Raw genomic sequence first — 72,089 nt, forward strand, 5'->3', positions numbered from 1 at the left:
TGCAAATGAAGATATTTCTGATAATCAAAGAGGTATCTGAATTACACACAAACTCAAATAGTTAAATCTCAGCATCCACAGGTAGCACCTTCTGCAGCAGCAGCTACAGCTTTGTCGATTTCAATGACATTACCTTTCTGCATTTTCACTTTGAACAATTCATTCTCAGTAAAGTGCTCCTCCTAATCTTGGTGATCCATGAGCAGATGAAGTGCACTCACTTTTGTGAGATACTTCTTAATGACAGTATTGGAGAGGGCACATCTTCAGTATGCCCCACGAGATAGATGGACATTGTTACGGTTGGTTGAAAGTTACCTACACTCTGTAATTTATTACATCTGCCACACCGATGAAATTTTTTTTTTGCAATCAAACTGAAGCTGCCAAGCCTGGCCTATTGGACCGCGCTGGGAAATGGTTGCTTCAACAGCAGAGATCTTGGCCACAACCGTGGTCACCTCTCCTTCATCCACAAAGAAGTTTGCACTCCACGGATCAATCTCTTGAATCTCCCTGTACCGAGTGGTGGTTAGATAGGGTTTACTCTGCAAAGATCTTGTGCTCAAGATAGAGATTCTGTAACAATGTCCTTGAATAAGCCTTCCAATCAAGTTCTCCCACAGCTGTAGATTCATTTGACCAGTTACGTCTTCTACGTAGCATGTCTGTGTCTCCACAAGCACTCCATTGTAGTCAACACTTTCAGTTCCACTGCTTGCATGGATCCCTCTAGCTTCAATAGCACTCACCTACAATTAAAAGACAGAATCCATTAGTCACTAACCCAACCAAAACAAACACCAAACCATTAAGAGGTAGCAAATAAGTGAACCACAAATGTTTCATATAAGGAAACAAATATTTATGTTGTCATTTCCATAATAGTTACAAATTATGTTCAATGGACAAATATTTCTCGCATTAAACTTTCATGATTTTAAACAAATGTAGTAATTTTCACATTAAATATACCTTTCCTAGTAAACGGTTCATTCAAAATTTGTTGCAAACATCAATTTTAAGATCTGTATACATGTGACTGTATACATTTAAAAATGATGACAATACCCCCAATTAAATCAGAAAACTTAAATTATTATGTTAATGACAGTACCAAAAGTGACAGATTTCACAAAGAAACCATGAGCCACATTATCATTTTCAAAGGCTTAAATATTTAAACTAAATATTAAAGTATAGTAAAGCCCACTATTGAATATATAATAGTTTAACCACATTGTTCAATTCGATTCTGATGACTTGGCACAGAGGTTTTGTTTTGTTCTATGCTTAAGCAACAGTAACAACAAGATTACATCTCATTACTAAGGATGGATATCGATAACCAGTACCAAATGTACTAATTGCAATGACTTTATAAAAAGCGTACATTTCTAATCTGCTTATCAGTTCCTGTGCATATTTTGTGATTTTAACAGTTCAAGATAAAAAGAGTCACAAGCTGTTTTCTGTACTGCAGACATGCACATAAAACAGCTTCTCATAGTGAATAGTCAGCAATAGTGAACTGTTAGTAAAAGTCAAGTGAAAAAGTGACAAGTTTAAAGCAATAAGGAAAGACACTGATGCGTAGTATATTAAAAGAGTATCTATGCAATAGTTTATTCAGCCTTCTCTTTTAACAGTATTTAATTACTGCAGACATGATCAGTTACTGCTCGCTACTATATTGTTGTGATTAACAGACACACGGTCGAAAGTAACATGAATAAGGTACTGCAAGACAGTTTTTTTTATGCAAAACCATAGACCTTTAGCTACAGAGCAACTATAACAGTTACCTTTATATTGTATAATAGTAACATTGAACAATCATGGACTTTCATCAGAAAAAATCTTTCCTGTTTAACTCCTGGAGGTTGAGCTCCTAACATGCTCTGGTCTTTAATGGGGTGTGTTGCTCAGTCTGACAAGGTTTCACAAGCTTCACAATAAATTAATGTCCAGACAGTTCTCTCTTAAGTAGTTTTATTGTGGTGAGCATTAAGTCTGAGTATGACTTTTCTTTAACAGTTTTGTTTCAGCATACCTGTTGATCAAAACATAATTTAACATTACAACTGATTTTATTTAGTTTTATTCATTAACTTTCAGTAGTTTTTTTTTTTTTTTTTTGCAACACAAAATTTACAATTTATATTTATTTATTATCTGGAAAATTGAATTTGTGTGTGTGCGCGTGTGTATGTATTTGTGTGTGTGTATATATATATATATATATATATATATATATATAATATATATATTTATTTATCTTTCAAAATGTTAACAATATTTAACCCGTTACCAGTCACCCCCCATTTTTTGGCATGGAGACAGAAATGACATACCCAAAATAAAAAGGTTTCTGCTCATGAGTCTTTCTGACTAGATACATAATCAACATATGTTTACAAAGCTGACACTTCAAAGTTTACTGTTCAAGAATCAGAATTACTCAGACTGTTATGATAGTAAAGATATATAAGCTCAAACATGAAAATAAAAATATTAAAAACATTTTTTAAATGTATAAAAAAATATGTTGCTGTAGGATATGATTTTAGAAACACAATGAAGCTAAACCCAAAAGTCTACTAATGCTTCATTTGAAATTTCATAATCTAATCTGTAAAACTGTGAATTTTATGAAATATTTTCTAAGGCCATGTCATGTGTGATTTTAGAGAAGTCTAATCAGATTGATTTATGGCCCCTGTCATCTTCTGTAAACTCACATGTAAAGCCCAAACAAGTCCTCCACAACTACACCAGGCTCTAAACAATACCCCATTCATGATTCTATTGTTCTCACCAAACGAGTCTTTCACACATCCGCCAGGTATGAGACATTATCCGCATTATTCTTTTATCATTATTCTTTTGTTTTTATTCCACATTTATTAGACTTTGTTGTGGTATTTCAAGCTTTACAAAGCCACCAAGCTGCAATCTCACTTCAGTCTCAGTATGCATTTAGCCCTTATTTATTAAAAGCCTTACTATAAAAATACAACAAAACATTTTCTTACGACCTTGCGTGAATTATTATGAAAAAATGCATTATGAAGAAGAGCTGCACCTGCTATTAGTAGCATCAGAGCTATCGTTAGCATCAAGCTACATCAGACAATTTATGAAATTATTAGTACACTTTTACTCAAAACTCACTTTAAATCCCGATCAAGTGTTTGTACTAACTTCCTTTTGCAATCACGGGTGGAATTTGGTCGTTTACTGTTGTAAAAATATGTTATTTATAGTCTTTTACATCGCTGCACAAGTTAGCATTTCAGATGTACATTTTTAATATTTTCTATAAAAATGCCCCAGATCTCAAGAAAATCTCATTTCTATATAGTAGTTATAAATAGTCATTTCTATCGTAATCGCGGGTTTATTATTATTATTATTATTATTATAATTATTTTATTATTACAGTTATGATGGACAAGACACGGACGAATCAGGTCTCTGTCAGCGGCAGCGTGCACATGGCTCACTAAACACACAGAGACAGTGCTGGGAGCGGATCATTATCATCACATTGTGTAAATCAGTGTAAAATGAACAGAAATTATGATTCTGTCTGAAGAAATATGAAGTAAACATCAGTAAATATATCCATATATCTCCATGTGCATGCATCTTTGGTCTATAAACCCTTATTGACGTTGTTCAGTGAGTCTATGTGACACACAATAAAACCGCTGCAGACGTGACTGAATATGAATGAGTGGTGAATTTCTATTCTAAAGATGACTCATACATATTTATTATTTTGCACTCCTGACATAAATTACTAAATAACTGTCTATTTTTTCTATAGACTGTCTATTTATCGTTTAACTTAAGAACTAATTATATTCCTTCTTAGAGAAAAATGGTATCTGTGAGGATTTCCAGTCAGGATTTAGACCGTATCATAGTACTGAGACTGCTCTCCTTAGAGTTACAAATGACCTGCTCTTCTCATCTGATCGTGGTTGTATCTCTCTATTAGTGCTATTGGATCTTAGTGCTGCGTTCGACACTATTGACCACACCATTCTTTTGCATAGACTACAACACTTTCTTGCCATTAATGGAAGTGCATTAGCATGGTTTAAATCATACTTATATGACTGCCATCAATTCGTAGCAGTGAATGAAGAGGTATCATATCGATCACAAGTGCAGTATGGAGTACCGCAAGGCTCAGTACTAGGGCCGTTACTCTTCACGCTTTACATGTTACCCTTGGGAGATATCATCAGGAAACACAGTGTTAGCTTTCACTGTTTTGCTGATGATACTCAGCTCTATATTTCTTCATGGCCCGGAGAAACATACCAATTTGAAAAACTAACGGAATGCATAGTCGATATAAAAAACTGGATGACGAGTAACTTCTTACTGCTAAATTTTGAAAAAACAGAGGTGTTAATTATAGGACCTAAAAATTCTGCATGTAATAACCTAGAACGCTGTCTAAGACCTGATGGCTGCTCTGTCAATTCTTCGTCATCAGTTAGGAACCTAGGTGTGCTATTTGATAGCAACCTTTCCTTAGAAAGCCACGTTTCTAGCATTTGTAAAACTGCATTTGTCCATCTCAAAAATATATCTAAATTACGACCTATGCTCTCAATGTCAAATGCAGAAATGTTAATCCAGAAATGTTAATCCATATTGTAATGCTTTATTGGGTGGTTGTTCTGCTTAGTAAACGAACTCCAGTTAGTCCAAAATGCAGCAGCTAGAGTTCTTACTAGAACCAGGAAGTATGATCATATTAGCCCGGTTCTGTCAACACTGCACTGGCTCCCTATCAAACAAGATTATAGTCCTAAAAATCTTGCTTATTACTTATAAAGCCCTGAATGGTTTAGCACCTCAGTATTTGAACAAGCTCTTGTTACATTATAGTCCTCCACGTCCGCTGCGTTCTCAAAACTCTGGCAATTTGATAATACCTAGAATGTCAAAGTCAACTGCAGGCGGCAGATCCTTCTCCTATTTTGCGCCCAAACTCTGGAATAACCTACCTAACATTGTTCGGGAGGCAGACACACTCTTCCAGTTTAAATCTAGATTAAAGACCCATCTCTTTAACCTAGCTTACACATAACACACTAATATGCTTCTAATATCCAAATCCATTAAATTATTTTTAGGCTGCATTAATTAGGTAAACCGGAACCGGGAACACTTCCCATAACACCCGATGTACTTGCTACATCATTAGAAGAATGGCATCTACACTAATATTAGTCTGTTTCTCTCTTATTCCGAGGTCACCGTAGCCACCAGATCCAGGGTCACTGCAGTCACCCGGATCCAGTATGTATCCAGCCCAGATGGTTGATCAGCACCTAGAAAGGACCTCTACAGCCCTGAAAGACAGCGGAGACCAGGACTAGAGCCCCAGATACAGATCCCCTGTAAAGACCTTGTCTCAGACGACCACCGGGACAAGACCACAGGAAACAGATGATTCTTCTGCACAATCTGACTTTGCTGCAGCCTAGAATTGAACTGCTGTTTTCGTCTGGTCAGAGTAGAACTGGCCCCCCGACTGAGCCTGGTTTCTCCCAAGGTTTTTTCTCCATTCTCTCACTGATGGAGTTTTGGTTCCTTGCCGCTGTCGCCTCTGGCTTGCTTAGTAGGGACACTTCATTTACAGCGATATCGTTGACTTGATTGCAAATTATTGCACAGATACTATTTAAACTGAACTGAGCTGCCTGATGACATCACTGAATTCAATGATGAACTGCCTTTAACTGTCATTTTGCATTATTGACACACTGTTTTCCTAATTTATGTTGTTCAGTTGCTTTGACGCAATCTTTTTTGTTTAAAGCGCTATATAAATAAAGGTGACTTGACTTGACTTGACTTCAGCAATATCGAGCATGGATAAATGTGCTGAATGTGTGGGACCTGTAGCAGCACTGTGGAAGTGGATTGGCCTGAGATGTAAATGTTAGTATGATGACTTGTACTATATACAGCATGAAATTCCTATTTATATAATTTTAGTATCACTAATTTACGTTATGAAGTCAGCTCAAAATTGTATAACTGTTGAGTTTGGTGATCAGTAGGAGATATCAGACCATTGCTTATGCACAGATATGTAATACAATTAATATTAATAGGGGTGTAATATTGTTTTCACCTTATTCTACGTTTAGGCATAGAATCTCGTGTTAGCGGTTGAACATGTCCTGACATATGACATTTCTCTCATAGTGTGCTCCAGTTTTTGGCACAAGTCCTACTATTTGAAGCTTCATGAATGGAATGGAAAACGGTCATCGTGTGTAAGAAAATATTTGATGCTAGAGGTCAATACCTTTGTTCCATATTTTTATGAGTTATTGGTGCTGTAAATTAATCATAAATATTTTGACAATAGGAAGTAAGTTCAGAGGAAGATGAGCTGTCAGATGAGGAGTACATACCTCAGTCAGAGTCAGACAATCAGTCAGACAGTTCAGATGAGTTGACAACAAGACCGGCACGTTACGATCAAGCTAAACTCCTCTTAGATATACAGGAAGCTGCATCCTCTAAGTTTAGTGAACCTCTGAGATCAGATGTAACTGCCCTGAATGTGTCTAAGGAAAAGGAGTCCTAAAGGCCATGGAAGCAGCAAGTGTGTATGATGAGTCTGATTTACTGTGTCATGAGGAGCAGTTGACTGATGTTGAGACAGACAGTGAATCAGACAGTTTTGGTGAATGTCACCTTCCCAGAAAGCAAGGTTCAGTGGTACACAGGTCAACAGATGTGCTTATGTCATCACCTCAATTACACAATACTGAGAAGCTTTTGAATGCAAAAAGCACAGTAACATTGAGAGAGGAAGCGAGGGAACGCAGTGTGGCTGAAGGTGATCATTGTGTGCAGTCACCAAAAATCTCCTGTTCAGCAAACAGTAAGAATTATTGTTACATCTGTGGGAAAGCTCAGTTCAAGTTAGCGCGCCATTTGAAAACTCATATGGGTGAAGTTGAAGTTGTGCAGGCTTTGTCACTCCCAGTTCACTCAAAAGAACGTAAAGCAATGCTGCAAAAGCTCAGGAACAACGGCAACTTTCAGCATAACACTGACGTTTTACGGTGTGTAGAGGGGGCTCTTAAAATAAAACGAGCACCAAAAAGTAAGTGTGATTTAAAGCAGTTTGTGCATTGCATGTACTGCAAAGGGTTGTTTGTACGGAGAGATCTGTGGTGTCATTTAAAAAGATGTCCATCAAAACCAGCATCTGACAGTGAAAAGCAAGGGAGGAGGAGAGTTTTGGGCCTGGCGTCTATGGCAGAGTCTTCATTCAGTCAGCACATATCACAAGGAGTTTGGAAACTCTTAGGTGTGATGAAGCAGGATGACATTTCCGCTGTGGTCAAAAATGACCTTAGTATTCTTCAGCTTGCACAGTCGTTCTTTAACAAACATGGACATGACCCTACCAAATTTGAGTATGTTCGCCAAAAACTCTGTGAAGTTGGAAGATTTTTGCTGACTTTGCGTAGAGAGTTTTCTGTGTACAGTCTTGAAGAAGCTCTGAAACCTGCCAATTTTCATAAACTCATTCGAGCGGTTCAGATGGTGTCTGGCTATGATGATGAGAGCCACTGCTACCAAAGCATAAGCCTTGACCTGAAACTGGGGCATTCGTTGAATAAGATTTGCGAAATCATTCACTGCTGAGCAATGATGACTGAAGACAAGGAATTGATCTCATCAACAGAGACCTTCAAAAAGCTCTACTCCTCAAAGTGGTCTGAGATGATCTCACACACTTCTTTGGTGACACTGAATGAGGCCAAATTTAACAAGCCATCAACACTTCCCTTCACTCAGGATGTCCAGTCTCTTCATCGGCTCCTTGAGAAGACTGCACATACAGCTTTTCAGAAACTACAAGAGACGTCATCTCCTCAAAGCTATGCAGAACTGGGCAAAGCAACACTCGCCAGAATCATTGTTTTCAACCGCAGACGTGCAGGAGAGGTCTCTAAAATGCTGCTGAAGGGCTTCAATGAAAGGGACGGCACTTCTCTCCATGAAGATGTAGCGATGGGCCTGAGCAAGTTTGAGCAGAAGCTCTGCAGCCATTTCAGTCGAGTTGAGATCAGGGGGAAGAGGGGAAGAAAAGTTGCGGTTCTTCTATCTCCTGATATGGTCGATGCCCTGACGCTGCTGGTCAGCAGTAGAAGTATGTGTGGAGTGCTAGACACTAATCCTTTCTTGTTTGCTCGGCCAAACTGCCAGAGTCACTACAGAGGCCAGGACTCTCTGAGGGTATATGCAAGGGAATGTGGAGCAAAATCCAGAATTTCTCAGATCCACTCATCTGCGCAAGCACGTGGCTACGCTCTCACAAATCCTAAACCTGAAAAACAACGAGTTAAATCAGGTTGCTGATTTCTTAGGGCATGACATCCATGTCCACTGCGACTATTACAGGCTGCCAGAAGCCACTACTCAGCTTGCTAAAATATCAAAGCTACTGTTAGCCATGGAAAAGGGCTGCCTTCCTAATCTTCAAGGCAAATCAATTGATGACATTGAGATTGAAGGTACGTCCATCCTAGCATGTGTAGCACAGCGGGTCTTTTAAACTCACAGGGAGGTTTAAGCAAACTCATCTCTGAAATATGTCTTGTGTTCACTGTAGGATGTGGTGTCATTAGGAATGGTTCATAAATGGTGTGTGATTGTGTTATTTGACTTCTGAATGCAGATGTTTTTCATGTTCTGAGTTTTATTTTTCATTGAAGATGAGATCAACATGACGGATTCTGATGACAGTGATCCTGAAGAAAGTGATTCTGATGATGATGCTCTTGCTGGAGCTGCGGGAGACTCCAGTAATGCTGGTATGTGTCAGCAAAGTGCTTTTTCAAAATAATCAAAATCAAAAATTATATTGGGTAACACTTTATTTTAGGGTCTCTAAACTACAGTGGTGTGAAAAAGTGTTGGCCCCCTTCCTGATTTCTTATTTTTTTGCATGATTGTCACACTTTAATGTTTCAGATTATCAAACAAATTTAAAAATTAGTCAAAGGTAACATATGTAAAAGTAAACACAACATGCAGTTTTCATATGAAGGTTTTTATTATTAAGGGAAAACAAAATCCAAAACTACATGGCCCTTCTTCTTCACCCTTTGTGAAGAAGTGCCCCCCCCCTCCCATTTCTAAAGTTTTGGGGCTCCAACGAACCACAGTGAGAACCATTATTCACAAATGGCAAAAACATGAAACAATTCAATTCAAGTTTATTTGATTAGTGCTTTTTACGATACAAATCATTGCAAAGCAACTTTACAGAAAATTAAGTTTCTACAATATTTTATAAAAACCAATAATAATTTAATTTCATTTTATGTGCATATGACAGGAATTTTCAGAAAAATTAATACAAGAAATAGTCAACCAGACGAACACTATTAACAGCAATTATAATGTGACTGCATAGTAAGTAGCAATATTTGTTAGTTCTGTATGTTGTTTCAGTGTTAGCATCATCTGAGGTCCTCTGAGGGGTTGGCATCATCTCTTCTCAGGTGTTCTGGATCCAGACTGGAGACTGTGTAAATCCTAGTTACCACGGGATGCAGTGTTGGCAACTTAGCAATTTTGTTGCTAGATTTAGCAACTTTTCAGATTGCCCTGGCAACTTTTTTCTTCCAAAAGCACCTAGCAACAAATTTAGCTATTTTTTTTAAATTTATTTGGCAACTTTTAGCAACTTTTGATAATTGATTCAAACGATAAAAAGACACATATTTTCCATCTAAATTAGACAAAAAGAGGAAACCAAAGATGCCTAGCAGTACACACCATCATGTGAATTAAGGTAACTGCTATATGCAATTGTTCAATAATAATTAGTTGTGTTCTTCTTGAAGCAGCGCTGCGCAGACCAATCGGTGTATGACATCAAAGTAGCGTGAGAGCTAATAGATTGCAGACGGATCAGCATGACTTCAAATCACTTTCACAGTGCTTTGATGTCAAACATCGATCGGTCTGCACAGCGCTGCTTCAAGTTAAACACTTATTATGATACACCTTGTTAGTTAGTAGCTTGTACCTGCGATCGTTGATCTTTAGTTGATCTAGTAAAATGGAAAAGATAGTACATTTCCAGGACTTTATCTGTTAGCCATTTTCCGTTGTAACCCACGTAAACCAAAAACATAAAATACAATCCGTAATTTAAAATGCAGGTAAAAAACCTGTGAAAAATATGGAAAATACCTTCATATAGTATACTACATTTTTTTACAGATATTTCTTAGAGTGTAGCATACTAACAAACTACTAATACACTGCTTTTAACTATAATTTTTCAGAATGTGTAGTTTTACTAGTTTACTAGCTAATAAAAAAAACTTAAATTGTAATTGTTAAAAAATGTGTAAGTGTTCAATAGGTCTAATTCAATATTGTATTTAAAAATAGTTATTTATATTTTTATATTACATTTACATTTAGTCATTTAGCAGACACTTTTATACAAAGCGACTTACAAATGAGGACAATGGAAGCAATCAAAAACAACAAAAGAGCAATGATATATAAGTGCTATAACAAGTCTCAGTTAGCTTAAACGCAGTGCACGTAGCAAGGGCTTTTAAATAATATAATAAATAAAAGAAAACTTTTTATACACAAAATTTAAAAGAGCAAGCTAGTGTTAGAGGTATTTTTTTATAATTGTATAATAAATTAAAAGAAAATAGATAGAATACAAAAAGATTAGAAAGGTTTTTAATATATATATATATTTTAAATAGAATTAGAATAGTGAGTGCAAAAGTTAGAGGGTCAAATAAAGATGGAAGAGATGTGTTTTAAGCCGATTCTTGAAGATGGCTAAACGCACATCTGCACATAAAAACACACATTTGCACATCACACTACAACAAGAGAAAACATAAAATAAAAAACCCCAAAAAAGACTACTTTCTTCTTAAACAAGAAATCAAAAATCAATCCACTCTCACTTTCACAACCCAATCATCCAAATGCAAAAAAATAATGAAGTAATGAATTTAGGTAAAGGGGTGCAGAGCCAGAGGTGGTTTTGTATGCAAACATCAATGCCTTGAATTTTATGCGAGCAGCTATTGATAGCCAGTGCAAATTGATAAACAGAGGTGTGACGTGTATTCTTTTAGGCTCATTAAAATATTATTATATTATGCTTTTATATCATTTTATGGACAAATAGAAATTAACATTTATAAAATATATTTTTTTGCTGAGATTTGATGAAGTGACAATTTTGCATCGATTATGGGATGATGTCATCGCGCAATGACATCACAATGTCATTTGGCAACTTTTAGCAACAAATCGACTTTCCTTTAGCAACTTCCCATGAAAATTATTTGGCAAGACTGATGGGATGTAAATCCCAGCAGAAACAGGGAAAAAATAGAGGCATCATTAGCGTAGCTGCTGTTCCAGCCAAATAAAATTAATTAGTTTAACCCAAGCTACACTCACCTAAAGGATTATTAGGAACACCATACTAATACTGTGTTTGACCCATTTCGCCTTCAGAACTGCCTTAATTCAACAAGGTGCTGAAAGCATTCTTTAGAAATGTTGGCCCATATTGGTAGGATAGCCTCTTGCAGTTGATGGAGATTTGTGGGATGCACATCCAGGGCACGAAGCTCCCATTCCACCACATCCCAAAGATGCTCTATTGGGTTGAGATCTGGTGACTGTGGGGGCCATTTTTAGTACAGTGAACTCATTGTAATCTTCAAGAAACCAATAATAAACCATTCGAGCTTTGTGACATGCTGCATTATCCTGCTGGAAGTAGCCATCAGAGGATGGGTACATGGTGGTCATAAAGGGATGGACATGGTCAGAAACAATGCTCAGGTAGGCCCTTGCATTTAAACGATGCCCAATTGGCACTAAGGGGCCTAAAGTGTGCCAAGAAAACATCCCCCACACCATTACACCACCACCACCAGCCTGCACAGTGGTAACAAGGCATGATGGATCCATGTTCTCATTCTGTTGACGGCAAATTCTGACTCTACCATCTGAATGTCTCAACAGAAATCGAGACTCATCAGACCAGGCAACATTTTTCCAGTCTTCAACTGTCCAATTTTGGAGAGCTTGTGCAAATTGTAGCCTCTTTTTCCTATTTGTAGTGGAGATGAGTGGTACCTGGTGGGGTCTTCTGCTGTTGTAGCCCATCCGCCTCAAGGTTGTGCATGTTGTGGCTTCACAAATGCTTTGCTGCATACCTCGGTTGTAACAAGTGGTTATTTCAGTCAAAGTTGCTCTTCTATCAGCTTGACCCATTCAGTTGGCCCATTCTCTTCTGACCTCTAGCATCAACAAGGCATTTTTGCCCACAGGACTGCCGCATATGTGGTGGTCACAAAATATAAAATATATTAGTAAATAATAGTTGAAATGTTATGTGTGTCAAGATGAGAGAATGTCTTTCTAAAATGTATTTTACACTGTTTATTACATTGACGATTGATGTTCCCTGCTCAATCGATCGGTGTTTGATTGTTTTCCCTTTTGGAGTGTTGCCTGTTTGGGGAGGGGGGCGCGCGCGCTGCTCAAACAATACACAGACTCTGATGATTGAAGCAGCAGCGGCTCCATGTCCTGTGTATTATTTATACTTTTATCTCCCCTCATCAGGTATTGTACACACTAATGTTATAAGAATATGTTCTTGATATGTCAGAGAGTTATGACGAATGTAAATGAGAGTTTAAAGTGTTTAATGAGTTGTGTAAAAGTTCGCTTCAAGTTACGTCTGTGTGTTGCGTGTGCTAGTTATGCATATCATGCTAATGATGGAGACCATGCGGTCTCAGGAAAGACGCGATATTTAGAGTGAATCCACCAGTATGATTTGTTTCAGTTAAATAATGTGATTATTACAATTGTAAGTCTGCATATGAGCAAGAAGATAAGTGTGTTTGCACTCAAAATGTGTTCAAGAGAATAATTTTTGCTGACATATGAACACGTTGCATTGTCAGGGTTTATTTAAGTGTAAAACACAGGAAGAGTGGAAAATGTCACGTGTATATTATATGTTAGAGATTAGTATTTTATAGTGTTTAATTTGTGACACAGTAGTCAGTGAAAGACTGTATATATGTACTTTTTTTTCTATATTGTGACTTCTCTTGAAGTGATGCTCTGTCATTTATTGACATATAAATGTATTTGAACTGTTTTAAATGGTTAAAGAAAACAATACACAGACTCTGATGATTGAAGCAGCAGCGGCTCCGTGTCCTGTGTATTATTTATACTTTTATCTCCCCTCATCAGGCGGTGAGGGTACTACACATACTGGATGTTTTTCCCTTTTCACACCATTCTTTGTAAACCCTAGAAATGGTTGTGTGTGAAAATCCCAGTAACTGAGCAGATTGTGAAATACTCAGACCGGCCCGTCTGGCTCAAAATTGCTTAAATCACCTTTCTTTCCCATTCTGACATTCAGTTTGGAGTTCAGGAGATTGTCTTGACCAGGACCACACCCCTAAATGCATTGAAGCAACTGCCATGTGATTGGTTGATTAGATAATTGCATTAATAAGAAATTGAACAGGTGCTCCTAATAATCATTTAGGTGAGTGTAAATGTGCATTTGATCAGATACAGCTGCAGTCACAAATTATGAGATGCATTATTGCTTGTCAAAAGATGTTTTTAATCTAGATTTAAAAAGAGAGAGTGTGTCTGAACCCCGAACATTATCAGGAAGGCTATTCCAGAGTTTGGGAGCCAAATGCGAAAAAGCTCTACCTCCTTTAGTGGACTTTGCTATCCTAGGAACTACCAAAAGTCCAGTGTTTTGTGACTTTAGGGAGCGTGATGGATTGTAGCGTGGTGGAAGACTAGTTAGGTATGCAGGAGCTAAACCATTAAGGGCCTTATAAGTAAGTAATAATATTTTGTAACTTATACGGAACTTAATAGGTAGCCAGTGCAGAGACTGTAAAATTGGGTTAATATGATTATATTTTCTTGACCTGGTAAGGATTCTAGCCGCTGCATTTTGGACTACCTGTAGCTTGTTTATTGAGGATGCAGGACAAGCACCTAGCAGTGCATTACAATAGTCCAGTCTAGAGGTCATGAACGCATGAACTAGCTTTTCTGCATCAGAAACAGGTAACCTGTTTTGTAGCTTGGCAATGTTTCTAAGATGGAAGAATGCTGTTTTTGTAACATGGGAAATATGGTTTTCCAAAGACAAGTTACTGTCTCCAAAAACACCCAGATTTTTGACTGTATCCTCTACAGTACATCTGTCTAGTTGCAAACTGTAGTCTACTAGATTCTGTGTACTGTTTTTTTTTTTTTGGTCCAATAAGTAATGTATCTCTGTCTTATTCGAATTTAATAGGAGAAAATTATTGGTCATCCAATCTTTTACATTTTTAACACACTCTGTTAGTTTAGATAATTTAGAAGTTCCATCTGGTCTCGTTGAGATATATAGTTGAGCATCATCAGCATAACAGTGGAAACTAATCCCGTATTTTCTAATAATATTACCAAGGGGCAACATAGCAGAGGACCTAGGACAGAGCCTTGTGGCACTCCATATTTTACTGGTGATAAATGAGATGACTCCCCATTTAAATAAACAAAGTGGTAGCGATCGGACAGGTAGGATCTAAACCATCTTAAAGCCTGCCCTTGAATACATGTATAGTTCTTGTAATCTATCTATGAGTATGTCTTGATCTATGGTGTTGAACGCAGCACTAAGATCAAGTAAAACTAGCAATGAGATGCAGCCTTGGTCTGACGCAAGAAGCAGGTCATTTGTAATTTTAACAAGTACAGTTTCTGTGCTATGGTGGGGCCTGAGGCCTGACTGAAATTCTTTATACAGATCATTTTTTTGCAGGAAGAACTGAGCAGACACAACATTTTCTAAAATTTTAGACACAAATGGAAGATTTGAAATGGGCCTATAATATTTGCCAGTTAGATGGATTCGAAATTGGGTTCAATGGATGAAACTGAAGTGTTAGACGCTGTAGAATCTACATTTGTTTTTGTATTTCTGATGTTATCTATTTTATTAGTGAAGAAATTCATAAAGTCATTACTATTAAAGTTGATGGAATATTTGAATCAGGTGGCTTCTGGTTATTTGTTAATCTAGCCACTGTGCTAAATTTGTGGAACAGTGGAGAACCTTCCCAGGAGTGGCTGGTCGACCAAAATTACCCCAAGAGCACAGCGACGACTCATCCAAGAGGTCACAAAAGACTCCACAACAACATCCACAGAACTGCAGGCCTCACTTGCCTCAGTTAAGGTCAGTGTTCATGGCTCACCATAAGAAAAAGACTGGGCAAAAATGAAGACTAAAGGCTCGTCTCAGTTTTGCCAGAAAAAATATTGATGATCCCCAACACTTTTGGGAAAATACTCTGTGGACTGACGAGACAAAAGTTTAACTTTTTGGAAGTTGTGTATCCCGTTATGTCTGCCGTAAAAGTAACACCGCATTTCAGAAAAACCATCATACCAACAGTAAAATTTGGTGGTGGTAGTGTGATGGTCTGGGGCTGTTTTGCTGCTTCAGGACCTGGAAGACTTGCTGTGATAAATGGAAACAAGAATTCTGTTTACTAAAAAATCCTGAAGGAGAATGTCTGGCCATCTGTTCGTGACCTCAAACTGAAGCAAACTTATGTTCTGCAGCAGGACAATGATCCAAAACACACCAGCAAGTCCACCTCTGAACGGCTGAAGAAAAACAAAATGAAGACTTTGGAGTGGCCTAGTCCTGACCTGAATCCTATTGAGATGCTGTGGCATGACCTTAAAAAGGCTGTCCATGCTTGAAAACCCTCCAATGTGGCTGAATTACAATTCTGCTTAGATGAGTGGACCAAAATTTCTCCACAGCGCTGTAACAGACTCTAATTTTAACTGAAATTTTAATTTAATTTTAATTGTGTCGATGGGTGTGTGTGTGTTTGTTGGTGGATTGTGTGTCGATGGATGTGTGTGTTTGTGTGTTTGTTGGTGGATGGTGTGTCCGCATGTCTGTGGTTGTCAGCTGTGTTTAATCTGATGGCAATTCTTCCCATTGTCTTCTAACCTAAAACAACAAAATGAACACATTCAGTAGTGTTATGATTTTATATGTCTAGGACTATCGTTTATCCATTGACAAAAGATTTGTAAAGACTGTTGACAGTTTAGACCAAGCGGTCCGAAATTTAGCGGATATATATGCCTTTTTTGACGCATATAGGCGTCTCAGTGTGTATTTTTACCATATGGAAATTCAATATTTAAGTTCAATAGCTGTCAATATTATATACCTTAATGTTAGCTTCGAAAGTTTTTACATAGCCTAACCTCAGCAGCCGCGCGGGACAAAAACAAAAACTCAAGGCCGTGTCTGAGGAAATCACCGGGACGACTGTTAACTAGCGGCTGAGCGTTGCCATGGATACATGCCGCGTACCCCAAAGTGACGTCATTCGGTCATGTGCTCATTTGATTGACACCTTATTGGATCCTATCTCCCAGTGTGGCTATATTTATTTATTTTTTTTTTTTTAGCTGCATGTAGTGTAGCAGTCTTAAATTAAATAAAAAAAAAAATATACTAAATAAATATTTTTCTTGTCGGCTTACCAACAGTTTATACATAAATGAAAATAATAAATTTATTTGTCTTACCTTTATTATTTTCCACTTTCTTTGGCTGCATTCATCACTCTAGGACATTCTTGTAGAGCTCCTGGGATGCAACCTTATGTTCTTCATTCATAGGGAATGCATAAACCTACATGTAGCCTATATTCAATTATGTAGGACCTCAGTGAACAGTCACGCCAATAACTGCAGAATCGGCTACTTCTGCCCTAGGAATTAAAAGAGCCTACTTCCTCCCATCTGTGATCTGACCACCATTAATGATTAGCTAAAGGAGGAACAATACTTAGATTGTCTGGACCCGTTTCCTGTCAAGGAAACAAATGGCTAGAAAACCTAAGTCGACATTAAGTGAAGTGATAACGTGACTCCACAACAGAGGACATCTGTCTCGCTTATCAGGAAAACTAATCATGGGTTAATCATGTGACATCGACATCCTGAGTTGTGAGCCGTGTTGTTTTCCAATGAAAAGAGTTGACGACATTAACTCTTTTCACGAGATACAAAGACACTGTGTATCCAGAAGCATCTCATGATCACAATGTATGGAAACCCCACAGGAATCATTAATAATTAATGGACCTCAACACAAAGGACCAATACAGGACCCATCCCATGACACTGCTTCCTGCTTGCTTGGAACCCTTTCTACAAACTGAACTTTTCAACAAACAATCTCAAAAGGACAACCATTGAGACATCTGAAGGTTTAACTATATTCACAAATAATGTCTTATATATGTTTGATGTGCTCAAGGTAATCTGTGCAACATTAACTAACGTTTAAAAACCCTTTTAGCATTTAGTGCTATTAAATGTGTGTAAGATATGGAAAGTTTAGTATTGAACGAAAGCTCACGTTATTTGCTTAAACTTGGAGCGAATTAAATGTCCAGATTTTGTATTGTGTGCATATTATGACACTTTATAAGGTATTCACCAAAGTTCCATCTCGCATGACATTAATGTCACATGATGTTTAATCAGTGTACAAAGAGAAACAGTACGGGGCGTGTCTAAGCTCTGCAACAGCATCCCGTTGGAAGATCGCATCATGGGATGGACCGAATCTGCTTGGATAAAATCCCAATGCTTGAACTAATTCGGTGTGGAGGGTTGTGTCGGGTATCGTGTCGTGTGTGTAAGTGCGTGAGTGCACGCTTCCTCCTTCGCCATGGCTTGAACTACCTACTCCAACACTACTAGCGTTCTTGTCATCCAGAACTCAAAACCACTCCATTGAAACTTCGTGACTGCCGGGAATCTTCAAGTCTTGCAAACAGCAAAACCATCCGAAACTCTCCGAAATTGATCTTAAGCAGTAGAAACAAGATGGCGGTGCGTCCATTTCCCAAAAGACGTCACCCAGACGTCAGATCTGCATCCAATCCGAGGAGCGGGGATTCCCTGAGACGAGGCAACAAGTGAATCTCCAAGCTCTTCTGTCAGCGCAAACGCAAGTAAAACAAACAAACTTATTTTTTTTTTTTTGCTGAAATAAGGGCAACTTGATCTTAAGCAGTAAAGATAAGACACATCTCTGCTTCTGTGATTTTCTTGGTGTGATTAACTAATAACTTACTCCTGGGACTTCATTCAAATCCATTATCATTCTCTTCAGTAACGGGGTGTGTGTGTGTGTGTGTGTGTTCATTAGGTTTTAGATCCATGTAATAGAGTAGCTCAATAAATTCTTGTTTAATTTATAAAGAAGTATTGTCTTGTGTGGTGTATTTTAAGATTAAACTTTGCCCAGATCTGAGCTACCTAGCTCGTAATGTATAAATTATCATACTATCCATAAACTAATAAAAAAAGAAATAAAAAAAAAAAATTATTTAAAATATACCTATACAAACCTTTGATGAAAAAAAAAGTAAATGAAATATAAAATAAGAACATTTAAAATCAACTGCAGTAAAGTATTTAATTGTCCTCATATACAAAATAAGTCGTCCTAAAGCGCTAATATTTTTGTGACTTACAATTATATTATTGAAGGGTATCATGATTTTGATGTTTAAATGCTGAAAACACTCATGATTTGATGACATTTTCCATTACATAAGTTACTCCTATTTTCTTTTTCCAGAAATGGAAAACTATTAATTTTAACATTCATTTTACAATGTATTCAAATCTATTATACTATAGTAAAAAAAATAAAAAAAAATAATAATAATAATAAAATCAAATTTTTTTTTTTTGTTTTGTATTCTGTTATTATCACAGTTTAAAAAAAGCATTTTGTTTTAAGGAATGATACCTTTTAAAATCGAATATGGGTTTATATTTTAGTTTAATTTTGTCAACTGTCTTTGTCTGAGTTGCAAGGTGTCAGGTCCAGTGTTGGGAAGGTTACTTTGGAAATGTAATAGGTTACAGATTTCAAATTATCTTATTTAAAATGTAATATGTAGTGTAACTGTTTCAGTGGCTTTATTAAAGTAATGTAACTGATTACATTTGATTACTTTTTGATTACTTTAATAAATTTCTATTGTTTTTAATTTTTAATTATTTTTAAACATTTAAAGCAGGCAGGGTTAATATTTGCAGTGGTACTCAACACTGATTACTGTCAGACTTTCAGAATCCTTCTTCACTTGAATTAAGATCAAAATAATTTGATTGTAAAGTACAACCACCTCAAAATAGGACTTTTATCAGCTCTTTTTACTTTGCAATCTTTTTGAGGACAAATACAGATTTAAATTATAAGATATATTTTAATAGCTACGATACTGTTTTTGAAATCAAATCTTTGCATAGCTAAGACAGGAAACACTGGCATCTAACAATGACTTGGGGAAAAAACTGTTAATCTTAAAAAGAAAAATGGAATAAGCATGTATAACTGTAACATACTGTATAACATAACTGTAATTACACTTTTTTTTCAGGAACTGTAACAGATTACAGTTACATTTATTTTGCAATTGAATTACGTTATTTAGTCACATTTAATAGTTACTGCTCAACACTGGTCAGGTCTGATCATAAAGGATATAGGACTGGATTTTTCAAGTGTTGGAATGGAAATGGCAGATGAGGGACGAAACAGGGACGTTCACAAACTGGCTCGGACGAACGTCCTCTGAACGTTATAAAGCGGACGTACCCCGGCCCTAAACGGACGCTCGGAGCGTCCGGGGGACGTCCCCTGTTTGCTGGTAGACTCTCTCTACTGGGATCTCGCACGTGTTTTGTTCTCGACAGAATTTGATTTTAGACAGCGGATGTTAACTGGACTTTTATATCGGCTTTCGGATGCTGTGACGTCACACGCCCGCGTCGCGCAACTGCTCTCTCGTGATCCGGCTGAAGAAGGTTTGTGTTCTTTTAAAGTGGTCTTTCAGACACACACTTCTGTGAAATGACAACCCAGCAAACAGGGGACGTCCCCCGGACGTTCCGAACGTCCGTTTAGGTCCGCAGTACGTCCGCTTTATAAGGTTCGCGGATTTGGTCCTCTTTTTGATGTTCGCTGGCGGACGTTCGGAGGACATTAGTCCGAGCCAGTTTGTGAACGTCCCTGTTTCGTCCCTCATCTGCCATTTCCATTACAACACTTGAAAAATCCAGTCCTTTAATAAGACCTGACCAGTGTTGGGCAGTAACTAGTTACATGTAACTAAATTAGGTAATTTAATTGCAAAATAAATGTAACTGTAATCTGTTACAGTTACTGAGAGAGAAAAAAAGTGTAATTAAATTACAGTTACTTAGGAAAATGTTAATGATTACACAGGGAGTTGCATCTGAATATTTTCACACATATACATATTTAAAATATGAGACACCAATATTTCAGGAGTTGAAGACACAGAATATGACACATGCTTATTCCATAACTGATTTATTTCCTATTTTGGTTTATGTATATGATTTTTTTTTTTTTTAATAAGATTAACTGTTTTTCCCCCCAAGGCATTGTAAGATGCCAGTGTGTCATAGCTATGCAAAGATTTTATTCCTTTTTTTTAACTGTGATAATAATAGAATGGAAAATGCAAAAAACATTTTTTTGATTTGCAGATTTTTATTATTATTATTATTATTATTATTATTATTATTATATTTTTTTTTACTATAGTAGAATATATTTGAATACATTGTTAAATTAAGTTCATGTTAAAATAATCATTTCTGGAAAAAGAATCAGGAGTCTATTTTCAGCATTTAAACATCAAAATCATGATACCCTTCAATAATATAATTGAACATATAGGCTACAATTAGGTTTATGCATTCCCCATGAATGAAGAGAATAAGGTTGCATCCCAGGAGCTCTACAAGAATGTTATAGAGTGATGAATGCAGCCAAGGAAAACGAAGAAAAGAAAGTGGAAAATAACACAGGTAAGACAAATAAATTAATTATTTCCATTTACGTATTAAACTGTGGGTAAGCCGACAAGAAAAGTTATTTAGGAAATTTAGTATTTCAGTTATTGCATTTAAGACTGCTACACTAAATGCAGCTCAAAAAAAAAAGTAATACAGCCACATTGAGAGATAGGATCCAAGCAAGTGTCGCTCAAATGAGCACATGACCGAATGACGTCACTTTAGGGCACGCAGCATGTATCCATGGCAACGCTCAGCTAGCTAACGGTCATCCCGGTGATCATCCCCTTGAGTTTTCGCTTTTGTTTGGTCGAAAAGGTATTTATACTTTTATTTTATTAGACATTGTAGCTACCGTAACTACTGTTTATCTCCTAATATTTACATTTTATGAAAAGTGTACCTTTTTAAACCTTTGCTGAAGTTGTCCCGTACGGCTGCTGACGTTAGGCTATGTGAACACTTTCCAAGCTAACGTTAGCATGTAAAGATGAAATGATTAAACGTAAATAATACTGACAGATATTGAACTTAAATATTTTTAGATTTCCATATGTTAAAAAACTACACACTGAGACGCCTAATATGCGGCAAAAAGGCCCCATGAAACCTTTATGTCCGCTAAATTTCGGACCGCTTGGTCTAAATCCAAACTGTCAACAGTCTTTACAAATCTTTCGTCAATGGATAAACGATAGTCCTAAACATATAAAAAATCCTAACAGTACTGAATGTGTTTGATGTCATTTTGTTGTTTTTGTTTACAGGTAGAAGACAATGGGCAGAATCGCCATCGGATCGGACTAACCACAGCTGACCACCAGAGACACACACACACCCAATCATCCACCAACACACACACACACACACACACACACACACACACACACACACACCCATCCACCAACACACACACACACACACACGCATCCACCAACAACACACACACCACACACACGCATCCACCCACACACACACACACACACACACACACCCCCCCACCAGCACCACACACACACACACACACACACATACCCATCCACCAACACACACACACACACACACACACACACACACACACACACGCACAAAAGCCCATCCACCAACACACACACACACACACACACGCATCCACCAACACACACACACACACACACACACACACACCAGCACACACACACACACACACACACACCCATCCACCAACACACACACACACACACACACACACACACCAGCACACATACACACACACATATACACCACACCCACCACCAACACACAACACACACACACCACACACCATCCACACACCACACACACACCCATCCACCCACACACACACCACCACATCCACCAGCACACACAACACACACACACACACACACCACACACACACACCACATCCAAACAAACCACCAACCACACACACCACACACACACACACCCAACAAGCACACACACACACACACACACACACCCATCCACCAACACACACACACACACACCCATCCACCACACACACACCCATCCACCACACACACACCCATCCACCAGCACACACACACACACACACACACACACACACACACACACACACACCCAACACCACACACACACACACACCACACACACACACACACACACACACCCATCCACCACACACACACCCATCCACCCAACCACACCACACACACACACCCACACCCACACACGCATCCCCCACAACCACACACACACACCCATCCCACCAGCACACACACACACACACACAACACACCACCCATCCACCAGCACACACACACACACACACACACACACACACCCATCCACCAGCACACACACACACACACACACACACACACACACACACACACACACACACACACACACACATGAAAAGAGCACTGCAACTTTACAATTGTTCAATTAAAATAAACGTATTTTGCTTCATACGTGTCTGTTGTCTTTGATTAGCCTAAAAATAAAATAAAATGGCATTCAGACGACTTAAAGCGAAAGTCCCCTAAACGTCCCAATTGGCCACTGCACGTCCTGTGAACGTCACCGTGAATGTCCGGAGGACGTCTTCCCGAACGTCTGCTCGACGTCAAGGGGGCCCTACACGCTGACATCCGGGGGACGTTCACAGAGGCCCTTTAGGGGACGTCCTGGGGACCTTTTTTTGTTAGCTGGGATAAAACCAAACAATCTCCGAAACCGTGTGCTTTTCGTTTGTGCTGATGCCGTTTATGAGCCTAACAAATATAAAAATCAGACGTGAGCGCATCTAAAGTCGTATTTAATACTGGGACACTCCGAGATAATCCTGATAGCAGAGAGAAACTCCCGTCAGACTGAACACAGAACACAATCTTGTGAAGTTTCAAATGAACCAGGCTTAAAAACACTTTTTGTGACAGCGCAGCAACTCTAATGTGTAAGATGATGGCAAAAAGATCTGCACATGCATGTGTGTGTGTGTGTGTGTGTGTGTGTGTGTGTGTGTGTGTGTGATGATGATGATGTTTTTGTTATAAATCATAATTTACTCTGCCCCCCCCCCCCCCAAAAAAAAAATTATTTTGTATTCTCCTGTTATTACTTGTCAGTTCCATTTAATTATTTTTAAACAAACCAAATTCAAGATAGATTGACTTTGCAAAAATGTTACTTCAGGCTTTCTTTCTTTATACCTTAAAAGTATTTAAAAGTACCTAAAGCTCAGTTATGAAGTAACTTTATCAAATAAGCGCAGCTCAGTGCGCCGAGAGCAATCATAAAAATAGTGAATTGAATATATTTTGCAAATTGATTTTTGATTTTAAAATCACTAGAGAGTCACTTGAGTCGATCGATTCACCAAATGATTCAGTTGAAGCGCTCGAATCACTGTGGTCATGTGGATATGCATTATGCATTTATTGTCTTGGGCTTGTTTCTAATTATTTCTAAAAAAATTCACAATAATTCTTCTGCTGAAAGCGAGATGGTGTTAATTAAACACTCTCACTGTGACTTACTTTAATGTGATTTAGTTTGTATTTATTATTTTCCAGACACAGAAGTCCTCCTGCTGAAAGCGAGATGGTGTTAATTAAACAGGAGAGTGAAGACCTGAGGATTGTAGAAGTATTCAGCTTGAAACATGAAGACACTGAGGAACAAACTGGTTAGTTTCTTTCTCAAAGCTGAACTCATTCTTTCCTCATTAAAGCTCTGCAGAAATGAACGGTGTCTTTTGAAGAACGGTATGTGAGTGTCCTGATTAAAGAGCTTTTATTTGACATGGAGCGGTCACTCATGTGGAGATCACATGACCAGACTAATACTGATGCATTGGTAAGGCATTTTCATCACAACAACAAAAAAAATTAAAAAATAGCCTAAACAAAACAAAAACAATAATAACAGAAACAACGGTTAGTTTCTTTCACTTGATGTAGGATTTCAAAAGAAAAGATGTTATTTGCGATAATTTGACAGTAATCTTAGTTAATATTTCAGGAATAAAGCGTATATAGGTTATTCTGCTATTATAAAGGTTATATTCTTAGCAAACGTGCATATGATATTCTGCATATTACTGAACATTTGAAGAATATGAATTAATGACTTTAAAAAACCACTAAACTTCATTAATAATAAACTAATGTAGAATATGTTTCCTAAAGCTTAAACTCTAGAAAATATAAAAAGAATTTCACAAGAACCAATCTAATAGTGCTTTATTTAATCTCTTATGGAACATTACTGCTTTATGTTTTTCAAAAAACAGCCTACTAATTGTGTTTTCTATACACTTTTAAAAGAATTGTTTCAGAATCAATGGCTAACCTATTTGGGAAACAGTTTAAGATGACTTTCGACTCTATCGATGCCAAAAGCAATGGGTATTGGTTCACATTGATGTACTGAAGCTAAAAAGATGCTAAGAATCAAATTGAGCAGTTTAAACACAAATTGCATGTCATTATAAAGGAAGTTGTGGCCTAGTGGTTAGAGATAGGGATGTACCGGTTGACCAGACATAAATCGGAACCGGACGGTTTTTGCTTAAAATACGCGATCGGCAATCGGACGTTTTTCGTCTTTTTTCAGACGATTTTTCCGGAAGTGCGCCCGCGTGCACAGACTACATTGTAATCATTCACTATTATGTCATTCGTGTGGAAGTACTTTCGAAATCTGTGCGCAGGACACGGGCAGCCGTTCAGCACTGGAAGTGCAGAGTTACATGTCTGAAGCACAGATAGCAGGAAGCGAACAGCCATTGGTGTACTGACGCACAAATAAGAGCCCCTTTCCTGCGCTCGCTGAAGCTGCGAATGTACAGTCGTGGCCAAAAGTTTTGAGAATTACATAAATATTAGTTTTCAAAAAGTTTGCTGCTAAACTGCTTTTAGATCTTTGTTTCAGTTGTTTCTGTGATGTACTGAAATATAATTACAAGCACTTCATTCGTTTCAAAGGCTTTTATTGACAATTACATGACATTTATGCAAAGAGTCAGTATTTGCAGTGTTGGCCCTTCTTTTTTAGGACCTCTGCAATTCGACCTGGGCATGCTCTCAATCAACTTCTGGGCCAAATCCTGACTGATAGCAACCCATTCTTTCATAATAACTTCTTGGAGTTTGTCAGAATTAGTGGGTTTTTGTTTGTCCACCCGCCTCTTGAGGATTGCCCACAAGTTCTCAATGGGATTACGATCTGGGGAGTTTCCAGGCCATGGACCCAAAAATTTCAAACATTCTGGTTCCCCGAGCCACTTAGTTATCACTTTTGCCTTATGGCACGGTGCTCCATCGTGCTGGAAAATGCATTGTTCTTCACCAAAATCTGTTGGGTTGTTGAAGAAGTTGCTGTTGGAGGGTGTTTTGGTACCATTCTTTATTCATGGCTGTGTTTTTTTGGGGCAGAATTGTGTGTGCCCCCACTCCCTTGGATGAGAAGCAACCCCACACATGAATGGTGTCAGGATGCTTTACTGTTGGCATGACACAGGACTGATGGTATCGCTTTTCACTTTTCTTCTCCGGCCAAGCCTTTTTCCAGATGCCTCCAAACAATCGGAAAGGGGCTTCATCGGAGAATATGACTTTGCCCCAGTCCTCAGCAGTCCATTCACTATACTTTCTGCAGAAGATCAATCTGTCCCTGATCTTTTTTTTGGAGAGAAGTGGCTTCTTTGCTGCCCTTCTTGACACCAGGCCATCTTCCAAAAGTCTTGGCCTCACTGTGCGTGCAGATGTGCTCACACCTGCCTGCTGCCATTCCTGAGCAAGCTCTGCACTGGTGGCACTCCGATCTCCCGCAGCTGAATCCTCTTTAGGAGACGATCCTGGCGCTTGCTGGACTTTCTTGGGACGCCCTGAAGCCTTCTTCACAAGAATTGAACCTCTTTCCTTGAAGTTCTTGATGAACCTATAAATTGTTGATTTAGGTGCAATCTTAGTAGCCACAATATCCTTGCCTGTGAAGCCATTTTTATGCAACGCAATGATGGCTGCACGCGTTTCTTTGCAGGTCACCATGGTTAACAATGGAAGAACAAATGATTTCAAGCATCACCCTCCTTTTAACATGTCAAGTCTGCCATTCTAACCCAATCAGCCTGACATAATGATCTCCAGCCTTGTGCTCGTCAACATTCTCACCCTGAGTTTAACAAGATGATTACTGAAATAATCTCAGCAGGTCCTTTAATGACAGCAATGAAAGCAGTGGAAAGGTTTTTTTTTTGGGATTAAGTTAAATTTTCATGGCAAAGAAGGGGACTATGCAAATTCATCTGATCACTCTTCATAACATTCTGGAGTATATGCAAATTGCTATTATAAAAACTTAAGCAGCAACTTTTCCAATTTCTAATATTTATGTAATTCTCAAAACTTTTGGCCACGACTGTACTGTACCTGTCCCTGCACAAGCAGAGACAGTGAAGGAATGTACATCAAAACTTCGCGCGTTTTATAAGAAAAAAAAAATATGAAAAAACTACAAAACTGAAATGCTTTTTTTTTTTCAATTTATTTATAGTATACATGCATGCACGTTTGAAAAGCCAGAGGTAAACATCAGTTCTGTACTGGATGATTATTTTTATTTTACCTTAAAATTGCATCGACTTAATTTGATTTAAAAATCACCTGCTGTAGCACACTGAAAAAAAGTGTTTTTATTCATCCAATTTAAAAAATTAGGGTAAAGATTCACATCTATATTTCTTAAACTTGAGCCAATAGTTATTTATTTTTCATTGGCTCAAGTAAAAAAATACAGATGCGAATCTTTACCCTAATTTTTATTTAATTGGATGAATGAAACACTTTGCATCTTTGTTTTATTCGCACCAACATTATTTGATTTTAACATTTTGGAATAATTTATTTATATAGCACACTTTTATTTAGTCTCACTGGTAAAGAACTTTTTTATTTAAAACCAAATTTAAAAACTAAAACAAATACTGAATGCTGATTAAGAAACATCTTCTTGAATGTGTGTTGATTGTGTTGTTTGGATTGTAGAACTATGCAGTTATTGCATTTCATTTACATTTACATTTACATTTAGTCATTTAGCAGACGCTTTTATCCAAAGCGACTTACAAATGAGGACAATGGAAGCAATCAAAAACAACAAAAGAGCAATGATATATAAGTGCTATAACAAGTCTCAGTTAGCCTAAACACAGTATACGTAGCAAGGGCTTTTAAATAAAATAATATCATTTCACATGGATACAGGTAATCTTTTCATTTAAGGCCAGTTCTGTGTAGTTTCAACCCAATTCAAAAACAAAAGCTAAATGCTGATGTCTGTACCATCTATGTTTGTATTGAATGTAGGCTACTTACTGTGCAGTTACTGCCGTTAATTTCAAATGGTTACGGTTATTGTTTTCAATAGCCAAAAGCCAGTTTGGCCTAATAAATACCAAATAAACATCTTGTTTATGCATGCTTTCCTTCTTTCTTGTTTGTTGCTTAAACAAAAAAAAAAAAATCATAAATCGGTATCGGAATTGGCCAGTTTGTGTGTAAAACATCGGTATCAGCCATGAAAAATCATGATAAGTGCATCCCTAGTTAGAGAGTTTGACTCCTAACCCTAAGGTTGCGGGTTCGGTCTCGGGCCGGCAATACCACGACTGAGGTGCCTTTGAGCAAGGCACCGAACCCCTAACTGCTCCCCGGGCACTGCAGCATAAATGATACCCACTGCTCCGGGTGTGTGTTCACAGTGTGTGTGTTCACTGCTGTGTGTGTGCACTTTGGATGGGTTAAATGCAGAGCACGAATTCTGAGCATGGGTCACCATGCTTGGCTGTATGTCACATCACTTTCACTTTCACACTTTCGAATAGCATAAAAACATGCTTTTAACTTGCTAATCATGCTAGCAACATGCTAGTCTCCCACTCATTCACTGCAAGCCCGCAGATATCAACAAAAAAACGGTGGGCCCCCCAACCACCAAAGCCTGTGGGCCCTGCTCCTGTGAGAGCTCTCCGACCGCTGCCACAACGCCAGGGCCCAAACCCTCAATCTGTTGGCCTGTAGCTTTCTCTATTTCAGTTTTATCACGTGAATAGCGGGTTCCCGCTCTCAGTGTGCACTGTAGCTTTCTCTATTTCAGTTTTCTATTCACGTTTATCAGTGTAGAAAGTCCAAGGCCTTTTCAAACCGAAGGGGAAAAATCATCTAATCTGCGGCCTATTATGCATCAAACTAAGATTAATGTAAAGACACAAAGCTCTGCCATCAAGTTAGCATTTTTAAAACATTCGCTCACTAAAAAATAAATCATTTCTAATCAATGACTTTATAACCACAAACAATCTGGATTTCATGTTTCTAAATGAAACATGGCTGCAGTGCAACAGTCCTCAATGAAACAGCCCCTCCTAACTTTACTTTCATGAGTGTCTGCAGGACTGTTAGGAGAGGTGGAGGTGTAGCTGCTCTATTTAAAGATGTCTATCAATGCAAGCAAGTGTCATTTGGTCAGTACTTGTCTTTTGAATATCTAGGGAGGGATTGTGTTGAAAGGTGCTCCATGCATTCTGTTTATCATTATTTACAGGCCTCCAAAATACTCGCCAGCCTTTGTTGAAGAGGTCACAGAAATGCTATCAATGATTTCCTCAGAGTTTGACTGTTTTGCTATTGCAGGGGATTTAAATATTCACACAGATAATGCAGAAAACAAAACTACAAAAGAAATAATAACAGTTCTAAACAACAGATTCAGCATGTGCATGGACCCACACACAAGGGTGGACACACTCTAGATTTAATCATCAGTAGGGGTCTAAACATTTCATCCATTTTAATTAAGGACGTAGCACTATCTGATCACTTCTGTATTTTGTTTGATATACTGATCTCTGCTACCAGTTTTCAAGACGAAACTTGAAATTTACTATAGCATCTATAAAGATAGCCTTCATGCTTTTAATGTGAAGCTAGCCACAGCTAGACAGGATTTCTTCTCAAACCTTATAAACAGTAACTTAAACAACACTCATACTCTTTTTGCCACTGTTGAGAGACTGACAAACCCACCAAGTCAGATTCCCAGTGAAATGCTTTCAGACAGCAAATGCAATTTGTTTGTTTACTTCTTTTCTGAGAAGATCATTAATATCAGGAAGGTGATTAGCACATCCTCAAGTAATGCAGAGGTCAGACAGATTCAGCCGCAATATCAAAAAGATACTATGTCTATTTTTTGAAGAAACTGATAGCAAAATTTTGGAAGAAAAATCGTCAACCTGCTATCTTGACACACTTCCCACATCTTTTTTCAAAAGTGTGCTTAACTGTTTAGAAGCAGATCTCTTAGAAGTGGTGAACACCTCACTTCTTTCTGGGACATTTCCAAACTCCCTGAAAACTGCAGTTGTTAAGCCCCTCCTGAAAAAGACCAATCTTGATAACACCATTTTGCGCAATTATAGACCAATATCTAATCTTCCTTTTATAGGCAAAATTATAGAAAAGGTAGTTTTTAATCAGCTGAACAAACACTTAAACTCAAATGGATACCTGGACAATTTTCAATCTGGTTTCAGACAGCATCACAGCACAGAGACAGCGCTCATTAAGATAATAAATGATATTCGCTTAAATTCTGACTCTGGAAAAATATCAGTTCTGGTATTGCTAGATCTCAGTGCTGCGTTTGACACTGTCGATCATAACGTACTACTAAAGAGACTGGAAAACTGGGTCTGGCTTTCTGGGATGGTACTCAAATGGTTCAGGTCATACTTAGAAGGGAGAGGCTATTATGTGAGTCTAGGAGAGCATAAGTCTAAGTGGACGTCCATGACATGTGGAGTCCCACAAGGCTCAATTCTTGCACCGCTCTTGTTTAGCCTGTATATGCTCCCACTAAGTCAAATAATGAGAAAGAACCAAATTGCCTATCACAGCTATGCTGATGATTCACAGATTTACCTAGCCTTATCGCCAAATGATTACAGCCCCATTGACTCCCTCTGCAAATGTATTGATGAAATTAATAGTTGGATGTGCCAGAACTTTCTTCAGTTAAACAAGGAAAAAACTGAAGTCATTGCATTTGGAAACAAAGATGAAGTTTTCAAGGTGAATGCATACCTTGTCTCTAGGGGTCAAACAACTAAAAATCAAGTCAGGAATCTTGGTGTGATTCTGGAGACAGACCTTAGTTTCAGTAGTCATGTCAAAGCAGTGACGAAATCAGCATACTATCATCTAAAAAACATCGCAAGAATTAGATTATTTTAATGCCATCCAAAACTTCCATAAAAAAAATACAATCCTTTATCACCAGCAGGGTGGACTATTGTAATGGTCTCCTCACCGGCCTTCACAAAAAGACCATTAGACATCTGCAGCTCATCCAGAACACTGCTGCCAAGGATTCTGACTAGAACCAGAAAATCTGAGCATATCACACCAGTCCTCAGGTCCTTACACTGGCTTCCAGTTACATTTAGGATTGATTTTAAAGTACTTTTACTCGTTTATAAATCACTCAATGACCTAGGACCAAAATACATTGCAGATATGTTCACTGAATATAAACCTAACAGACCACTCAGATCATTAGGATCGAGTCAGTTAGAAATACCAAGGGTTCACACAAAACAAGAGGAGTCTGCCTTTAGTTACTATGCCGCCCGCAGTTGGAATCAGCTTCCAGAAGAGATCATATTCTAAAAAACAATACCACATAAAAATATACACAAAAAACACATCTTTATCAGCTCATCAATTATTGAATGAGCACTGTGCGATGTCCGAACCGATTGCACTGTATTTTACATATTCACTGTATTTTGTCAAATCATTTTATGTTTGTAAATGTTTTAAATTCATTTTAAATAAGAATATTTTAAAAATAATTTAAGTTTTTAAATTGCTTGTTTTATTTTTGAAATTATTTTTCTTCATGATTTTTACTTTCTTTCATGTTAAGCACTTTGAATTACCATTGTGTACGAAATGTGCTATATAACTTGCCTTGCCTAGTCACTTGCTTATCATGCTAACAACATGCTAGTCGCTTTTAATCATGTTAGTCAATTGCTAATCCTACTAACAACTTGTTGGTAAATTATTAATCATGTTAACATGATAGTGACATTCTAGTCACTTGCTAATCATGACAGCAACATGCTAGTCACTTGCTTACCATGCTAACAACATGCTATTCACTTGCTAATAATGCTAGCAACATGTTAGAAACTTAACAACATGCTAGTAACTTGTTAATTGTGCTAGCAACATGCTAGTCGCTTGCTAATCATGCTAACTACATGCTAGTCACTTGTTAATCTTGCTACCAACGTGCTAGTAATTACTAATCATGCTAGCAAAATGCAAGTTACTTGTTAATCATGTTAGCAAAATGCTAGTTAACTATTTATCTATTTTTTTGATAGATTGGATTGCCTTCAAAACTTTAAAACTACTTAAAATTAGTTAAAACTGAAAACCCTCTAGCAAACCTTTCAAGCCAACTTAGTTTGCCTACAAATTTTAATATCTAGTTTATATTTGTTTCACAATTTTTCCAACCGTGTTAAACTTTTTTACAATTTACAACTTTGATTTATAAAATTTGCCTGTCATGTTTTAAAAATAATAATTGGAATGATGCTAGAAACATGCTACCAACATGCTAGTAACTTGCTAATCATGCTACCAACATACTAGTCCCTTGTTTATCATGCTAACAACATGCTAGTAACTTGCTAGTCATGTTAGTAATTACTAAACATGCTTGCAACATGCTAGTTAACTATTTATCTATTTTTTTTTTTGATAGATTGGATTGCCTTCAAAACTTTAAAACTACTTCAAATTAGTTAAAACTGAAAACCCTCAAACTTTCTAGCAAGGCTTTTTCAAGCCAACTTTAAGTCTGCCTACAAATTTTAATGTCTAGTTAACATTTGTTTCACAGTTTTTCCAACCGTGTTGCTGAACTTTTGAATGTTTTACAACCCTGATTAATAAAATGTAAATATTTAATATTTTGACTACAAAAACAGTATTCTTGTGTTTTTAAAATAAGAATTGGAATGATCAGTGTACCCTGTTAAAATGAATGTATCAAATTGATCGTCCTTTCGTCCTTTTCCTTTGAGTTAAAGTAAATCAAACTTTGTAACTTTCATTTTAGACCTGATGGAAGAGAACAAGGTGATTGAAGAACTGATGGAAGTAGGAAAGAAACATCAGGACACTTGCCCTCAGTGTGGAAAGAGTTTCTCATGTGAACAAACTCTTAATCTTCACATGAAATATCATAGCCGAATGGAGCTGTACGAGTGTGATCAGTGCGAGAAGATTTTCAAACTAAAAAAAACCCTGAATGAACACATGAAAATCCACACTGGAGCGATGCCGTACACATGTGATCAATGCGGGAAGAAATTCAGATATAAAGGAAACCTGAATGATCACATGAAAATCCACACTGGAGCAATGCCGTACTCATGTGATCAGTGCGGGAGGAAATTCAGACATAAAGGAAGCCTTAATACACACATGAGAATCCACACTGGAAAGAAACCATTCACATGTGATCAGTGCGGGAAGAATTACAGACATAAAGGTAATTATAATGATCACATGAAAATCCACACTGGAGAGAAGCCACACGTATGTGATCAGTGCGGGAAGAAATGTATACAAAAAGAACACCTTAAAAAACACATGAGTATCCACACTGGAGAGAAGCCACACACATGTGATCAGTGCGGGAGGAGTTTTGCACTAAAAGGAAACTATAAGGAACACATGAAAATCCACAATGGAGAGAAACCCTTCACATGTGATCAGTGTGGGAATAATTTCAGACATAAAGGAAACCTGAATACACACATGAGAATCCACACTGGAGAGAAACCATTCACATGTGATCAGTGCGGGAAGAATTACAGACATAAAGGAGATTATAATTTACATATGAAAATCCACTCTGGAGAGAAACTACACACTTGTGATCAGTGCGGGAAGAAATTTATACAAAAAGAAGACCTCAAAAACCACATGAGGATCCACACTGGAGACAAGCCCTTCACATGTGCACAGTGTGGAAAGGGTTTCATGAAAAAAGAATGCCTTATAAAACACATGAAAATACATTGAAGAGAAGCCTTAAACATGATCAGTGCAGTAAGAATTTCTGACTTGAACTCTTTATGAGCACATGAAAATCCACTCTGGAGAGAAGCCCTTCACATGTGGACAGTTTGGAAAGGGTTTCAGAAAGTCAAGGGTTTTAAAAGAACATCTGCATACTCATTCTGGAGAAAGACTATGTAACTGTGACCAGTGCAGTAAAACATTTTAGGGCATATTCCCTGAAGGACCACCTGAAACTGCATACACAGGAGAGGACTTAACACATGATCTTGTTGTTCAAAGAGTTTTAGACAGATGGGTATTTTTTGAAAAACATCTGTAAAGACAGCGCTGTGAAGAAACATCTGATCTGATTGTGGAAGGGCTATTTTTTAGAGAGAGAGAGATTCTTAACTGAAATGCTCCAGAAAGTTCATACTGTGGGAAAACCTTACAAGTGTTCACACAGTGACGAGATTAGAACAGCCAGAATCAGAGGCCGACCAATATATCATTTTGCTGATTTTATCGACCGATGTGTCGTTTTGCCGATTTTATGAACCAATATATAATTTTGCCGATTTTTATTGGCCGATATGAGCCCGTCGCAGATGTATCAAAGAATATGCCACTGATATAAAACTTTTTTTACAAGACATATAACGCAGATAAAATGCATGTAAATGGTATAATTACTTAGTTTGTCCAGTAGAGCGTGCTCGTTTGCTACTAGAGACCCGGATGAGACGCTTTAAAGCTCAAGTCTATGGAATACCATTGAAACTTTGAATGACCATATCTCTGTACCGTCGTGGCAAATCCGCACCAAATTCGGGGGATCCCTTCAGCTCAGAGATCCCTCTCGAATGCTGAATCGAGTGTATGTCTAGAAGTCCTCTTTCGAATGAGACCACCCTCGTGTCGATAGCCCTCTGGGTTCGGGAGTTACGGATGGCTAAATTCGTGCTCTGGCGCTGACCAATCTAGTGATCCCTGGGGGGCTACTGACACGTGGCGTTTGGGAGGGCTCCTTGAGCTGAAGGGATCCCCCGAATTTGGTGGAGATCTGCCAGTGCGTTCATGAGATACTGACACCAGTCAACACTTTCACTTAAGAAGATTTCTTGTTCAGGCAGTATTCATGCGTTGTCTTATTCGACCACAAGTGCCCTGCGAAGTGGACTTCACTTGAATTTCCACCATGATTCCAGTTCCAAGGCAACGTGCATGTTACATTTAAAGGGCATTAAAGTGTGCAAGATGTGAATTTACAATGTATTTATTTACAACGGTATATTGTCACACTTCACTCTTCTCCAGTAAGTTTCGTCTGTGTGTGAAAAGAGTAGCACAAATCTGTGAATGAATGTTCCGAAGTGAAATAAACTTCAACTTAATAAAGTTGAATGGAATTGAATGGAAATAAAGTCTGTTTGATTTTGAGACTTAATCTTGATAGAGCTGCCTAATAAAAATATTTCTCCCCACACGACCAAGTTTAAGATTGCTATCTGTCTACATCATCAACCATTTTACCTTTGATATCAACTTCTAAATTTGATTTGGTGAGTAGATTTCCACCATCTATTAATCTCACATGATGCAATGCATTATGTATGTGTGTGTGTCTGTTTGTTATATGTTTTATATAACAAAGACCCCAGCATGTTGGTACACTGTGAGGTGGCGGCCCCACCAACCGACTATCTTGCGGAGGGTTAACAACCCACCCAGGAGAAACCCTTTTGTTATGAAACCGATCACAGAAAGTAGCCGGACTGCCCCTGACCAACGAGTACGGATCAACCTTCGTCGCAGGACCTGAGTCGCCACATGGAATGTCCAGACACTCCTTCGCCCCGGAGCTGCCACCCTGCTGTTCCGAGAGCTCTGCCGCTATAACATCTCCTTGGCAGGGCTCTGTGAAGTTCGATGGCATGGCAATGGCGAATTAACAGCAGGCGACCATTGCTACTTCTGTAGTGGCCCCGAGAGATGGACAGGCCTTTATGGCGTGCAAGTCCCTCATCAGCTGGACACCCCTGAGCGACAGATTACTGTCGGCCCGCTTTCTCCACCAACACGGCAAGATGACCATAATCATTGCTTATGCCCCCACCGATGTCGCTGATGAGGATGCGAAGGATGCCTTCTTTGACCAACTCCTTCAGGCTGTTGGCCAAGCCTCATCACACGACATCACCGTCATCCTCACCGATGCCAACGGCACTCTGTCTAGCAGTGATCGGTCCACAGGCTCACCTGTCGGCACAACCTTTGCTGACAGGTCCACAAACGACAACGGTAACTGCCTACTCCTTCTCTGCCACCACAACAACCTCTGTGTTGTTGATACCTGGTTTCCCCTGAAGCTTATCCATCACTGGACATGGTACAGCCCAGATGGCAGAACCAGGAAAGCGCTGCACCATATCCTCATCTCTCGGCACTGGAAGCCGTTTGTCACCGACTGCCATGTGTACCTAGGAGCAGAGCTTGGCAACACAGACCATCGCCTGCTGGTGGCCCAGCTCAAGTTAAAGCTGCGAGCCAACCAGCTCACCAAGAATGGACTCCTCCCTACTCAGTGATCCAAACATCGCCACAGACTTCAGTTGCGCCATCCGCCGCATCTTTAATAACCTGGCTACCGACAAGGTGAACGACTGGCAGACCTTCAAGGAAAGGGTCATCAAGTCAGCTCACAATGTCTTCAGATGCTTTCGACCTTCCCCGAAAAAGCCTTGGATATCGGAGAGGACACTCAACATCATTGACCGGCAGCGTGAGGCCCGGCTCCGAGGTGACCTGACGGAGTATCAGCGACTTACCCGCCAGCGCAATGTGGCTATAGCCGAGGACATGGAGAAGTTGCAGAAGCTAAACTCCTAGAGTCTGCGGCCAGTAACAACAATGAGCCATGTCTTTACTCTGCTGCGCCAAGCCCGTAATGGCCCACGCATCAAGACAGCCCTGGTGAAAGATTCTGATGGCAATCTTATAGCAACTGAAGCAAACTGCCTCGAACGTTGCAAAGAGCACTGCAGCCTCCTGCAGCACGGTACCTCCCCGGCTGATCCCGCCATCTTATCGGCCACTAATGCTGCAGCCCCTAGTGCTGCCTGCAGTACAGAACCTGTTACACCTGAGGAAGTCAGAGCCGCTCTGGAAAAACTTAACAACAGGAAAGCCCCCGGCATCTGTGCAATAACAGCTGAGATGTTAAAATCAGGTGGTGAAAGCATCGTTGAGTGGCTTACCCACTTATTCAATGAGGTGTGGGAGACAGAGAGGCTTCCCAGTGACTGGACCAGAGGAGTCATCTTGCCCTTCTGAAAATGTAAGGGTGACAGGCTAGTCTGCCGCAACCACAGAGGCATTATCCTTCTCTCGATTCCTGGCAAGCTCTTTACCAGGATCTTGCTCACTCGTGCTCTCCCAGCCATCAGAAGCAGCCCCTGTCCCCAGCAGATTGGCTTCATGCCTAACCGCTCTTGCTGATAGAGAGAACCTATGAATTCCGTAAAGATTGCCATCTTTACATCAGGTTCATAGATCTGAAGGCTGCCTTCGACACCGTCTGCCACACTTCACTGTGGAGTATCCTACACGCCCTTGGAGCACCACCCAAGATCGTTGCCCTGTTCAAGTTGCTTAATAGCAACACTCAGAGCTGTGTTCTCATCGTTGGCAGAGATTCAGACTGGTTTCCCATCTCCAGTGGCGTTCGCCAGGGCTGCAGGGCTGCTCCTGACCTCTTTAACTGCATCATTGACCATCTGATGTCCAGGGTTTGTGAGCGTGTCCCTGGAGTGTCCTTCGGCAGTTACCACCTGACTGATTTGGAGTACACTGACGGCACCATCCTGCTCAGCACGTCCTAAAGCCAGCTGAGAGACGCTCTGGGCATATACAGTGAAGAGGCTGAGAAGGTTGGCCTCCAGGTGAACTGGACGAAACCAAGTTCATGTATGTCGGTGACAGAACGCATCCACCTTCCCTTCAGCAAAGATACACAAGAACTTTGTGTATCTGTGATTATCTATTACTGTGATATCTATTACTTATATAAGTAATCACTTTACTGTAGTAGTGTCTAATAATGTTACTTAATTTGTTCAAATTATTTTAGATGTCAGGCATCATATGCATTTAAAAAGCAAATATCCATTTTCATTTTAGCAGAAGACAAAGCAACTATTCTAGTGCAAATTAATTTAATTATTTGATTTACATTTCTTTATATTATTAGGATTTGTGTATATTTAATTATGTAAATATATATTTTACATTTACATTTAGCATATTTTAACAAAAAAAAAAAAACAGCCAAAACAAACGGGAAGCAAATGCTAATGTTAGGGAAACATTATGTGTTTCCTGAGGTGCTACTTGTTGATGCACAAAATGAGAGCTGAAAATCCCTACAAAGATTATATAGAGATAATTATATGTTATAGATTACACTTTAATGAAAGCAAGTTGATTTGCAAAACATGCAGTGTTTGTCACATTTATGCGGTTTTGACCAGCAGATGTCACTATTCTTCCATCACTCCTCCTAATACACATGCGTTCAAGTTCACATTTATTTATAAAGCACATTTAAAAACAAGCTGTTCCAAAGTGTTTATAAAAATTTATAAACAAATAAAAATATCAAAAGCAACAAATAAAAACCTCATAAGATATAAAATAAAAGCATGCAAAATAAACCATAAACAACATTATAACCCACTATTCTCAGGCAACACCAGAGGCTAAAGAGAATAAATGAGTGTTCAATCTAGATTTAAAAGTGTCCAACGTGAGCGAGGGTCTCACAGCAACTGGTAGTGCATTCCACTGTTTACTCTTAGTCTTTAAACGGGAACGGGGAACAGAAAGAAGCAATTGGTTACAAGAGTGGAGAGATCTTGACACAGAATATGGTTTAAGGAGATCAGCAATATACTGAGGTGTTAGCTCATGCAGAGATTTATAAACGAAGAACAAAACCTTAAAACCCACTGTGTATTTAACTGGTAAACAGTGCAAGGAAGTGAGAACAGGAGTGATGTGCTCTCTCTTCCTAGTGCTCGTCAAAAGTCTAGCTGCTGCGTTCTGGACCAAGTTAAATGAAGACAAACCTCAGTTTTGTCTTCATTTAACTTTAGGAGGTTTTTATGTCAACCTTTATAACTTCTTCCAGACAGGAGATTTATGATAGAGTTTCCATTGCTAGACGTGACAGGAAGATAAATTGTGTAGATTGTGTATCGTCACCATAACAGTGATAAGAGACATATTTCTGAAAAAAGATGGAGCAAAGATGAAGCATGTTTAAAGAAAAAAGAAGAGGACTTAAAATGGAACCTTGCGCACATTAAGCAATAAGCAATAATTGTAAAAAAAAAAAAAAAAAAAAGTCATTATTACAAGAAATTTTCTCAGGATTATGAGAAACTTATAATCATGACAACTGTACTAGTCATAAATGTTGGAATGTTTATCATTGTGCTCTACACAATCACATTTTCTTTACTAAATTGTGGCAGAAAGGGGCTTTCAGCAAAGAAGTACCATAAATGATTCTTTGGCCTCTCTGTTTTCTCATTTTTATATGCTGAATAATTAACAATTCTCCCCGCACATGAATGAGATATGTTTGTCTGTATCACGGTGTTACAGAACTTTGAACAACACACTCCGAAAAGTACAATTCTACAAAATATCAACAAGCAACAGAAAGAGTGCAGAGAGCAATAAAAACAGATGGTAGATTTATCTTACAGTGGCCTTGCTGTTAATTTAGCTTTTTTTTGATGATGTGTGAATAATATTTGGAAGGTTTTTGAGTATTTTGTCTATGCACCTTTCCAGTTGGTTTGCAACCCGCCAAAAAATCCACAGATTAAGAAGAAAAAGGCTGTGTCCTAAATACTCAATGACAAATCAAAACTGACAGATCTGCATGTAGGTTAACTATTTTTTCATTATGATTGTTCATTATTATTTAATACTATATTATATATATATAGTATTAAAGTCCTTATATAATATTAAAGTCCTTAATAATTAAAATATTTAGTTGTTTTATTTTTTGTAAACCAAGTAAAATGTAATTTGTTTGAATGTGTCTCAATTTTCAGTCGAGTAATGAATTAATGCACAAGTTAATGAAACAGTTATATTTTATTTACTGACAACAGGAAACATGAATAAATGAGTAAAAGGATAAAGTAACCATGGCGATAAATAAACACACATGACATGGACACATGAAACCAAGCTTTATTCAAACTAATAAAGTTTAATAAAAAAGTTTTACTACAGCTCAGTATCTCCGTGAGCACCACTTCCTGTAACACATTTACACAGAGTAAAACATGTTACAGCGCCAAGCTTCATTACTCCTGTGGTGTAGTGTGCTAAAGCACTGAGCTGGTCAGCAGAAGGTTGCTTGATCGATCTCTGCAGTCGTCACCCCTGCTGTGTGTGTCCTTCAGCAAGACTCTTTTCTCCAGGTGGCTGCAGGGGGACTGAGTCCCTGTAATAAGAGCACTGTACTTCACTATTGATATTAACAAGTCACTTTGCATGAAAGCATCTCTAAACAGCTAGTTTTACTAAGGAACTCTTAATATAGATTTAGGGCGGGGTTGACCTTAGGGCTACGTGCTATATTTAACAAATAGTGGACAATACCCCTCCCCAACATGCAAAACATGTGGTAGAGAAAACCAGCCCTCTGGTTACTGTGGTAATAAAGACACACATCAAGATAAAATTGTTTTACAACTCGAAGGGATGTAGAGTTTTCACTCTTGATTCACTTTGAAACAGACAAATGTACCCTTGTACTATATAGTTCATCCTAATTATATCTCCCTCTAGATATAACCACTTGAGAAATGTAGGAACGTACCCAATTTTCCCCATCTCATTATTTTCCCTCTTACAGTTTTCCAATTGCTAAAACACTAAACCCTATTGTCTGAACCAAATGCTCAGTTGCCTGAACCCACTGATTGAATCAATCACTCTTTTGGTAAAACCATAAGCACTTTTCACCTGTTTAGACTCAACTTGCCAACACATTTTCATTGTGATGCACCCGTGCTGCATAATGGTGAGCACAGGTGACAAAAGTCAAACACAATTAAAGCACAGATGTCACCACTTGAACACAACAACTCAAAATTGATCACACTTGTGGCCAATGATGTGAGGGAACATATATAGTAAGCCAGTTCAGAGAGTTCACTGGTTTGTGAGGCCCTACAATGGATAGAAATCTGAGAGGAAGAGTTTGTGTGAGAGGAGATTGAGGTGGTCGAGCTGGTCAGCGAAGACAAAGAACAGCAATATCTGATAAAATTAGAGCTACTGTGATTCACCATGTTCTTGTCCATGGTATGAGCATGAGGGAGGCTGGACAAAGGGTACAACCAAACATCAGTAGATTCACTGTGTCCACCATAATCCGAAGATTTAGAGAAGAGAACAGGTAATTACCTTTTTTGACATTATAGTACATTATGTAAATGTATACTGTAAGTAAATATGATTCAGTACATCACTGTACCAATATACTGTAGTACTGTAATGGAGGGTTGGTCTAACTGTTTGTAGGCCTAGTATTCCATGTATATTTTTTGTAACTCAATGTTCTCTTTTTGTAGAATTGAAAGACTGCCACATGGAGGTGGGAGGACAGGTATGTTCTCCCCACACCAAGAGACCCTAATTGTTGATATGGTCCGTGAGAACAATGCCATTAAACTGTGTGAAATTCAGCAGAAGATCATTGAGGACCATGTCAATTTTGAGGGTATCAACAGCGTCAGCCTCTCCACTGTTGATCGTGTCCTCAAGCGCAACAGACTGCGCATGAAACAGCTATACAGAGTGCCCTTTGATCGCAACTCAGACAGAGTCAAAGAGCAAAGATTCCAGTATGTACAGGTTGGCATATATCCAGACACATTCAATGTTGATTACTCTAAGTAGTGATTTACTGTAGTGGCCTAAATCACTTTTTCTGTATCACTTACAAAACTATATCTATTTCTACAGAGGGTTTTTCAACTGGGTGCAATGGAAAGACCCCATGAATACATCTACATGCATGAAGCTGGGTTTAATCTCACCAAAAGGAGAAGGAGTGGCCGTAATGTGATTGGCCATCGGGCCATTGTTGGTGTTCCTGGGCAGCATGGTGGCAATGTCACATTATGTGCTGCCATCAGCAATCATGGGGTTGTCCACCATCATGCCAACCTGGGGCCCTACAACACTCACCAGCTCCTCATTTTCCTCAATCACATGCGAGATGCTCTGTTAGGGCAGCAGGATGAGCATCCCATCTGCGAGTGACGCGTCTGGCGCGAATGTGCTTTTTGTGCATTTACGCGTTTGACGTGAATTCGCGTCTGACGCCCGAGTTGGAAAATTTTAACTTTGGCGTCAATTCACGCCGGCTTAACCAACCAGGAGCCTGCTCAGGAGTCACTCATTCAACATGGAGGAACGACTGTCAGTGAGCAGTCACCTGGAGCTATATGACACAAGTTCATATTTCTATAGAGACAGGAATAAAAAGGACCTCGCTTGGAAGAGTGTGTTGTAAATACACATTTAACTTCTGAGTCACGTACATGTTTATCGACCCGCGGCCTTACACCAGGGTAAATCTCCTGCAAGGCATGGGACTTGCCTGTGGTGACGTAAGTGTGGAGTCATGCCAAGCCTGGATACACCGTGCCAGGGGTTTTTTCCCCCATTGCCTGGCCAGACAAAATGTGGCCTGTGATGTGGATGAAGTCCTGTGGCCTGACCCAGTACAGAGACATGATGCTGTGGCTGAGTAATGCACTTATTTGTATATTTTTGTACTTTATTTTTACATGGGCTTACTGTACACAAGTGGCAAACGCATAAGATTTCTGTTTTGTCTTTTTGTACAAGTGCTAAATGCAAAGGTTTTTGTTTTGCAACATGCATTTAGCCTACAGTGAACAATAAACATTTATTTCTCCAGCTTCATGTCCTGAGCATTGTGTTTTCTATTTTTCTACGTAGTGTTTAGTGACTGTTCAGTAGTGTTTAATTTTGATTGACTCGGGGCATGATTTGACAACATAGTTCAGTTTTGAGCACAGATTGAACTGTTTTGAGGTGAAAGTTTGGTTTTGCAAGAAGAGTCTGAGGTTTTGTGAATGTAGCTTGAAAATTGGGTTTTGTGTTCACAGTTTAGAGAAAAGGAGAGCAGCTTTCAAGAAATGTGTCTTAGCAATCAAGAAAAACTGTATAGTGTTTTGCTTATGTATTGATACAAACATTTTAGAATTGCATACTATTGTTAACAGAGGTCACAGGTATGGCGTGTTTGGTATCTTTCGGCTGCATTTTTAATAGTCTAAATGTTCATTTATTTTATATGTTGATACCTATGGAAGATATTATTGTTACCAGAATCTTAACTCATATCTTCATAATTATATATTCTTCATAAACATCCAATTAAAGACCATATGTGAAACATATGCCTGAGGACAAAAGGTTGTAAACCTTCCCTCCAAAGCTACCATTCCTCATTGGCTCACTCAAGTCCTGAGGGTGTGACATTGTCACCCTTTATAGATCACTGATCACCAGATCAGAGAAGTTGTTGAAGGTTTGGAGATGCAGAAACTCCAGGGCAAGCGGCAGAGCTAAGAGTCCTCAAGAACCCAACCTAAGCTTGTGCCAGGCTTTCAGCCTAGTCTTTCCACTTCAAGATCCTCTGACTCAGACTGGTTCTCTTCATCAGAGAACTTCAGCAAAGATCAACTTAAGCCTACAGATTGCATCAGGACTCCCTTTCAGACAGACAAGATGTGCAAGTCTTATTAATTGATACAATAAGTATAATTTGCACCTTTTCATAAAGGTGTGCTTGAACTAAGAAGGTGATGTTTCCTTCAGGCTGTAGATCTGCTGAAAATCAAATTGTACCATAGCTTCATTTCTTTTCTCTTTATTTATTTCTCTTCTCTTTACTACTTTATCATCAGAGTAAGTCATAAGCCCTATTTGCACGGGATTATCTTATCTCCTGGATACCCAGATGTCAAGGCTTTGAGAGTGCCATTATATGATCCGTTTTGATGGATTTAAAAAAAAAGAAACTAGACTAGTGCACGGTGTCATTTACATTTCACAAGGTTAAAATAATATCTCAAGCTTTATGCTTGATTTATTTGTAACACATTAACCTCAAAACCTTTTCAGCTTTCTCTTTCTGCAAATTGTATAGTTTGTGGAGGATTTTTGTCAGGATTGTGGAGTATAGCGATATGACAGCACCCAACATACTATCAAACACTCCAACGCATCTCCATTCTTAGCAAAGATGGATAAAAAGACACACAGGAAAGGAAAAACTTCAAAGAATGAATTACAACCCGCCAAATGCTGGCCAAATCACAGAGATGCCGATTCGCACGGAACTAATATTATCACAGGACCTCAGTTTTTTTGGTGAAATATGGTAGGTCTTTTGCGTGGGAATTTTTACTTTACAAATTACAGACATGGCCAATTCACACGGGATTAAGATCACAGACAACTTCCACAATTATTACAAATGACTGGAGGTCACCAGGTAATACTAATCCTGTTCCAATAGGGCTATAGACTGGGAAACGGTGTATTAACCTGTAAAAAGCTGTTTTCTGAGTTCATATATTGAAGTAAAGGGTGATTATTTTAAGTACCACGTTTTCTTCACTTATCTTATTTTTGTATTTGCAATAATAATAATAATAATTCCTTACATTTATATAGTGCTTTTCTAAGCACTCAAAGCGCTTTACATAGTCAGGGGGTATCTCCTCATCCACCACCAGTGTGCAGCACCTGGATGATGCGACGGCAGCCATATTGCACCAGAACGTCCACCACACACCAGCTTACTGGTGGAGAGGAGACAGAGTGATGAAGCCAATCAGCAGATATGGGGATTGTTAGGATCAATCAATATGGCCTGTGCATAGTAACACTTTATTTCTTTGTTCAAATCTATTAACTTATTAAAACTGATCTTGGCTGAATGTGACGTCACACTCACTTTGGTATGCAATATTTATAAAAAAAAAAAAAAAGATATCTCGATAATATTCTGGGATTTTATTGATAACTATAATTAGATGACATTTGGCCGAGTGTGTTATTGTGCTGGTATCTTAAGGACTACCGTGGACTGCTGACACCTGAATTTTTATTTTATTTTTCATATTCAAAGTCACTTTTACGGACTTTTAAATTAAATGTTCCCTCCTGGTGGAATGACCTGCCCAACTCAATCTGAGCAGCTGAGTCCTTAGCCATCTTCAAGAATCGGCTTAAAACACATCTCTTCCATCTTTATTTGACCCTCTAACTTTAACACTCACTATTCTAATTCTATTCTTAAAAAAAAAAATCTAACTACCTTTCTAATCTTTTTGTATTCTATTTTCTTTTCATTTATTATGTAAGGAATAATTGACGACGGGCCATTGAATTATTAGAAAAATAATGCACACCCGAGGTGGTGATGCGGTCACGACGCGAAGCTCTATTCTTTTTCTATTCTATCTGTTTTCTTTTTATTTATTATATTATTTAAAAGCCCTTGCTACGTGTACTGTGTTTAAGCTAACTGAGACTAGTTATACCACTTGTATGTCATTGATCTTTTGTTGTTTTTGATTGCTTTCATTGTCCTCATTTGTAAGTCGCTTTGGATAAAAGCGTCTGCTAAATGACTAAATGTAAATGTAAATATTCTGTGTGCTCAGTTCACAGCAGTAATGGAAATTAATAATTCCTATCAAGTTTTATTGGCATTTTTATCTTCAAGCCATTTTTTTTCTAAAAGTGTGCACCATCTTTTTAGCCAGATTCTTGCATTTGGGCTGCTACCAAGCAAAATAAATCAGCATCAACAGAATTTATCTTTGCAACGCAGAGGAAATACAGAAGCTGCATTAGAAGTGTCATCTACATGCATTTACACACTGTTTAATGCAGCTCAGAATGCTTTAACCTGCAGTTACAAATGGATGAATAATGTTTTGATATTTTAAACATAAAACATTGAAAACTGATGTTTGAAATTATTAAAAAAATGAAAAGGTACCTTAAATGTGAAATTAAAACCGCCAGTAGGCGGCAGTAAGTTACTGTTAATAAGTGAGTCATTACCGTCGAACCAAATCATTTAAATGGTTGATTCATTCAGGATGAATGAATTCGAGATGCCATTCTTCTAATGATGTAGCAAGTACATCTGGTGTTATGGGAAGTGTTCCCGGTTCCGGTTTACCTAATTGATGCAGCCTAAAAATCCTTTAACGGATTTGGATATTAGAAGCATATTAGTGTGTTATGTGTAAGCTAGGTTAAAGAGATGGGTCTTTAATCTAGATTTAAACTGCAAGAGTGTGTCTGCCTCCCGAACAATAGGTAGGTTTATTCCAGAGTTTAGGCGCTAAATAGGAAAAGGATCTGCCGCCCGCAGTTGACTTTGATATTCTAGGTATTATCAAATTGCCAGAGTTTTGAGAATGCAGCAGACGTGGAGGACTATAATGTAACAAGAGCTCCTTCAAATACTGAGGTGCTAAACCATTCAGGGCTTTATAAGTAATAAGCAAGATTTTAAAATCTATACGATGTTTGATAGGGAGCCAGTGCAGTGTTGACAGGACCGGGCTAATATGATCATACTTCCTGGTTCTAGTAAGAACTCTAGCTGCTGCATTTTGGACTAACTGGAGTTTGTTTACTAAGCGTGCAGAACAACCACCCAATAGAGCATTACAATAGTCTAACCTTGAGGTCATAAACGCATGGATTTACATTTCTGCATTTGACATTGAGAGCATAGGCCGTAATTCAGATCTATTTTTGAGATGGAAAAATGCAGTTTTACAAATGCTAGAAATGTGGCTTTCTGAGGAAAGGTTGCTATCAAATAGCACACCTAGGTTCCTAACTGATGACGAAGAATTGACAGAGCAGCCATCAAATCTTAGACAGCATTCTAGGTCATTACATGCAGAGCTTTTAGGTCCTATAATTAACACCTCTGTTTTTTCAGAATTTAGCAGTAAGAAATTACTCGTCATCCAGTTTTTTATATCCACTATGCATTCCATGATATGGTAAATGATGACTACTGGGGGACAGGAGAGTTTTCAGAGAGCACTGCACAGCAAATAACAAACAAAGAAGCTACCATACCACCCACAGTCCCAGTTCTAAGAAACACAAGAACCAGGTCCAACATCAAAATGCCTGCTAGATACTCTACAGACTATGTTATGTAAAAAAAAAAAAGAAAAAAAAAATGTCACGCTTACTGACCTACTCATTAAGCTATTCACAGAAATCAACATGTTAATCAGTATAATGGGTTTTTGGATTAATTTAGGTTATGTTGTGTTCAATTTTCAAGAACTTTCCTTTGTTATGTGAAGGGAGATGTTACGATATAGGTCAGCCAATAGAGGGCACCAAGGAGCTATGATAGGATGGGGGATAGAGGGAGTTCAAGAATGCTGGGGAGGGATGCACGAGGATAGCTAGGAAAAGTGAGCTGAATAAAAGCTAGTGTCTGACCCATCGCAAGTCTCCTTTATGAACATGAAACACCATGGTACAACAGTAATACCCACTCTCTCAAGAAAGAAACTCGTAGTCTTGAGCGCAAATGGAGAAAAACTAACTTGGAAGTTTTTAGAATTGTGTGGAAAAACAGTATGTCCAGCTATAGACAGGCTCTAAAAAGTGCCAGGGCCGAGCATATCCACAAACTCATAGAAAACGACCAAAACAATCCAAGGTTTTTATTTAGCACAGTGGCTAGATTAACAAATAACCAGATGCCACTTGATTCAAATATTCCATCAACGTTTAATAGTAATCATATGATGACCAATAATCTTCTACTATTAAATTCAGATAAGACAGCGATATTAATTATTGGACCAAAAAACCGTACACAGAATCTCGTAGATTACAATTTGCAATTAGACAGATGTACTGTTACTTCCTCTACTGTCAAAAATCTGGGTGTTATATTAGACAGTAACTTTTTGAAAATCATATTTCCCATGTTACAAAAACAGCATTCTTCCATCTTAGAAACATTGCCAAGCTACGAAACATGTTACCTGTTCCTGATGCAGAAAAGTTAGTTCATGCGTTCATGACCTCTAGACTGGACTATTGTAATGCACTACTAGGTGGTTGTCCTGCATCCTCAATAAACAAGCTACAGGTAGTCCAAAATGCAGCGGCTAGAGTCCTTACCAGGTCAAGAAAATATGATCATATTACCCCAATACTACAGTCTCTGCACTGGCTACCTATTAATTTCCGTATCAGTTACAAAATATTATTACTTACTTATAAGGCCCTTAATGGCTTAGCTCCTGCGTACCTAACTAGTCTTCTACCACGCTACAACCCATCACGCTCCCTAAGGTCACAAAACGCTGGACTTTTGGTAGTTCCTAGGATAGCAAAGTCCACTAAAGGAGGTCGAGCTTTTTGACATTTGGCTCCCAAACTCTGGAATAGCCTTCCTGATAATTTTCGGGGTTCAGACACACTCTCTCTGTTTAAATCTAGATTAAAAACATCTCTTTGGCCAAGCATTCAAATAATGCATCTCATATTTTGTGACTGCAGTTATATCTGATCAAATGCGCATTATTATTCTTTAGCTTGGGTTAAACTAATTAATTTTACTTGGCTGGAACAGCAGCTACGCTAATTATGTCTCTATTTGTTTCTCTGTTTCTGCTGGATTTACATCCCGTGGTAACTAGGATTTACACAAGCTCCAGTCTGGATCCAGAACACCTGAGAAGAGATGATGCCAACCCCTCAGAGGAGATGAGGAGATGATGCTAAAACTGAATCAACAAACAGAACTAACAAATATTGCTACAAGTGTGACTGCATCATATAATAATTGCTGTTAATAGTGTTCATCGTCTGGCTGACTGTCTTGTATTAATTTTTCTGAAAAATCCTGTCATGTGCACATAGACTCATCTTTTTCGCCTGCACTTAACCAACTAATACTAGTACTTACCTTTTCTTTTTCTTGTCCATCATATTCATTTAAAAAAAAAAAAAAAAAAAAAAAAACCCTGGCTACGTGTTCTGTATTAGACTAACTGAGTCTTGTCATAGCACTTGTATACCGTTGTTGTTCTCTCGTTGATCTGATTGTTTCTACTGTTCTCATTTGTAAGTCACTTTGGATAAAAGCGTCTGCTAAATGATTAAATGTAAATGTAAATGTAAACTGACAGTCACCGCTTATAAGCTATTACTAAATATTGGAAAAACATAATTTTCTGTAAAGTTGCTTTGTAATGATTGTATCGTAAAAAGTGCTATACAAATAAACTTGAATTGAATTGAAATGTGTTTTTATATACTGATGCTGTTGCTCTTTAAGTTGTAGAAAAGGAGACTGAACAAATTTGGGAGAAATTAGTTGAGGAGCTTGTTAAAGTGAAGGAATGGCTGACAGAAAATACGCTTTTATTAAATTTAATAGTGAGTGAGTCAGTGACGTGACATACAGCCAAGTATGGTGACCCATACTCAGAATTCGTGCTCTGCATTTAACCCATCCAGAGTGCACACACACACACACACACACACACACACACACACACACACACACACGCCGTGAACAGACACCCGGAGTAGTGGTATTATCAGTAATATCAGTCGTGGTATTGCCGGCCTGAGACTAGTAGTGCTGCACAATAAATCGCATGTCATGTGCATCTCATAAGCAAAGTGGTTCTGTGATTATTAGTAAATCACATGCTTTCAGATGGAGTTGCATTTACTATGTAGTCGTAGATCCTTGCAATATCACGTTTACAATCACAGATGAATCGCCTTTGACTATGAACATAATATTGTGTAGCTTGTAAATCAGAATCCATTATTTTTGGGTCAGATTATAAATTGTGTAAGGCAAGGGATTTATCTGTCTAAATTGATGGTTATGTCTTAGCATATAGAAGATTGATTAATTAGAACTAGTCAATTATCTTGGCTGTGTTTAGAATAATAATTTAAGTGAAGTAAATATAGCTTGGAAAGTGCTGCAGAAATTTAACACTAGAATCAAATACATTGCAAGATATACTATGAAGGTGGACAATCAAATTAGACCCACATTCAACTTCAGTGTGAACGTCACCATTTCACAGAGATGCATATTTTATGGTGCCATTTAAATAAAAAAAACATCCCCAGTTGTCACTTTATAGTGAATTAATAACACTTTAATAACAGGTTTCTATGATCCTATACAGTTGCAAGAACTTTTCGTGTGTGAATCAAGGGTTACGTCTGAAACTCTTTCCACTCTAAATGCTTCTCTCCAGTGTGAATTCTCATGTGTGACTTAAGATTTCCATTTTGTAAAAAGCTATCCCCACACAGTTCACAGGTGAAAGCCTTCGCTGTAGTATGAAATCTCACATGAGTGTAGAGGCTCACTTTACAGCTGAAACTCTCTCCACACTGATGACACACAAAAGCGTTCTCTCTTGAATATTCACTCTTTGTGTGGGAATCAAGGGTTTCACTGTATTTGTAGCCATGTCCAGACAGATCACGTGCGAATGACTTCTCTCCAGTGTGAACTCTCATGTGGGACTTGAGGCTTTCTTCATGTTTGTATCTCCTTCCACACTGATCACATGTGAATGGCTTCCCTGAATGAATAGTTATGTGTTGATTAAGGGTTCCTCTTGTAACGAAACTCTTTCCACAGTGTTGGCATGTGAATGGTTTCTCTCCATTCACATGCCAACACTGTTGTTTAAGGTTCCTTTTTGCAATGAAACTCTTTCCACACTGATCACATGTGAATAGCTTCTCTGAATGAATAATTAGGTGTTGATTAAGGGTTCCTCTTGTAATGAAACTCTTTCCGCAGTGTTGGCATGTGAACGGCTTCTCTCCGGTGTGAAATGTCATGTGTTGTTTAAGGTTTACTTTTAATATGAAACACTTTCCACATTCGTGGCATGTTAAGTAACTGGGTGGTTTGGTCTTCTGAACCGAGTTTGTTTCAGTCGGTAAGGATTTTTCTACAGCCAAGAAATCACGTCTCTCATATTGAGCTTTCTCTTCTGTTTCATTCAGTTCTTGACTCTCTTCTTTTATTGCCATCAGGTCTAAATTGAAAAAAAAAAAGACAAATAGAAGCTAATGGGGGTTTAATGGCTCAAAGCAACAGAGACCAAGATTAAAGTATTAAAACATCAAAATTAACATTATGCAACAAAACTGGGTTATTATAGACCAACCCTGAATCTGCCATTCAGGTCTAAAAAATTTGAAAAACAGAGTCGCCTTCACTTTGCAATGATACTTGTGAACAGTTTCAGTCAGAATTTAAACAGCATCATTATTGATGGGTAGGAGATGTACAGTTAAGACCCAAGGACCAGATATGTTGAACTAAGACCAGGAGTCAGAGAGCAATTAATTGAAGAAAAATAGTAAATAGTTTGCAGTTTCATTAGCAGAAGTCACTCACGAGGAGTTCATAGGCAACTTTGCTATATACACTGTTTTACTGAACATATATGTTTACTACATTTATGGACCTGGGAACATTACAGTTGTGTTGCTGTCTATGACAGGGTCTGAGAGGTCTCAGACTTAATCAAATATCTTAATTTGTGTTCTGCTGATGAACGAAGGTCTCACGGGTTTGGAACAACACAAGGGTGAGAGATTAATGACAGAATTTTCATTTGAAATAACCCTATAAAGGGACAGTGCTAAACATGCTGCCGACTGTCATTAAACGGATAGCACACCCAAAAAAGTATAATTTAGTTTATTATTTACTCACCGGCATGTTGTCCCAAACCTTCTTTCTTGTGCTGAACACAAAAGAACATATTTTGAAGAATGTGGGCAACCAGACAGTCGCTGGTTCACAGTGAATTTGATAGTAGGAAAAAATACTATGGCAGTCTGGAACTGTTTGGTTTTCGCCATTCCTCAAAATAGCATTTTTGTTCAGCAGAAGAAAGAAACTCGTTCGGGTTTAAAACACCTTTTGAGTGAGTAAAGGATGGTATTAAAACTCTGCGACAGAATTAGCAGAATTTTTATTTTTGCGTGAACTTTTCCTTTAATGTTAATTAAACAACAAAACTAAGAAAAAAAAAACTTTTGACTTACTCTTGACTTAAAACAACTTAAAAATAGTTGCTTCAATAGGAATCAATCTATGTTTTATTTTTATATTTGTTCATTCAATTTTATATGTATCAAATACATGATGTATGTATTGTACGTGACAATACAACACTGTTTGTTGTATTTGTATATTATACACATTCTGATGTGTATCTTTGCCATTATTTTATCTTTGTTATTAAAAAATAAGAACAAAGATTTTTTTATCTTGGCCCATTTTGGCCTAAATATCCACCACTCTTTTTTGTATGTTGTTACCTTGAAAGGGCTTGTCTTCATAATAGATAAATTAGTTTGAATTAGTCTAAAATAATTACATGCATAACCTGATATGATGCTTTTCGAATGGGAACTGCATCCCCTACAACAGCGGTTCTCCATTCCAGTCCTCACACACCTTCTGAAAAGGCTTCACCATAGACAGAGCTCATGGCTTGGGAATAATGTCACTGACTGAGATCTGAGAACAGAAGCTTCAGCAGGATGACTCTCTTAAGCCAGAGGAGGCCTATGTTAAGTTCTATGGTCAGCTCACAGAAAGCCTAGTGACCTAGAGTTGTTATTCAGGCAGAAGTCTGCGATCGAACATCTCTGAAGGATGACCCTCTGTAGTGAGAGGAGACCTAGTGACTTTCTAACATGAACAGCCTGTTACTAGCATGTTGCTAGCATGATTAGCATGTTTTGAACATAATTAGCCTGTTACTAGCATATTGCTGGCGTTGCGCATTACTCGCATGATTAGCAAGTGACCAGCATGTTTCTAGCATGATTAGCATGTTAATAGCATGTTCCTAGCATGATTAACAAAATGACTAATACTATATTTACTGAATTGAATCGCAGCTCTTATGAATTCACAATAGCATTATGCTTTATGTGTTTTTTTATTTATTTCTGGTGTACTGTGTGTCCTTTGAAAGCTGTCTAATAACGCTGTTCATGCATTCTGTGAAATGCACCACTTCTGGTATTTCGTCAGTTAATCAACACAGGCACATTTTTAAAAACTGAGGACTCAAATTTAATCTGAAATCATGAAATCATGAAATCATTAAATCATGACAGCCTTATGATTCCTATGATACATTTCTGTCCATTTCTTTTTCAAACCAAGAATGAAATACAGAAGCGTGGTTACCTATAGAGAAGTACTGAAGAATTAGAATTAGGAAATACAGTAAATATAATACATTCAGACTCATACAAAATACTTATTTCTTATACTTATTAAAGTGATGTGACATTCAGCCAAGTATGGTGACCCATACTCAGAATTTGTGCTCTGCATTTAACCCATCCAAAGTGCACACACACACACACACACACACACACACACACACACACACACACACACACACACACACACACACACACACACAGCAGTGAGAAGTGAACACACCGTGAACACTACCGGAGCAGTGAACACACACACACACACACACACACACACACACACACACACACACACACACACACAGCAGTGAGAAGTGAACACACCGTGAACACACCCCCGGAGCAGTGAACACACACACACACACACACAGCAGTGAGAAGTGAACACACCGTGAACACACCCCCGGAGCAGTGAACACACACTCACACACACACACACACACACACACACAAACAAACAAACATCAGTGAGAAGTGAACACACCGTGAACACACACCCGGAGCAGTGAAAACACACACACACACACACACACACACACACACACACACACACACACACAGCAGTGAGAAGTGAACACACCGTGAACACACCCCCGGAGCAGTGAACACACACTCACACACACACACACACACACACACACACACACACACAGCAGTGAGAAGTGAACACACCGTGAACACTACCGGAGCAGTGAACACACACACACACACACACACACACACACACACACACACACACAGCAGTGAGAAGTGAACACACTGTGAACACACACCCGGGAGCAACGAACACACACACACACACACACACACACACACAGCACTGAGAAGTGAACACACCGTGAACACACCCCCGGAGAGCTATACAAACACACACACACACACACACACACACACAGCACTGAGAAGTGAACACACCGTGAACACACACCCGGAGCAGTGGGCAGCTATATATCCAGCGCCCGGGGAGCAACTGGGGGTTCAGTGCCTCGCTCAAGGGCACTTCAGTCATGAGTATTGAGGATGGAAGAGAGCGCTGTTCATTCACTCCTCAACAACCAAAAACTCCAAACATCAACGAGACTCGAACCTGAGACCTTGTTTTCTTTATTTTACTGTCTCTGCACCTGTGTATTAATTAATACAAAATAATCATTAAACATATTATAAACTCATATTAACATTTGCATACAGCTGTTTTGGCAGATTGATTGATTTGCCTCAGTGTCTCGTCAGACACTCCATATAACACCATCAATCACTGTTTTACACACTCTTTCACATGTTTTGGCCAGAAACATTTTATTTTTATTTTTTTTCTTGAGAGTTCATCTGATCCTGGATTCTTAATAGGATGACATGCGTTTTTTTCATTATCAGACTCTACTGAGCATAGACCTGGTAGCATTCCACATAGTTTCTAAATGTCATATTATGCAACGTCAGTCACCGTAAAGTTTAGTTCAGCACTGCAGTATATGACATATGGTAAAATAAAGACTTCAATCATAATTTTTCTTTTATAATCACATCCATGGTTCAGAATAATCTAGTAATGGTGAATGAATTTTCCCCAAACAATATACAGTATATTCAATCAACAATTTCCATTACTTTTTTCATTCACCATTACTAGATTTCATGAACAATTTCATTTTCTCTGCTACACTTTTTTTCCTACTGTGTTGCATAAAATATTAAACAAATTTTGTGTCTTAAGATAATTAATATAAATTCAGGTCAAAGTCAAATTCAAGACTCTTGACAAGGAACTTCTTAAACATGCAGAGGAGAATGTGATCCAAACATCCACTCTGCTACACACACAAGACAAGGATTAGTTTGAAGATGATGCAGAAGAGGAAAATCCTGAGGAACCAGAAGATACACCATCCTGATCAAAGATGCCAGTCTTTCAGTTTCTTTCAAAAGCCTCAGCGACCAGCGTGAGCGAGGAGATCATAAACTATAATGAAGAGCTTTCACAGCAAGCCATCACTGAAGGAACAGGAATAGACTTTTTTTGGCAAGAAGTGAAACCTTTTGTGTTTTAGACCTGTTGGCTATGCCAGCTTCTTTGCAGAAAGGGTTTTCAGTGTCACAGGTGACCTCACTAGAGGTCAGGAAAATAAAGCAAGGGTCACAGGGGCACAAAGTGCTTTCCTTAAAATGAATCAGACTAAAAAGAACAGTATATAACTGTAACAATATGCAGGCTCTCATTGTATGTTTACAGGTCTGTTACTTTAATATTGACCTCTACGTTCACATCTCTCTGTGTGTGTGTGTCATGTTATAGGTGATTTCATTTACTCTATTTTCTCGATAGCTCTCAAATGTAACCCATTGTAGAATCACTGCTGTCTCTTTATGAATGAATGGAATATTCATGTCAGACAATGCAGAGTAATAAATAGCAGTGAGCGTTCATGTAACATGGGAGCCGATGAGACGTGAGGCATGCGGATCCATGTGCAAGCTTTTATTGGTCAGAGTCATGGTCATTACAGGCATGGGTCAAACACTGGCAAACAGGTATATGGAGGGTAAGACACAAGAATAATCCAAGGGCAAGCGTGGGTCTTCAATGAGCGAACAATATCCAGACTGGGTAATCCAAAGGGAAAATCCAAAAATACGAAAGCAAGAATCAAAAACCAGCTAAACAATCCAAGAACAAAACAGGAAGGCAAGACAACATGGGCTAAACAAGAAGTGACTCCATGAAGTAGCTATCTCTAGGAGAGCACTAAACAATACTCAGCAGTGTGTGAAAGGAAGTCCAGTGCTTATAAAGCGTGTCTGATTGATTGTGCTGTGTGTGTGTGTGTGAGTGAGTGTGTGTGTGTGTGTGTAATTGGTCTCAGGTGCATGGTGTGATTGTTATCAAGTGAGCAGGAGATTGATGACAGCTGTGTGCAATCAGTGTAATGGATGATGGGAAATGTAGTCCAGGGTATGTGTAACAGTCTGTAATGTGAGTCCATGTAGTGAGCGAGTGACCTCTGGTGGTGAATGAACGGAAGTTCCTAGACCAGATTCATCACAGTTCAGACTAGGGGTGTCCTGGGATTTTAATATAGTGCTTGTAGGCCAGGGATCCTCAAATCTGGCCCACGAGATCCAGTCTTACAGAGTTTAGCTCTAACCCTAATCAAACACACCTGAGCATGCTAATCAGTGTCTTCAGGATCATTAGAAAATCAATTTTTTTCTCCTTTATAACAAAAGGGGCCAGATTACTAATCCAAGTTCACACACCGTTTACCACGTCTTACTTCCTTTTTACTGAAGGAAATTAAAGTATAATTAATGTAATTTGTTTTGAAAGATTTTATTAACTATAAAACTTGTGCAGTTTGGTTAATTCAGAAGGAAAACCTTGTTGTCAGTTGACAGTAATATCACCAACAAATAAACATCTTAATTTCATTGTAAATTTGCAACAAACAAATGTACAGAGTTCCTATTTTTTATTACAGAACATTCTCAAAACAACATAAGAAAACAGTTAAAAGGTGCTTATTAAAAATACATAAATAGTTATTCCAAATGGTACCATAAAATAACCGGATTTAAAAAATAAAATTTAAGAGCTTCACAGACCTTTTAAGACCTGCACTTCATATTTAAGCCTTTAAACAATTTTTAAGAAAAGGGAAGAGTCAAAACCCAGCTAACACAGTTACATCGTGTCGACGTAACTGGACCAGACCATATTGGTCGCAGCGACGTAACTTTGTGATTCCTATATCCGTCATGGCGACGTTATAGTGGAACGTCGCTGGAACGTGATGAGTACGTCCTAACGACCAAACTGGCACGTTGTGAGGACGTAACAGTACCGAATCATATTGGTCACAGCAATGTACCAAGTATTTCCTAACGACCAAAATACCACGTCCACCTTTATTTTTAATATTTTCACCCCACCATTACCTTGAAATACATCAACTAATAAACTCAATCCATCTCTGGTGCAAAAAATAAACCTTATGAAATCTAATTGTAATCTAATTATAGGGGATTCATAGTAAATACATTCATTACATACATGCAATGCAAACCAATACAAAAACATTAAATTCTAATAGAAAATAGACAAAAACACACTGCATTCATTCACAAATCAACATTTATTCAGCACTACTTTCTACAAATACTAAGCCAAAACATTTTGAACATTGCACCTGTTCTTCAACCAGTTATGAGCAGAGAAAACTGAACACATCAATTCATAGATTACACAATATAAACAATAGAAAATGTTTGTCTTATTAAGGAGGGGGATAGTTAATGACGTTATCAGTGAAAATTATAAATAATTATCAGTACACTTATTGATACAACTCTACATAATTTGGTGCAAAAAATAAAGACATGATAAATAGATATAAAACAATTCAGCTGATACTGCACTTTTTTCCAGAAAAAAAGTTACATTGTTTCCTGAGCGTCGTATATGAGGCACCTGGTATAAATGTCTGGTGGTGATGTGCTTTAATTACACGGCATGCAGGAAAAAAGTAGGCTAAATCGTGCGCACGATTTACTATTTCATTCCCTCGATTTGCTTAATTGTGTACACTATTTATAAATCAAGAGAACGAATTAGTCAACTGTGCGGACGATTTAGCAAATCAATGAAATGTAAAAGTAATCGTACGAAAGTAATCGATTACTTTTACTAGTACATCGAGGGAACGAATTAGTAAGTCATGGACACGATTTATTTATTTTTTTCTTGCATGTCATGTGTGGGGCTCTGTGCTCACTATCAGAAGATAAACCTAAACAATATTAAAATTACCAAAGAATAATAGTTCTCGAGCTTCTCAGAAGATAAAAGAAATTTATTCATAAAGAGTAAAGATATGTAAAATGAACAATATGGAGATTTCTAGCATCTCTCCTGTATTATTTGTCCCACTCGAAAAAACATAAACAGTTTTTAAGAAAATGAGCATATTGACTTTCTCAGGAGAATCTGTGAATACTCTGATAACGGACTGTGGAGAAGACTCTTTCAGTCAGTGCTGAGGAGGCAGAGTTAGGTGCTGGACAGCCGATAGAGAAGAGGAAGAGTGTCTTTCTTACCCCAGCAGCAGAAGACAGGCTCTTGTGAGGGAAGGACAGGAGGGTATCACTTCACACTAAGTAGGGGTAGCTGCAGTCTGGAGCAATGGGCGTGCCAAAAGGTGTGCGTGCCGAAAGGTTTCTCATTGGTGGAAAGAAAGGTAGGGGGCTGTTCCGCCTAAAGGCGAGCCATACTCTACGCTATTGGCCTATAGATTAATAGAAAGCAATAAATTAAACACATAATCCTATAAAACCAAATGAAATTCATCCAAGGTAAAACCAGCGTTAATGATGTAAAGAATATTATTTTAAATTACTTTCGAAAGTACCTTTAAAACGGCTTACTGACGTCATCACCACCGCATGTTTAGGTCTTAGTTTATCAATAATCAAAAACTGATTACAATTATTTTTTAAGAAGTAAAGGTCTCTTAACACGGTTTAGTCGCACTTGCTGTTCTTAAGTTAAAGCTGTATTTGTTAACATTAGTGAACTAACAAGAACAAACAACAGACAGCTGTATGATTTTATTAACTAACAAAGTTTCATAAACACTGTATCAAATGTATTTGCTCATAGTTAATGTTAGTTAATACATCAGTGTCAACAAATGAAACCTTATTGTAAAGTGTTACCCTAGAAAACTAGATTTTGCCTGATAGAAAAAAGATGTAGTTGACAAAACCACTAAATTATCAAATTAAAACATTAGTCAGAAGAGTTTAGTAACCTTATGTTAAGTGACATAAGTAAACAGACACAGCTTTATCCACTAAAGCATTTATTTAGCTTCCAGTTTCAGTCGGCAATTCGGACATTCCCCGGACACATGCCCTTGGGAATATGTGTGTGGACATTACTAAGCACGCACGGTGTTTAACATTGGGTTCCCTTAGCGTAAGCTAGCTTATGCAACACAAGAGTACTCTTGTAAGAGAACGCTCTCGGTTACTAACGTAACCTCGGTTCTCTCTAGATGAGGGAACGAGTGTTGCGTAACCCTGCCTTGCTTGTGCTACGTTCTGTTTTTCACGTCATCAATAAAAAACCGAAGAGTAACCTATCTGGACTCAGCTTATATAGACATAAGACACGCCCATTTTGGCGGAAGTGACGTGCACGGGTGCCCGCGCCCTCATTGGTGCTTATGTCACGAGCAGTCCCTCGATAGGTTACAGCAGTTGCTGCAGAGCGACCAATAGGTGCGCGAGCCGTCTCGCCTAGGTCTGCTTGTGCAACGTGTTTTAAATTAATGCAAAAATTAAGGATAATTTTTTCGCTTCAGTATTCTCGAGAAAAGGGATTTTCCCGTAGCGTAAGCTAGCTTACGCAACACACTCGTTCCCTCATCTAGAGAGAACCGAGGTTACGTTAGTAACCGAGAGCGTTTACATTAGAGTGCATGTCCTACCTCGCTGAAATTAAAACGGGAGCGGCTAGAAAGTAGTGACCTCTCCTGGTTGGAGATAGTATTAACATTATAAAAAAACTGAAAGCAATCTTTACATGACTTTACATTTCAAACTAATAAGAAATAAATCACTGGAACATGCATGATCACAAAACGAACATGATAACAGTGGTCTGTTGTTTGTATGCTTTGTTAAATATTTAAATTCAAAATCATCAATGTTTTATTACAAATGATACATTGAGCATAATGAATTAATTTATCAGGGTTGAAAATTTGTCACAGAAATAAATGTATTTCTATTTTATTTATTTTTAACGCTGAAGCGTTATGAAAATAGCCTCCTTATTCAGTCAAGACTGTTTCTGTTTATTTGTAGTCACATACATCACATTTAGAAAAGAATGATAATTTTCTATATTTTTATAAAAGCTCCTGAACAAAAACCATTATTAAATTTTAATGACATAGGCTGCATGGAGCTAAACTCGAGACGAGACTTATGACAGATAAAATATGTTTATAAATAAATACCCGATTGTGATAGAGAATAAGAAGCTGACGTCTGATTTCTTCAAGTGGTCACATTTATCATGTTTACTATGGTAACGTTAATACCTAGGGTACTGTCTTTTGCATCGCTTATAAAGAAACTCCGCCTTTGTTCATAACCACTCCTCTAGCCCCAGCTGGCCCGCTTTGGCCCAAGGTTTTCGTCAGTGTTGCGAAGGTTACTTTGGAAATGTAATAGGTTACAGATTACAAGTTAACCTATTTAAAATATAATAGTAGTGTAACTTTTTCAATTACTTTATTAAAGTAATGTAACTGATTACTTTTGATTACTTTTTGATTACTTTTCTAAATTTCTAATGAATGTTTATTTTCAACTGTTAATCATTTTCAAACATTTACACCATACAGGTTTACCCTTACAGTAGTGTTCAACACTGTCAGACTTTGACAATCCTTCATCACTCAATTAAGATTATTAAATTTGAACACATCCAACACAAAATCAGACTTTAATACTGCCTTTTACTTTGAGATCGATCTGAAGTTCAATGCAGATTTAAAATCATAAAAAAATTGTTTACTGATACTGTTTTTGAAACCAAATCTTTTGCATGACTACAGGAAACTGCATCTAACAATTTGGGAAAAAATAAATAAAAGCATATACATCAGCTCAAATACGGTTATCTAATAAGCATGTGTCCTAGACTCCTGAAACATTGGTGTTTTTTTTTTTTTGAAACATTGCTGTCTCTTTGTATATATGCCAATAGTTTTCTCAAATTAAGTAAAATGCTCATGCAGTTCTAGAGATTATGTTTGTGTTCATGTACTCATATATTCGAGCTTCAGTAGACCTATGTGTAGTAAATGAAACCGCATGTCTGTGCCATTTCCATGAAGGCCGGACAGGGAAATCATTTCACACCGGGAAATCGCAAACTCATACAAACAAATTCTGAAACATGAACACCCCTATTTTTTGAATGAACCTGACAAAAAAGGTTGAAATCCTTAGGTTGGGGACATTCAAATTAATTAAAAGTTCTCTCCTGAACTGCATCTTCATTTCCATTTTTCTTTTCAGTCTCTTTATTTTTTCCCTGATATCCATCTCTCTCATGACTTTAATACCAAAGATTTAACAAAACTATACTTTCTCAATTGCACGTCAAAATTAGTGCATCACTACAATATCTTTATAGAAAAATCCTAATACTGAACATGAGTCATGTTTTCCTTTATTAACCATGCTTTTATTATAGTAAAAGTACAGTAACCAAGTTGTTTTTTTTTTATATTACCATTTGTGTTTATTTTTAAAGAAATTAATTTGTGGTTACCATGGTTTAACAATAGTAACAATTGTCTTTGGAGTAAAATCATGTTAATTTTCGTAAGGGTTGTGTTCTTGTCTGCCCTAACTTCCCTTAAACCTATTATAAAATATGATTATTTTTCCGCTAAATTACTACTGTAACATTACAATATATAATAATGATATCCTTTAAACAGTATTTTGAGTGATGACTGATGAGCAATGGGCTGCTGCTGCTTAACAAAGACAAAACTACAATAGCATATTTACAGATGAAACTGACCTGCACTTGAAACCCTGAACAGTAGTTTTGCTTCTTTGCTCCACCTGTGCGCTTCCACAGTCCACTCATTCTCTCTCTCATTGATTACTCTGATCCAAACCGTTTGGCTAAGGCGTGGAGAGCGCGCGAACTGAAGCATTGCAGTCACGACTAACCCATTCATGATTTATTAGAGATTTAATTATCGAATGGCGGATTCGGAAATAATCGCTTTAGTACATTCGGCATGCAATTATACAATAACAATATTAAAATAGCGGGCCAAATCATCTGCCAGGCCACTGGGAATTGTCCCGGTTCTCCCGATGGCCAGTCCGCGCCTGATATTCCACAGACACGCAGAACACGCAGGCTTCATATATTGTCTTTTTTGCGGCTTTATATTCACAGACACTAGTCCATACTGCGTTTTGAATCAAGTTTACTGACCTACCTTTGATTTATTTGTCCAAAATGTGGAATATTCCGTCTGCGTTAGGCTAGGATTCTACGAACCAGACTGTGTTTTCCGCATCGCAGAAATTATAGGGCCGTATGTCATTGCAATTTGGGAAAGAAATCAATTAAATCTGTATGTGGATGTGTGTGAATATTCAAATGTAATCCCTTTTGTAATCGTTAACATTTTCATAAGTAACTGTAATTTAATTACTCGTTTTTTATTAGTAACTGTAACTGATTACAGTTACATTTATTTTGTAATTAAATTACGTAACGCCGTTACATGTAACTACCTGGGTTGGCTCAGCATCTTTCGTAAACCCTGGTCGTAGGCCCCGAGGAAGCCACGACGAGGCACGATCAAGCCCCGGACGAGCCCCCGGAATTGACAGTGGAAACGCGACTGGCCCTGGCACGCACTAGCACACCCGCTTTTGGCCCGACAGTGGAAACGCGGCTATTGTGGGCCGTATACAGCAGTTTTGGTTTCTTATAAGCAAAAATAGATTGCATTAGCACCCCCTTTTGTCGGCTGTCAATGTCACTTTATCTGACACTTTTTCTTTGACGATGAACCAGCAGGCCAACGGCCGTTGGGATGGACGACCATTCTGGACTTCTCCAAAACATCCAGATGGCCAGTCCGCTCCTGATAGCAGCTAATCACTCAGAAGTCTTGCTAATTCACAAAAAAAATAACTTGCTCCCATGTTGAAAAATAAGGTGGAAATAAGGCTGAAATCAATATGCAAGATTTGAATGATACGAGTCTGATCAAGTGAAGATTGTGTTGGATCATGAATGAAGAGACAAGAGTTTGGGGTGGAGAAGAAGAGACTTTTATTAATGTCACTTACTAGTCAAGTGCCAGATGAGAAGTGGTGCATGAGAAGAGAAGAAGTGGCTGAGAACACAGACATCCCAAGTACATATATCACCCTCCCTGTCTGCTCAAGCGTTGGCATGCGTCCCAGTTCCTGGTGCACCATATACTGGTTTATCAGTTCTTACCAGAAACATAGGAGGCCGGTCAGCCTTGAGTATAAAGCTACAGTTATACGTTACACAGCATGAGCAGAATTAAAATTCATTTAGTTTGAGAGCCCTCAGGACTATGCTTTCTCTATTGTGTTAGATTCAGATTAACATTTTTCAGAACCACTTTTTCTTCTGTACACCAGATCATCTGCAGTAAGCACAATGTGTTTGAGAGCCCTCAGGATCAGCACATCCATGTCATTTTTTGTATCAATCTCCTCGTGGTAGTTCTTCACAGGGAAGATGTGGCTCACAGGGACACCAACTGAATTGAGAGCACTCCTGCATCTGGAGAATGAAGAACACAGGCTGAGTATTTCTGGGGGGTTGTGATATATATAAAAGAATATGCTCTTAACACATATTTATGTTTGTGACATGTTATAAATCTACTTGTGTGTCAGTGCAAAGAGCAGCTTCAGTTATTAAAACTCAATCATCGTTTTTGTGGAACTAGCTATACTAAATGATTTGCAGAAAAAATAATTTAAATAATGCAGTGTATTATTATTATGTTGTAAAGCCCTATACTGTTAGACAAATCTTCAGGGGTGAAGCCAGAGATCTGACCCCACATTCTCTATCTGAGAACAGAGAGGACCTGTAATACCTTATCTTTTATCTTCTTGCTATGGTAGATATGTCTTAGGTTTTCTTTGACTAGTGGGCACACTTCATCCACCCTCGTCATGATGACTGCCTGAGGAATTCCTGTTGAATGGAAACATACATTTAAATATGGATTAATTGTGTGATTTTGCATTCTACATCATTTTTCTAGATGTGTGTGGCATGAAGAAAGTTTCAAAAACTTTGAATGAGCCAAATAAAGTTGACTATTTAAATATTTGATTTTTAAAAATGTATTATTGTTTTTAGAATCCTACAAAAAACTTATTAGTGAGTCTTCTTTTAGTGAGTCGCATTTATCATGTGGTTATTTTAACAGATTATTAAAATGTATTGCTGATACTCACCCAGACTGCTGGCCTTCTGTCTAATATATCTCATCTTTCTGAAGACATCATCATCCATCATTGATACTTTGTCAGCTGCTATGACGTAGACCAGGCAGTTTGTCAGATCCTCAAGGTTTGTTTCACTTTTGCAGTCATTTTTAGCAGAAGCAGTTGGATTGAACTGAATGTAAAAATAAAAGAGAAAAACAAAGAGGCGAGAGGAAAGGCATTATTTTATAATTCTGCGCTGTCAATGCATTGTTTGAATAACATTGAAATAACTTCACAAAGCCACTTTAAAGCTGAGTAAATTAACAGGCAAAAGTTTCCTCCTCACATTGTGTCCTTCCTTAAGGAGACCCTCAACGGCTTTGGCGATGTCTTCTTGATGTGCACCACGTGATTCTCCGGATTCTAAGCCCATGATGTCATTGAAGACAAAAGGCAGAACTGATTGTCCATTTCTTATGTAATAAGTGCTGTACTGTAAATAAATGCAGAAGTATAAAGATAAAATAAACAACTTGGGTATTTCAAATGTATTTGAAAAAAAAACATAAAAAAGCAACCAGCACATAAAACTAGGCATTTGGATTAGTTCATGTAGATGACTTCTTTTGCTTGTTGGTGTAGAACAGGGTTCCTCAAATTAGTTTTTCACAGGGGCCGAACGATACTGCCACACCATACCAAGACAAGGGCCACTTATCGACTATATATATACTTTCACTTTTCACTTTCACAAGACAGGTTCCTTCTCAAAAAATTGAGCCATTTTGTGAAAAAAAAGTTCATTATTTTCCATAATGTAATGATTAAAAATTAAACTTTCATAGTATTTTAGATTCATTGCACACCTACTGAAATATTTCAGGTCTTTATTGTTTTAATACTGATGATTTTTGCATGGTACAGCTCATGAAAAACCCAAAAACTTCCTATATCTCAAAAAAATTAGCATATTTCATCCGACCCAATAAAAAGAGAAAGTGTTTTTTAATACAAAAAGTCATCCTTCAAATAATTATGTTCAGTTATGCCCCTCAATACTTTGGCTCGGGAATCCTTTTGCTGAAATGACTGCTTCAATTGCGGCGTGGCATGGAGGCAATCAGCCCCTCGTGTGGCACTGCTGAGGTGTTGTGGCGGCACAGGCTTGCATTCGATAGCGCGCCTTAAGCTCATCCCGACGTGTTTGGGTCTTGCGTATCTCTCACTTTCCTCTTCACAATATCCCACCAGATTCTCTATGGGGGTTCAGGTCAGGAGAGTTGGCAGGCCCTTAACTGCACAGTATACCATGGGTCACGTAAAACCATTTACCAGTGGTTTTGGCCACTGTGAGCAGGTGCCAGGTCGTGCTGGAAAACGAAACTCTTCATCTCCATAAACGCTTTCAGCAGATGGAAAAACAGCATGAATGTGCTCCAAAATCTCCTGAATAGCTAGCTGCCATTGACCCGCCCTTGATAAAACCCTCAGTGGACCAACACCAGCAGCTGCACATGGCACCCCAAACCATCACTGACTGTGGGTACTTGACACTGGACTTCAGGCATTTTTGCATTTCCTTCTCCCCAAGTCTTCCTTCCAGACTCTGGCACCTTGATTTCCGATGTGACATGCCAAAATTTGACTTTCATCCGAAAAAAGTACTTTGGAACCACTGAGCAACAGTCCACGTGCTAGCTTTCTCTGTAGCACCAGGTCAGGCGCTTCTGCCGCGGTTTCTGGTTCAAAAAACGCACACCTGCCTGAGCACGGTGGCTCTGGATGTTTCCTACTGTCCAGACTCAGTCCACTGCTTCCGCAGGTCCCCAAGGGTCTGGAATCGTCCTTCTCCACAATCCTTCCTCAGGGGGGTCCGGTCACCTCTTCCTCGTTGTGCAGCGTTTTTTGCCACACTTTTGACTTTCCCACAGGACTTCACACTGAGGTGCCTTGATACAGCACTCTGGGAACAGCCTATTCGTTCCAGAAATTTCTTTCTGTGTCCCTTACCCTCGATCGCTTGAGGGGGTCAATGATGGCCTTCTGGACAGCAGGTCAGGTCGTCAGTGCTTACCAATTGAACTTTTGCCGGTTTGTGAGTAATGAAGCAGGCTGGGAGTTTTTAAAAGCACTCAGGAATCTTTTGCAGGTGTTAAGAGTTAATTAGTTTGATTCAGATGATTCGGTTAATAGCTCTTTAAGAGAAATAACCTTTTCATGATATGCTAATTTTTGAGATAGGAATTTTGGTTTTCATGAGCTGTATGCCCAAAAATCATCCGCTAGTACAACAATAAACGACCTGAAATATTTTCAGTTGGTGTGCAATGAATCTAAAATATATGAAAAGGGTTAAATTTTTATCATTACATCTATGGGAAATAATGAACTTTTTCACAATATGCTAATTTTTTTGAGAAGGACCTGGTATATGTATTTATATATATATATAATATATATATATATATATATATGTGTGGATGTGTGTGTGTGTGTAGAATAATAATAATTATTATTACAATTACTTATATTATTGTTTGCTTTTGTTAAAATAATCAAAAGATGGGCATAAGATAAAATATTCAGATTTACCCCCCAGTAGTCTATTTTATTCAAATTCAATTATTAGATCCTGTCAGCATTAATATTTTTATACTTAGATTTTTGAGGGGGATCAAACTGTAACACTGTGTGTCCCAAACCAGAAACAAAGGACACGCGCAAGAATAAAAATAATCTTTTCCCTGTAGTTTTGTCCTAACACCCACACCAGCAACACGTGACAATAAGTCACAGATTGCTATTTTAGAAATGTTTTTTATTTTCTGCGACACTTCTCGGCAAGGAACAACATAAAATAAAATATGCTTTATTCAGTGTTATTTAAAAGTGTCTAATGTGAGTGTAAATAAATATTTAGCATGGATCTTTTATAGCCACAGTGAAAGCACAATAGAGATTTTACCTCAGATCTTGAAAATAAATTAATGCTTAAAAGCAAAACTTGCGTTAAAACTGTGAACTCACTGCGAACCAGCCATTAAGAACAAGATGGTATCCCTCCACTCAAGACTGTTCAGTCCTCTATTTTCCGTGTACACTTTTCTTTACCTTAAACACTCGCCATGTGTTGGTCTGTCACACGTATCTACACGTGCCATTGCAAAGCATTGGGAATCATTATGAACTTTGTGTCAAAGCACGTCATAACTAGAACGTTGTCAGCAGTTTTTCTGTTCTGATTATGTTGCGCCACATCCAGTTTAGACAGCATCACTTATTAATCAATAAGTTCTTTTTGTATTTTGTTGCGTCCTGCGCTTTTCGACTCTCGCATATCGATGTAGACACAAGTTTAGATGTTGCGTTTCTGATGCTGTGTTTTAATTTTCATGCCACATTTTTTGAAAGTAGGTTACGGGCCCAAACATTTTTATCCTCGGCCCGTGGGCCGCTATTGGAGGACAACGCGTGGTGTAAGAAGCTCCTAGCTGTCTATAGGAGTGGATTTTTTTTGTGTTTGGCAGTGAATCCAGTATGCACACTTAAGTAATTCATAGTCATTTTAAAAAGGTCATGAACTAAGAAATCACTATACAATATGCAAATCATTCTGTAAGTTTCAAAACTCAATTTTCTTTTTTCAAAATACACCTGCACTTTCCGCCAACATAAATTGCCAGATTTTCAGCAAGCAAAAGATGATGAAAGTGGGCCTTTAGTCATGATTGTCATGATAACGTTCAATCTTTTTAATCGTTATCTGGCTCGGCTCGGTTTGTTCATCAGTTCTCTCTTCACAGCAGTTCAGTCGTGTACCTGTTTGAGTAAAACATGAATTACTCCGGGGATATTGGTTTATTTGAAACTCAGAGGGAGTGTCAGCCACGTTAAAAAGTTAACAGCTTAAGTCATTTGTGGATTAATGAATTATTGGAGATGCGAACCGTTTCAAACGATTCAGTTCGATTTGTGAAACTGGTTCAAGACAAGATCCGGTTACAATCGAGTGATTCGTTCGCCCAAACCGGATAAACTAAACTGCAGTGTTGTGAACACGCTCACAAAACAGACACCGGAGAAAGACATGACAGTGAATAAAGTCGTAGTTTTTGCTATTTTTTGGACCAAAATGTTTTTGCGAGGACTTCAATAAATTCTAACGGACCCTCTTGATGTCACATGGACTACTTGAAGATGTTTTTATTACCTTTCTGGACCTGGACAGTTATAGCCGTTACATACATTCTCAATGGAGGGACAGGAAAGCTCCTCGGAAACTAAAATCTAAAATATCTTAAACTGTTGTTCAGAAGATGAACGGAGGTCTCAACGGGTTTTTGGAACGACATGAGGGGGGAGTCATTAATGGACCATAATTTTAATATATTGGCTGAACTAACCCTTTAATTTACCTTAATTTAAGATAGTAGGCCATAGTGGGAGAACAGGGTGTTGGGGAAATCACCTTTTTTTCTCTTTTTTAATCAAAACGCATTTTGGCAAGTTCCAGCAATTCAGTCACCGCCATAAAATAGCTAAAATATCCTGCATATTCATCGCTTATTTTTTGTCAAGAAAACGTGCCGCAAAATCAAGGATTTTTGCCCGCGACAATCAAAAAAAAAATAATTAAAAAAATCCACATTTTTCTGGAGGGACCTTAGTTTAAAAACAGCTTTTATTAAAACCAAGCTCAGAAAATGACTCGTTTTGGAAGAAGAACATCCCTCACACTCATTTGCCATCATTAGCCCCGCAAACCAATCTTTACATACACTGCCTCTGTAAACCCCGCCGCACCCAATTCTACGTCGGCTGACCTCTTTAACCCCACACCACTGATTCGTGCACAATTGTAGGAGGATAGGAAATATTAGAGAGACGCAAACACAGGATTATTCGGTAACACTTTAGAATACTGTTTCTTTACTGCATCCCTGTACAGGGGAATTATTGAAGAACTAACCAGGTGATTATTCATTAATTAAATCAGTTATGTACTTCAATTTTTATGATTGTGTTAAGTAAACAGGTAGGCTTAATCAATAACTTAGGTATTCTGTCATACCTCATGAAGAACTTACTATTTAATTAATCTACTAGTTAATGTTCAAGAAAAAATAAACTATGTAGTAACTACTAATGAAAACAGTTTTATAACCAATTACATTGAATTGTGAACCCTTTCACATAAATGTTTATTACCGAGAAGTAGTATATTAGTATGAAAATTCAATATTCATAATGCAATAAATTTTTATAGAGGTTTTGCCTGTGTAGTGAGTTTGTGTTTGTGAGTGTTTTGTCAGAAATTTGCTTTCCGATACATACTTTAATTTACATACTGATTAGTTAACACATCTTCCTTAGTTAGTTAAACATTAAGTTTAATGAATAATCACTTGTTAGATCTTCAATAAATTCCCTTATTAGTTATGCAAGTAAGAAAACAGTATTCTAAAGTTTTGACCAAACCTACTGTTTTGCTTTACTTTTACCTACAGATTTATTTTTAAAGGGAATCATATTGAACATTGCTAAAAACGAATATTATTTGTGTATTTGGTGCATGCAAATGTTTGTGGTTTAAGGTTTCAAACAACACTTTCCACATAATGTACATTATTTTTTTCTCCTCCTAAAGGTGGGGCACCTTTCTGAAACCCGCCAATTTTTTACAAAGCTTATCATTCTGAAAAGTGAGGTGTGATCTGATTGGGCCAGCTATCCCAGTGCGTTGTGATATGGCCTGAATTCCTCGAGTATGTGATGGAAATGTGATCGCTTGTGTGACCCGGCGCAATGAAACAAAACCAATAAAACCCGTTACAACGGAGGCATTTCTTGCATCCAGTGGGCACATAATTACTGATTATAATGACTTACACTGTCTTTTTTACATGTTGCGTTGCCATGTCGACGCCCGCATAAAACTCAAAAAACCATGTCTGCATTTGTGATCTAGAAATGACTATTCACAAAAGCCTACCCTTTCTACACTGCTTAAAACGCGCGTTTGAATCATCCCCCCCCCCCCATTGGCAAATACTTGTAATAAACAAAATGGAACTTACAGCTCTGTAAGTCAGATCAGCGCGCAGAACTGTCCTTACACAGTTGGAACTGCCCCACTTTATAGAAACAGCCTTGTGCACAGAAGCATTGCAAGGCTAACTGGTTCAGAACAACAATCCTTGATCCTCTATAAATCGTGGCAGCCCCCCCCCCCCCCCCCCAACATCTGTATATGTGGGTTGGACTGTCGTGCGACATTGTTTAAATACAACTTAACCACTGATTTCTAGTGTGTCCTCTTTTGGAAGAACAAACAATGTAAGTTTCACTTTCACAACGCAACCACAGCATCTTCACCTACATGGAAGTGCAGCCAACAGCGAGAATAAAAGTTGTGCCTTCTTTCTTTGGTGTGAACATTTGGGCGGCATTATGCCAAATCTTACCACATCGTGACGTAGAGATTGTGGAGGATGTGTTAGAAACAGTGTGAATTATCGCTTAACTTTATATAAGACATATACTTTGGATTTGAGAACTTTGCCTATACTGTCTTTTATGCAGCATGCTTGTAACACTGTTAGACGACATCCATTTTGAGGTATAAGGATTATTAATGTATTAGTTAACTTATGAGTATTTTTGTCCTGTGTATTATGATCTCCTTTCAAACAAGTCTGTGTGATTTGTCGGCAGCTTTTTAAAGAGACTGAAAGTAAAAATATTATGCAGTTTCTGAGTCAGACTGAGTCAGAGCGCGTTTGATAGTTTAGCACTGAATACATTGTTAACCCAAATGACCTGTGTATATTTTTAGTAGAATCTAACGCAGCAGCATCCATATGTGTATTTAAAACGGTTGGCCAATCACAGCAGTATAATCTAATGTGTGTGTGTGTGTGTGTGTGTGTGAAGCTGGACCACAAATCCAGTCATAAGGGTCAATTTTTTTTTTTTTTTTTTTTTTTTTTTTATTGATACTACATCATCTAAAAAGCTACTTAATATCCTAATGATTTTTGGCATAAAAGAAAAAACGATAAGTTTTGACCCATACTAATGTATTGTTGGCTATTGCTAACAAATATAACCTTGACCATGACTGCTTTGTATTTATATATGTCATAGAGTTGTGGCTTCCTCAATAGGTTCATTCGTTCTTTGTAGAGTGTGTAGCTTAACATAATTTAGTAAACAATTTATTTTTAAATGAAACAATAGGGGTTCATATACTCACTGTTTTTGTAAACTTATACCAGACGCCACCAGCATTATCAACAAGAGCTTTCCTGTTGTGATTCTTCTTTGAAAAACACTATTGACCTGAGGTTGATGAAGCTGGATTTTCCTGCTCCCACTTCCACCAGCTAGCAAGATCCTGATGTACTTAACTTTTTGAATCACTCAGCTTAAGTTCCTTCAGTTCTTTCTCCAAAAGTTCTTTCTTGCTGTTGAAAGGTGGCCTTTTTACAAAGCAATGTTGAAGATACAGTCATCCTTTTGCTTGTACAGATAGATGATCATTTTTCATTTTTAAAGAAGAATTATTTTCCACTTACTCCCAGGGTGTTTCTCCATGGATTTATCAAATTCTGTTAAACAGAGATAGAAATTAATTTATGATTTTGATTGCTGCAAAATAAAAGATAGATATGAAATAGAAAATCAAGTCAGTATTTTCTCAAACAATCAAAGGAATATCTTCAAAGGTTTTTTTTCTCAAAATTATAGTCTTAGATTAGACATTGACCAATCTCGCCTTCAAAAGGAATAACATAACTAACAACATGAGGGTTAAAACAGGGAACTGGTGATGGCTAACATACAAAACAAGCGCAAGAAAGGAAATACCAAGAACGACCAAACAGGTGAAATGTGACGTTGTGTGCTGGTTAA

At 38.1% G+C, this 72,089-nt stretch overlaps 2 protein-coding genes and 1 pseudogene across 3 annotated transcripts; 2 read left to right on the top strand and 1 right to left on the bottom strand.

The window, feature by feature from the left end:
• The first annotated feature begins 18,066 nt into the window (after positions 1-18,066).
• On the top strand, positions 18,067-35,206 carry LOC109068192 (gastrula zinc finger protein XlCGF8.2DB-like). The gene is made up of 3 exons (XM_042754428.1): positions 18,067-18,169; positions 24,123-24,235; positions 32,749-35,206. Exons 2-3 carry the CDS (start codon positions 24,151-24,153, stop codon positions 33,717-33,719), a joined length of 1,056 nt encoding a protein of 351 aa, XP_042610362.1. The 5' UTR covers positions 18,067-18,169; positions 24,123-24,150; the 3' UTR covers positions 33,720-35,206.
• Positions 35,207-39,121: 3,915 nt separating this feature from the next.
• Positions 39,122-42,976, top strand: LOC122143832. 2 transcript variants are annotated; one of them, XM_042754429.1, is made up of 3 exons: positions 39,122-41,184; positions 41,360-41,642; positions 41,754-42,976. In XM_042754429.1, the coding sequence occupies exons 1-3, from the start codon at positions 41,093-41,095 to the stop codon at positions 42,051-42,053; spliced, it is 675 nt and encodes a 224-aa protein (XP_042610363.1). In that variant the 5' UTR covers positions 39,122-41,092; the 3' UTR covers positions 42,054-42,976. The 2 variants fall into 2 exon arrangements, with proteins under 2 accessions (XP_042610363.1, XP_042610365.1); XM_042754431.1 differs by having other exon boundaries at positions 41,360-41,632.
• Positions 42,977-63,303: 20,327 nt separating this feature from the next.
• Positions 63,304-71,474, bottom strand: LOC109071563 (annotated as a pseudogene).
• Positions 71,475-72,089: the final 615 nt, after the last annotated feature.

Source organism: Cyprinus carpio, unplaced genomic scaffold (genome assembly GCF_018340385.1).
Source record: "Cyprinus carpio isolate SPL01 unplaced genomic scaffold, ASM1834038v1 S000006515, whole genome shotgun sequence".
NCBI classification, from domain to species: Eukaryota; Metazoa; Chordata; class Actinopteri; order Cypriniformes; family Cyprinidae; genus Cyprinus; species Cyprinus carpio.

What these genes read in the sequence shown, in the direction of transcription:
- LOC109068192 (XM_042754428.1), top strand. Translation starts at nt 24,151, where the DNA reads ATGGTGTTAATTAAACAGGAGAGTGAAGACCTGAGGATTGTAGAAGTA. An exon ending in AGACACTGAGGAACAAACTG is followed by an intron (nt 24,236 to 32,748) that starts GTTAGTTTCTTT and finishes CTTTCATTTTAG; the next exon opens with ACCTGATGGAAGAGAACAAG.
- LOC122143832 (XM_042754429.1), top strand. Translation starts at nt 41,093, where the DNA reads ATGAGCATGAGGGAGGCTGGACAAAGGGTACAACCAAACATCAGTAGA. An exon ending in AGATTTAGAGAAGAGAACAG is followed by an intron (nt 41,185 to 41,359) that starts GTAATTACCTTT and finishes CTCTTTTTGTAG; the next exon opens with AATTGAAAGACTGCCACATG. An exon ending in AAAGATTCCAGTATGTACAG is followed by an intron (nt 41,643 to 41,753) that starts GTTGGCATATAT and finishes CTATTTCTACAG; the next exon opens with AGGGTTTTTCAACTGGGTGC.